Here is a 71211-nt window from a genome sequence, read left to right as displayed (position 1 = left end):
TTAATGACTGAGCCACCCAGGCGCCCCTCCTTCTGTTCTCTTCTGAATCCACATCGTGTGATTCAGCCCCTTCCAAGGACTGAGGTCACCCTAGGCTGGCCGATTTCACTTTCTAGAGAGAATGGAAAAAAAATGTGAATTATTTGTGCTTGAAGAGAAAGTTAGACCAATCAATTCTTTGTTCGTGGAATTGTCTTTGTCAACTTCCTCAGTGTGTTCCCCGCTTCGGCACCAAAATAGCCCCCTAATTATCTATAGGCAGCAATTGTTTCTTCCCCACTAAAGTGAGGCTTTTTTTCTTTTCTTTTTTTTCCTCTTCAATTTTTTTCTTAGGATAGACATTTGTATGGCATGAGGAAATTGTGCAAAATAAGCAACAAGGTTGCTGGAATATCACAAAAACAATTAGCAAACAACTCCCACCGAAATCCCTTGGCCCGCGGGGAGAAGACAGAGAGGCCGTGTTTACAGGAGCGGGCCGGCTCAGGTAGGCGGGAGGGGAGGGTACCTGTGTGCAGATGCTGGCCTCAGGCAAGTCACTTCCTGTCCACAGTGTTTCTCCATCTTTCCAGTGGCCTTCCCCACTACCGGACACATGAGCCGCGCTGTCTTCTTGCTGAGCTCTTCCGGGAGAATTCAGAAGGGGCTCTTACTGCGGGTGGAGGAGGAAGATTTGGGGAAGAGTTTGCCTAGGGCCTGGGAAATGAAGGAGGGGGTGGGGGAACGGTGGATGGACAGAGAGAAACAAAGCCCACACCTGCCGAGCAGAGGTCAGGGGACAGAGGCGGCCACGAGAAGGAGGCAGGGTTGGAAGGTAGCTTGAGTGAGGTTTGCCTGGGTGGCCAAGGAGAGGGAGGGCAGTCGCGTCAGCAAGCAAGCGGCAGGGAGTAGTGGCGGACGTGGCAACCTCTGTGGCCTGGATCCATGCTTCCCATCGTCGTCATGGAAGAAAAATGCTTCCCGTGGCATGCTCAGGCCACGGGCTGTCGCATAGACGGCCTCGTTTCCTCTCTCGAGCGCTCCCACGGGCATTTTACTGAGCAGGCAGCGAAGGCTCTGAGATTAGAGGTTAGCCCAAGGTCACACAGAGGGGCAGGACAAGGACAAGACCAGAACCCAAGGCTTTCGACAACTTGGAAAATAGTCGGTTGGCATGGCTAGCAGTCAGAGTTCTTAACTGCCTGTCTCCCAAACCATCCCGGCCGATGTGAACACAACGGGAGTTCATTCAAAGGCTCGGAGAGTCTAGGAGGGCTAGAGACCTAGGCCTGGGGTGGAAATCAAATGGGAGAAGTGGATGCACGGACGCAAATGCCTTCGCCAACGCATGCCAGCCCCTACTGCTGCTCACCGACGTGCCCGGCCTTAGGGACTGGGCTGGTCACGGCCATGGCCGCCCGGCAGGCGGCCACTACTGCCCAGGAGCTCCATCGGCTGCAACTACTGCTTCTCCCTTCACACCACCTGCCCCCCACCAGATAGTGTCCCACTCCCTGCCTCACCAACCCTGAGTCCCATCTAGGGAGCTGTCGCTGGCCGTGAGGACCAGGCCTGGAGCGCATGCACTGAGCTGGTAGTCGGGGCCAGGAGTGGGGCCAGGAGTTTTTAGCCTGTATGGTGGGGGTGAGCTCTGCCTCCTGTGTGTGGCTAATACATGGGGAGGGCGTTCCGATTTGTGGGGCCAAAGAGAATGACACATGTCCACTCAACATGGTTATGGGGCAACACGCTGTGTGCGAGGCCTGACCGCCGGAGGTTCCAGAGGAGAAGCACCATTGTATGGAGAAGCTCAGGGCCTGCGTTCTCACCCCAGATCATCCCCCTCGGGCCCTCCAGCGCCTCGGCAGGGTGGACAGGACAGAGCTAACAGACAGCGAAACAGAGGCCCACCACGTGCAAGGGATGTGCCCAAGTGTCTCACCCAAGGTTACGGAGCTCACGAATGCAAGCTGGCCTCGTACCCAGGAATTCAGATTCGAACTCCAGCCTCTTTGCAGTACGTGGAAACCAGGGCTCTGCAGGAAACAGGGCTCGACTCCGAACCAGCCCTGCCTGTTTGACACTTGATCTGGTCTGGGGTGGTGGGTGCAGGGACCGAGCATCAGATCGGAGATGCAGGGCGGCTAAGCCTTCTGTGTGTTTATTGTGCCCGAAATGAATCCACCTCTTGTCTGTGCTTCTCTCAGGGCGGGTGTGTGGGAGTGCAGTGCGCTGGTGGTGAAATTCAAGAATGCCCATTCTTTCAGCAGCGAGGGCAGCAAGTGGCTCCTCGTGCGTCGGCCGGTCTCCGTGGGGACGTGGAGGGCGTTTCTCCGAGGCCACAGCTGGCGGCATCTTTGGCATGATGGAGTCTCAGCTGACTCCAAGTTCAAACTGCAAAGAGCGGAGGGGCGGGCCACCGGCTGACTTCACTGGTAGCCTGGCCTGTGGTCTGTTTACTAAGGTCACCCGAAGGCAGCGGGAAGGTTCTGGCCCTCGACCCTGGACCTTGGGGAGGAAGAGTCCTGGCAAAAGAGTGTTTGGCCCTGTGCCCGCCGCCCCCAGCACAGTTTACCTTGTCTGCTTACCTGCCTGAGCCATCAAGAAACCCCTGTGGCAACTTCAGGCTGGGAGCCTGGAGAGACATTCGGTCCTGGGAGAAGAGCACTGAATTTGGAGTCACGTGACCCAAACACCAGTCCCAGATCTGCCGCAGCCTACGTGCCCAGCCCTGGGCAAGTCACTTAACTGTGCTAGGCCTCAATTTTCTCTCCCCGTAAATGGGATAATAACATCGTGAGGAATGATAGAGCGTGCAGAAGCGAAAGCTTCAGAACACAGGGTACATAATAGGTCCCTAATGATACCCGTGTCAGAAGTGAACCAGGAAACGAGCCAACTTAGGGCTGCCGCAGGGCCCCAGGAAGGGGCTCATGTGTTTATCTCTCACACTGTGGTTTGAATTAGGCCATGAGCATCTCGTCCAACAGCATCCTTCTAAATGCAGCAAGACCGAGGTCTGGAGACGGGAAGGAACTTTCCCGAAGTCACATGGTCCTATCCTTGGCCTCCTACTCTCTTCTCCTTTATCTTGCTTGTTGCTCACCAGTTTGTCACCATCAGATATACAGGGGTTGGGGGGGAGGTTGCTGTTGGGAAAATGAGTAACACAGGCTTTCAAATCCATCAGACTTGGGTTATGACCCCTATCTGGGAGCTTTGTCAAGGTCACCTAACTTCGTGAACCTAGTCTGTCTTATCTGCAAAATGGGGACAGTAGTGTCAACCTCTGTGAAGAGGAAATGCCTGGTTTCTTGAAGCCATTGGAAGGACAGTGAGGACAAGTGTGGCCAACCAGGTAGAATGAGAGCCCACTTGTCCCCTGCTAGATGCCGTTGTCGCCGGGGCTGGCTGGGCAGAGGAGGGGAAAGTGGCAGGTTCTCTTCCACAGGAGGACAAAGTCAGACTCCACATGGCGACGGGGTGGGGACTGGCCAGCTGGTGTGACCCAGGGTGAGTGACTGCCCTTCTCTAGCCTTGGCGTTCTCACCTATAAAAGGAGGGGTTTGTGGTTTGCTTAGATGATTTTAAGAGCTCTTCATCTCTGATGTTTAAACATTCTCTAAATGTATGAATTTCAGAACTCCTGGCGGTATTTCCAGGGGCCAAATTTCCTACCAGGTCAGTTTTGAAATAATGACGAGGGAGCTCATTAGTGCCCCTGCCCATGCAGGCAATTCCTAGTCGGGGGGAGGGGGGCACATTTGCTACATTTGTGCACGGGCCAATTTTCCAACATCTCATGTTCTCAAATAGTAGTAACTGTGATTTCTATGAGGTGGTTCACTCACAAAAGTCTGTCTGTGCCAAGGTGCCTGGGGCTGGGGTCTGGGCACACAGCTCTGGCAGTCTTTTCCCTCTGAGAATGTGTCTCCACCTGCAAGACAATTAACCAAATGATTTAAGTGAAAAACCCACCACTTTACACCTGAAATAGGCTAATAATGGAGAAGGGAACAAATACTTTGTGGGAGTGTTTCTAACATTAATTATCTGAATAATTGGTTCAGATATTCACTTTGCGTATTTAGAAGTAACTTCAGTAAAGTGGGAGTTCTGCCCAGACCAAGATATAGGGTTTCTAATCTTCCCTGCCAGGCCCAGAAGGGTGGGTCTTTGTCAAGATCTTCTCTGAAAATTGGCGTGTAGGGAAAAGAGATTGTTCTTTGGGTTCGGAAAAACCTGGGCTTGAATCTTGGCTCTGTCACTTGCCACTTGCTGCCCTTTCTCCTACATCCTGCCCTTTCTTAGTGCCATCCTGTGTCACGGCCCAGACCTTCAAAGGAGCCTCTCTCCATTTGCCTAGAATGCTCTCGTACCCTTGGCAGCCTAGCAAAATGCTCCTCATTCTCCAAGGCCTTTCAGTGTTTTTCTTTCTGTTGAAGCCTTCCCTGACCCCAACCTACCTACACACCCCATCTGAGCTAATCAGCCCTTCATTCCCCTCTGTGTTTTCTCAGGGTGGGAACAAGGTAGGTCCTTACACACGGTGGAGTGCGTGGAAAAACTGGAATGTCCTTTTACAGAAGCATGTAGACCTGAGCACAGGTGAAGAGGTAAGGATCCTCGGAGCTCCTAGCAAAGTCTGGTGTGTGGAATGTATTTGAGGAATTTTTGCTGAAACAATAAATGAACTAATGAGTGAATGAATGACCTGGAGACTTCATAATTAGATCGGGGCAATGCCAAATATCTCATTCATTCATTCATTCATTCATTCAATATTGACTGTGAACACAGACGTCAAGGAAAAAGTCAGACATAGTTCTTGACATTACGGAACTTACATCTATGGGGAAAGAGAGTCATTACCCAGGAAACTGTAATAAAATTGATAAAAGTAGGATGATATGGGGCTAGATTGCAAGGGAAACCAATCTAGTCCTGAAATAAGTGGTTCTTAAGTTAAAAACTGAAGTATGGGAAGAAACTAACTGGATGGAGGAGTGGAGATGATAGTCCATTAACAGAGACGGTAAATACAAAAGCCCAAGGAGGGTAGAGGGCAGAGACTAGTGGAAGCTGAAGGTTGGGGGTGGGGGGAGTAAAGGACATGTCTTGAAAAACCTTAGAAGCCCTATTGAGGATTCTGGTCTATGTCCAGGGAAATGGAGAACCATCTGAGGATTTTAAGGCTGTGTGTGCAGGTTTTTAGAACTTAATCCAGATGCAGAGTAAGGAATGAATTGGAAGCAAGCAAGAGTAAGGAAAGAGCAGTCCAAGAGAGCTACAGCCTTGGAAAGGGTGAGACTCTCAAGACAAAGACAACGTGTAGAATAAAAAATGCATGTGGTCGGAATGAGCCCTGAAATACATGTATCACCAGATACCGTATGCAGAACTTACTGTCGCACTGATCTGCGCTTCCAGAAGCTCACAGTGGGACTGGGCAAGACCCCTTTCACACCAACAGTAGAGGACATCATACTAGAAGCTTTCACCTCGGCTAAGAAGGGTCTCAGTAAATATAAGGGAAGAGGATGGAGAGAGAAACCACGTGCTCAGATGTGCTGGGAATTCATCCTTGTCAGAGGCAAGGCTTGTCCAAAGCATTGACATTGACAAGTAGATATGAGTAGGAGGAGGGAGCGGTTCCCAGGTAGAGGCTGGAATGAGAATAGCATGCTGTATAGACCAAAAAAAAGAGACCTACCTTGAAGGAATTATTGGAACCCAAATGGTTGGAAACATCACCAGGTTATTTTCTTCAGATTTGATTTCTCATCTTTAAAAAAAAATTTTTGGGGGGCGCCTGGGCGGCACAGTGGTTAAGCGTCTGCCTTCGGCTGAGGGCATGATCCTGGCGTTTTGGGATCGAGCCCCACATCAGGCTCCTCCGCTGTGAGCCTGCTTCTTCCTCTCCCACTCCCCCTGCTTGTGTTCCCTCTCTCGCTGGCTGTCTCTATCTCTGTCAAATAAATAAATAAATAAAATCTTTAATAAATAAATAAATAAATAAATAAATAAAATTTTTTTTAGGGGCACCTGGGTGGCTCAGCGGATTAAGTGTCTCTGCCTTTAGCTCAGGTCATGATCTCAGGGTCCTGGGATCGAGCCCTGTGTCGGGCTCCCTGCTCAGTGGTGAGTCTGCTTCTCCCTCTCCCTCTGCCCTTCCCCCCAGTCTGCTCTCTCTCTCTCTCAAATAAATAAATAAAGTCTTTAAAAATAGTGTTTTTATCTTCAAGATATACGTAGAGAGATTTGCCTGTGACAGGTTGGACTGTATTGTTTGGGGCTGGGAAGCATTTGGTATCATACCAGTATGACTTAGACTGAATTGGATTAGCGTGGGCTAAGGTGATTGTTCTCAGCGATAAGCTGGATGGGATGGGTTGGGTTATATGGGATTGGGTTGTTTGGGTACTAAATGGAATCTGATGGAATTTGTTGAGATGGAAATATTGGACTGGCATGGGTCAAATTTAATTGAATTGTGTTTATTGTCGTGAATTTCTTTGGTTATTCTAGGCTTCAAGGAGTCAGTGGGCTGGCCTGGATAGAATTCCAAGTGGTTGACTTGGAATGAGTTGGAATAGCCTGGATTACATTAGGTTAGCATTGATTGGCTCAGGCAGGTCTGTGGAAGATTCTTAAAACTTCCCGAGAGCGTTTGGTGAATCCATTTTGTGATATGCTTGCAGAGGGAGAGTTAGAGCTGTGGACTTCTGGACAGCTCGGTGGAGTCCCCAGTGCCACTTTGGGTCCATTTGGCTTCCCTGTCTAAGCTCCACTTTTTTTTCTTTGAGCCTCTATCCCGGCTTCTGTGAAATGAGGGGAATGAAATCCCTCACAGGTTACAGAGCACTCCCATTGTTCCGTGGGACCTGCACCCACATCCCTGTGAAGTCCACGCCATTGTACTGACGGCCGAGACGTCAGCGTGGAGGATGAGGGCTCTTCCAAGTCACATGGCTGGGGGCACCTGCCACTTGCAGAGGCCTCCAGATATGGCTCCTCACTGAGCCTTTAGGAGCCTTACTGGGGCTTGAAGCTGGGGGCTTAACAGGGGTTCCAACTTGCCCACGAATGTATGTGGCAAAGTCTGCCCACAGCGAGTTTGTCCCCCTGTGGCGTCTGTGTGGACACAACCCAGAGACCCTGTAATGGAGAAGTCCTGGGACTCACAGAGAGGCATCGGGGGAGGACAGGACTGTGGTCCCTGACAGAGAGGAGGAGGAAGACAGTGAGCGGGGCTGGCTTTTCTGACCCAAGCCCCCAGCTAAAAGAGGTGTAAATCTGCCTCTGTCAGTGGAGCCCTCCTGGCCCGTGTGTCTCGCTGGACAAGTGTGATGGGAAGATGGTGAGGCTGGCAGTCAGGAGACCTTGAAGTGAGTCCTGCTTGGTGTCATGTTCGATGACCCATCCCCATATCTCCAGACCTCAGTTCCCACCTCTGTGACATGGAGACATGGATCGTCTCCCTGTCAGGACTGTGGGTGGAAGGACCCAGAAGGACCCAAAGGACTCAGGACCCGGTGCATGGTAGAAGCTGTGCACGACATCAGTTCTCCCTCTCCGCCTCAGGAGCCCCACCTTGGAGCCACTTAGGCTGAGCAAAATTGGTATCTACCATCCATCCCCAGGTGACCTCCCGCAACCCCGTCCACCCTGGGCAGGTCGACTGACCTGTGACCCTGAGGTGTTGACAGAATCTCTGGCCTCTGGGAAGGAGAGGGTCACTTTACTGAGTTTGTGCAAATAGATAAAGAACAAAGTGGCCCATAAATCAGGGCAACAGGAAAAACAAATAATTCTCTTCCCCCCTGGGAAAGGAGCAGCAGGGATGTGGGTGGGTGGGGTGAGGGGAAAGCTGTCCAGGCAGGTTCCCTCAGCAGTTTCCCCTGATGTAGCAGACCTCTTGCCCCCCTGGCCGGGGGGAGTGGCAGCCTGGGGAAGGGAAGGTGTGGGTGGGGCACCCAGTCCCTTCCTGGCAATGCCCCTTTCCTCAACTGCATTCTTAGACTTCTATCTCTTTTTCTGGAACCCGGCCCCTGGAAGGAGGCCGGCCTGGGGTCTGCGGAGAGAAGGTCTGTTTTCCCTTGGGCATTCCTCGTTATGTCATGGAAAGGAACAAGCCAGGAATGGGCCTCCGAAGGCCACAACTGGAATGTCCTGATCCGAACAGACCATCACGTCGTACATAACCCCTCCCAGTTCTGACTCTGTTTCCCCACCTGTACCCTGGGAGGTCATTCCCTGTCCTGCCTGCTTCTCCAGCACCTGGAGAGAGCGACAGGAGACGTTCGCTGCCCGACACCCTGGGGCACGGCGGGGTCCTGGGAAGGCCACTGGCCCTGGCGCGGGCTGCCCAGGTCCAACCCAGGCTCTTGGGGCCAGGAGAGTGGGCAAGAAGTGATTGAACACCCCCCAGCCTCAGTTTCCCTCCCCGTAAAACAGGGATGGGGACTGTGCCTGCCTCCTGGGGTTATCCTGACGCATCATCTAAGACACCAGCTGTTATCCTAGGTGTTTGCCAAAAAAACAAAACAAAAAAATGAAGTCTCTCCATTCTTTTCTCATTGAAAACACACCCCGACTGCTGCTACATTTCAGGGTTGGCTCTTGGGGGTTTAGGGAGAGGTAAGGCCTGGAAGGGGCAAAGCCCACGTGACCAGAGCTGTCCAGGTTCTGCCCACCAGGCTGCCCACATCCTGTGCTCCCCACTCAGGACTTTGTGCTTCCGGCTCCGGAGGGACCCGCCGCCTGACCTCCCCGGGACTGAGGGGCTCTCCGGGCGTGGGACTTGCAGTGCTAACCCATGCTCCCCCCCACCCCCCCGGAGCCCACGCAGGCTGCAGCCGCCCCTGAGCTCGGGCCTCCTCTGACCGCCAGATGTAACATAGCGCCCCTCTCACCTTGCCTTCCTCTTTGTCCAGGGCTTTTCTCACCATCTGGAACGGCGCATGCCTACTTGTTTATTTGCCTCCCTCTCCCCTCTAGAGTGTAAGCTCCATATGAGCAGGGAATTTCATTTTGTTTTTAATTTTAGATAATGTGCCCTTTTATTCTCTAAATAACCCCCAGGGGCAGGTACTGTCATCGCCCTGGTTTTACAAGGAAGAAAACGGAGGCTGGAAGGGGTTCAATCACTTGCCCACACCCTCCGGAGATGAGCCTGGGTTGGAACTGGGTGGCCCCATTCTATTTCTGGTTTTGTTTTTGTTTTCTCTCTCTCTCTTTTTTTACTTTATTTTCCCTGGAGCCTAGAAGAGAACCTGGCAGGTAGCAGGCATTCGATGCATTACATTTTTTTCTTGAAATGAACAAATACGTGAATGAATCTATGGTCCTTGGGTCTAGATAAAAGCAGAGGAAGGGCCAAATGGGATTGCTTTTTAAAATGAGAATGAAAAATAAAAGTTTATGTCTGCCCCGGTTGACTGATGAGGTGTGCAAGCTCACGGACAAAGCAGGGAGCAAGGCTGGAGGCCGAGACTGGAAACAGAGGGACAGGGAAAGTGTAGCAAGACTTCAAAGCGCCAACAGCTTCTCCTAGGCCGTGTCTAAACACGTGAGGCCCAGAAGTGAGGCAATTAATCAGGTAATTTCAGCCCCCTTCCACCCAATGGCCTCAATTATCTGGCTATTTGAAACCTACCCGTTTTATGGGTAATGAGTGTTAATAGGATATTGTCCGGAAACAGTCTCTCCTCCAGTTTGCTCTTCGGCTTTCAAGAGGCCCCAGGCAACAGGAAAGGATCGGGTCACTCCTCGAGTCCTCGAGACTCACGGTCTGCGTGTTTACTAGAGACAGCGGGACTCTCTTCAGGAGGCTGCTGTCGGGATTCAGTGGCAGGCCCAGCCCCAGGCCCAGGGCCTGGAGTCCTGGCTGTGGGGCTCAGCAAGCCTTCCCTCCGCCGTGGCCAGCCGCATCCCCTCCCGTCCCCACCAGCCCGGAGCCTGGCCCTCCTACCACCTTCCCTCCAGGCCTGCCTCGTGTTCTCCATTGTGCCAACACTTCCGAGGGCGGCCGGAGGACTTGGAGAAGTGGAATTGCCTTCTCCCCCGCCCTGATTCCCCCTTCACGGAGCTCGCCTTCCTGGGGAAAATGACTGAGCCAGGAGAAACAAAGAAGCATGACAAAGAAAGTGAGCTCCCATCTCTCAAGGCCCTCCCGTGGGTCAGGTAGTGGGTGTCCTGGGGCCTTGAAAAGCACTTTCTCCCTTAATCCTCATGCCACTCCTGTTAGAGAGGCTGCTGTTAGGGTCCCATTTTGCAGTCCAGCAGACTGAGGTTCAGAGGTTTAAAGAGCGCGTGCGAAGCGAGACAGGCAGTAAGTGATGGAGCTGGGCCCGGACTCAGGGACCGATGGAGTCGTCAGTGCCAGGGCTTTTAGAATTCAACAATTACAGAACCGAGAAAAGCAGGCCCGGGAAAGTCTTGTGAGATTGCAGAATTCAACCCCTTATTTTGCACACGGGAGAACCGAAGGCAGGAGAGTGGAAATGAGGTGCATGGGCTGGGTGTAGCGTCCGCCTCGCCGCCAGGCCCCTCTCCTGCCTCTCTCTGCTCAGCCTGGCCTCTGCCTGAGGTCCCTCCTTGCTAGTGGCAGCTGCCTTCTGGTGGGAGCCGCCAAAGGGGTGCTCTGGTTTGGTGACGGAGTTTTCTGCGAAGGTGCCCCCGCCGGCTGCCTTGCCTTCCCCTCACCTCTGGGCCCTTCTAGTTTCCTCTTTCAGATCCCCACAGCGATTCCTCTGGCCCGCTTCCCCTCAGGCTTTGGAAACTTGATTCTAAATGTAGTTTTCCTCAACGTGCCTGGGTCCATCCATGCCTGTAACCCTCACGTCCCTTCTCGGTGCCTGACCTCCCCGGTGCCCCGGGAAGACAAGGCCCCAGAGCTCAACACTCAGAGCAGCAAAATCTTTGCTTTGCGGAAATGCCGAGAAGGCCAAGCCCGCTCCTTCCAATACACACCGTGCCACTGCGCTGGCCTTTGCCCTTTCAGAGGTAAAGGAGAGAAATCAGGACACAGCTAGGGAGGAAGTGATTCCTCCGGGAACAACCGAGCAAAGTGCTCCTGAGGAGGCCCCGGAAGCTTTCCCAACCTTCCTCACAGGGACAAATCCTCCCTGGTCTTTGGGCCTGGTTCTTGCCCCAGGAAGCCTTCTGTTCCCCCTCGTTCACCTTTGGGCCCTGACAGGCCCCACTGTCCAGCCCATTGAAACCTGGGGCAGAGCTAGGTGCCCGCCCTCTGGGCTCCCACAGCGCCCAGCGCCCTCGTCCTTGTGGGAACACTGCTCATGATGGGCCCACTCTAGTTGCTCCATTCGAGTGGAGTCCTTCCGCTTCCCTTCCGCACCTCAAATGGTGACAGTTTACGTGAGGAAGGACAACTGGGCTGGACGGAAGGTATGGTTGTGACGGCCGTCCCTCAGGTCCGAGTGGTGAGCACTTCCTATGTCTCTGAAGAGCTCCCTGTGTGTTCCTTTCTTCCAGTAGGATGGACAGGATGGCCCAGAGTTCGAAGGTCAAGAAGTGCAGGGATGTTTCTGAGTCACCTCGCACAACAGTGACAGGATTGGGGCTGGGACCCGGATCTCCCAATGGCCCAGCAGGCTGTCCTCAGAGCCAGGACTGCAAACTGTCCCCCTTACCAGTCCCTGCGGAGGCATTTTTGTCTCATGACCCCCACACCCCCGGCCTTTTTGTCCCAGTCAGGTTAACCACTGACAGGACGGTAAGTCAGTGCTGGCTTCTCACCTGCAGGCCTGGAAGACGCAGTCCCTCTGGCGGCCTTGGACCCCTCCATGGAGGGAGAGGTGGGGAACAGGGCTGGCTCAGCTCCAGCACACCTGCCGCACGCTCGTGTGGGCTTCCAAAGGCAAGCGCTGATCACATGACATCATAAGCTGGTTTCGGTGGCCCTCCCCTGCCTGCCGAGCCCAGGGCCTCGGGCACACTGCCTGAGTGTGAGGAGAGGGTGGACGATCGGCAACGTTGCCAGGCTGGGTAAAGAGAAGCAGCCCAGGTGAGGCAGGAGGCCCGAGAGCTTCCAAGGGGACAATAGCTGTCTGAAGGAAGCCTTTGGGGGTGGAGGGGATGTGCTCAGGTCTGCTCTGCCTCTCACGGGCCTAAGAGTATGAATGGACTGGCTAGTCAAGCAAGGGCCCAGGGGGGAAACTGAGGCAGCTGCATGCAAACCCAGGAGGGGTGCTGGGGAGGTCTGGAGAGAGGGCCTGACGGGGGGGTCACTGGCTCCTGCTGTGTGCCGGGGCAAGTTCTCACCAGTCTGAGGGTCCTCAGCCGCACCGCCAACCTCAGGGGCCACCGTGGGGGTCACAGGAGGGAAGCGATAAATAAGGCTCCATGACTCCGAGTCACAGCGGGACTGTCCCCACCAGACAAGACGTGGGAGGGGGGAGGGCCCAACGGTCGACACGGCAGAGGGGGACGTGCCTTGCTACTAGCAAGAAATGAGAGGGGTGACAAAAATACCGAGCAGTGACAAAGGAAGACCACTTGTTCACAGAAGGTGGGAGTCGGCTGTGCGGGGCAGAGAAAGAGGTCAGCGTGTGGCCAGTTCTGCTCAGGCAGTGACACACGGGCGGTAGGAGGCCAGGGGCTCTCTGTGTGCAGTGTAACCCTGCCACACCACAGTCCCTACGGTGAGTCAGTGAAAGCCTGGCACGAGCACCGGAAGCTGAGACCCACGGGCTCACACGACCATCCGTCCGACTGAGGAGCATGGAGTGGCTTCACGCGTCCCTCCAGAAGAAAGATGCCCAAACGTTGCCTCCGCAATGTCCCCTTGAGTCTCTGAATGCAAAATCCGTGCAGCTTCAGAGGGGAGCATGCGACATTGCCTGGGTGTGCATTGACATGGCAGATGATGTCATTTGTCCCGTTCTTTGGGCCGTCCCGAGGCACCCTGCCCTCTTTCCTTGGAACACTGGTGGGGCCCAGGTGTTCACGTCGGCCCCCGGTGCTGCCCCACCCCACTGGCCAGCTATTTAATTTCTGACCCATGTAAATGACGCAGTGCCCCTTTTGTCAGCTCTCCAGCCAGAAAATTCGTCGTGAATTATGTGGGGAGGGCAGAACGGTAGAAGAAAGCTGTGTGTTTGCTTGCTCCTGTCACCGAACCTGGTTGATCTCCCAGCACTTTTCGTCCCCTGTGGTAAAATATACAAAACATAAAATTTACCATTTCCATGATTTTTAAAAAAGATTTTATGTATTTGAGAGAGAGCGAGCACGAGATGGGGGAGGGTCAGAGGGAGAAGCAGACTCCCCGCTGAGTGGGGAGCCTGATGTGAGACTCGATCCTCGGACTCTGGGATCACAACCTGAGCTGAAGACAGACGTCCAACTGACTGAACCACTCAGGCCTCCCCATTTCAACTCTTTTTAAGTGTACAATACAGTGGCATGAAATACAACATTCGCATCGTCCATCTGCAGAACTCCTTCATCACCCTGAACCGAAACTCTCGCGCCAGGAGCTGCATGTTACTCCGTTCCCCGTCCACAGTAACATCGATGCTAACTTTCCGTCTCTGAATTTGACTCTTCTAGGTATTAGCGGTATATAAATCATAGTTTATCCCTGTTAGTCTATGTCAGAGTTTAGGTCCTTTGCAGGGCTGAATAGTAACCCATTGTATGTATGTTTTGTTTATTACCAGCCTATCCCTACCTTCCACTGGCTCGATTCTAGGCACGTTCGCGTATGGGTCAGAAGACTCGTGACACAAACATAGCATTCTCATTCAGGCAGGATGACTAGACATTTTGAAATAATTGGCAAGTAAATCAATGTGCTAGCAAACGATGGTGGCTTTTTGGTGAGGGGAAGGAGATATTTTCCAAAGACTGGTCTAATCTGAGATTTGGGAAGTGACCTGAAATGTACAGAGTTTTCGGCATACGTATTGATTCTTTCTCTCTTTTTAAAAGATTTTATTTATTTATTTGAAAGAGAAAGAGACAGGGACAGAGAGAGTGAGGGGAGGGGCAAGGGGAGGGAGAATCTCAAGCAGATTCCCTGTTGACTGTGGAGCCCAACATGGGGCTCGATCCCACAGCCTTGAGATCACGACCTGAGCTGAAACCAAGAGTCAGACGCTTAACCGACTGTGCCACCCAGGCGCCCTTATTGATTCTCTCATCTAAGTCATTCTTTGTGTTTGTGTCTGAGCAGGCAGAGAGCAGGTGGGGTAACTGTGATGTGTCCTCTTCCCCCCTATTTGTCAACAGCTCAGGGATCGCCTTACCTATCTTGTACCAGTCTGGGATGCCTTGGCCTCATTACCTCTTTCTCTTATTATTTGCTATTTTAAATGTTTTTCTCCCTGCCGTGACACGTGTCTTTTGGAGTGAAGCAAAGTACAAGAAACATACCTTGCCGGTTATCAATCTGTCAACTTGATTTCCTTTTGTTGGAAGTTACTGATCAATTTCACCCAACCCTTTCTCCCACCTTCTGCCCTTCTGTCACCTCTCTGTCTCTCCCCTCTCCTGCCCCTTGCCCTGTCGCCTTGCTTCCTTTAGAGCCAAGGGCTCAACATCGACTGGGGGTGCATCTTCTGGTGAGCGAAGGGGCCGGTTAGAGCATGCCCTGAATTCCCCAGGTTTTCCTACGCCTCTGTTGCTCCTTATTCTTTAGGTTGCCGCTCGTCTGGAAATCTTAGATTAATGCGAAGTTAAACTCTGATAAGTGAGCGTCTGTGATATTTATTGATACAAAGGTAGTTTATGATGATTTATAATGAAAAAAGTCTTTCAAAGACTTGCATCACCTACAGGACAATGACCTATTGTGAAAATGGCCCACAAGGCTGGTCTTCGCCCCCAGGGACATTCCAGCGATACTCAACTCTTATACACACGTTTCCCCCTCTTTGCTTTTGCCCAACAGCTCCCATGACCTAGATGTTTAAACAAACACGCCATGCGTTTTTCTGCCGTGGCACCTCGAAAGCTCTGCTGCGTGCATGTGTTTAAATGTCTGCCCCCCTCCCCACATCTCAATCTGAGGTCCTCCAGAGCAGGGAGGGTGCACAACAATGAGTAAGTCACACTCCCTTCGCTCAAGCCGCTGACAATGACCTGGAAAGACAACCATGTCAAAGCCAACTACAAAATGAACGCGTGAGGAATATGCTTTGGAGGAAGGAATAAACGTACAGTGAATGCTGTGGGGAGTTTTTGTTCGAAATGGAAAGATGAGAAAGATCTGTGGATGAGGAAGACTCTGGGAGGGTGGGCATTTCCGCCGTCGGAAACAGCATGAGCGATGGCGTGGGGGCCAGAAAGTGAAGGGGACCGTGCACTCAGAAACGTCACATTGGCTGCAGAGGGGAAGAAAGCAACTTGGGAACTGGGCAAAGCCTTGGATTCCCAACCGAGACTGTCCGTGTTCATCCTGGGGTGATGGGGAGCCATTGAGGGCCGTGGAGAAGGGCAGCTGTTGTCTCAGGGTGCCTGTGGATTTGGGGTGGCCATGTGGAGCGCAGAGACTCCAAGACAGAGGCTCTTGCTAAATAGACCCGAGAGGATGGAGGTCAGGGGGGAACTTCCCTGAGGAGGAGTGTCAGTGGGAGGAAGAAAGTGGGCGAAGAAGCGTTTCTCCATCAACGGGCGTTGCCAGAAAGCAAGTCGCCCTGCCAGGCTCAGTGTTTATTGTTCTCTGTCATGGTCTGTTTTGTTACATAATGCATCAGGCTGACCCTACCCCCCAGACTCTGCCCCAGAGGCCTTTGTCTGCCTCCGCCCGTGGGCCTGGGATCGGGCAGCAGGGCTGCTGGGCCCCCGACCAGCCCCTCCTGGGTCCTCCTGGGTCCTTCTGGGTCCTCCTGGGGCGGGCGGGCAGCGGAGGTCCCCGGTGAGTCTTCCACCCCCACCCCCGCCCGTGCTGTCCGAGCCCCCGCGGCAGGCCAATCAAGGGGTATCACAAAGGGGTAAAAGCAGTTCCACACCTGATCATTTGCTTTGCAACGATCAACTGGGCATTTATTCCATTTACTTATCTTACCTGCAAGAGAACAGGATTCTGTCAAGATAGAAAGTGCCAGGGATGCCTCGGTGGCTCAGCCAGTTAAGCAACTGCCTTCAGCTCAGGTCATGATCCTGAAGTCCCAGGATGGAGTCCCACATCAGGCTCCCTGCTCTGTGGGGAGTCTGCTTCTCCCTCTGACCCTCCCCCATCTCGTACTCTCTCTCGCATTCTTTCTTTCTCAAATAAATAAATAAAATCTTAAAAACAAAAACAAAAAAACACAGAAAGTGCCAGAAGGAGAGTGGTGCCTGGGTGGCTCAGTCAGTTAAGCATCTGCCTTTGGCTCAGGTCATGATTCCAGGATCCTGGGATCGAGCCCCACAAGGGGCTCCTTGCTCAGCGGGGAGTCTGCTTCTCCCTCTTTCTCTGCTGCTCCCCCTGCTTGTGCTCTCTCTGTCTTTTAAATAAAGAAAATCTTAAAAAAGAAGAAGAAGAAGAAGAAGAAGAAGAAGAAGGGGAGGGGGAGGGGGAGGAGGAGGAGGAGGAGGAGGAGGAGGAGGAAGAGGAAGAGGAAGAAGAAAAGAAAGTGCCGGAAGGAGATCACTCAACGTTAAATAAAATAAAATAGAAATGGTACCATCTGCCCCAAATTGGACCGTCACCTCCAGGACTGATGTGATGATGGGCACTCGTTCCCCTTTGGTCTCTAAGGGCTGGAGTGAGGGGTTGTGGAGGGGAGGCTGCTCCCCAGAGCTCTGGATACCTCCTAAGGGAGGAGAGACCTGAGTGGTGTCAGGACTCACCCTTGAGTCCAGCTAGAGACTGTGCAGTTCCGAGGAATCAGTCCCTGTTCTCTAGACCAGCCACAGCCGAGCACTCCAGAGCGTGTGTGCGTGTGTGTGTGTGTGTGTGTGTGTGTGTGTGTGTGTGTCGGGAGTGGGACAGGGAGGCGGCTGTGTTTTGAGCTGGTGCCCATTTGGACCCACCTGATGGGGCCTGGTCTGCCTGGGATGTGGAAGCCGAGGCCGGGCAAGCGCCCAGTGGCTGAGTGGGAGCAGGCCTTCCATCTGCAGCCAGGGATGCCCCCCAGGGATTGCGGGGGGCAGACCCCTCAAAGCCAGGGCAAGAGACCCTTGAACCTATGTTTGTACATTGAACCAGACGCCAGCTCCCTCGACCGCCCGGGCAGAGCCCAGCAGCCCGCAAGTCCACCCACCACCTGCGTGTTCAGCTAACAGAAATGCAGGACGGCCCCTCTCGTACTCCACGCACTTGCTGGGGCTGGATGCAGCAGGAGACACAGCAGAGGAATCCCGTCGCTCCCGAGCTCCATCCCACGGCGAGATGAATGAGAGCTCACACAGAAGGCAGCAGCCTACAAGCCTTTCCCAAGATGCTAATTCGTGGTGTTCCCACCACAGCCACGTGAGAATCTCCATCTTTGGGAAGGCGAGTGATTTAGCCCAACTTCAAAGCAGATAACGTCATCCAGGGGCCTCCTCTTGCACATCCTCGTTCTCAAGGATTTGCAACGAGCAAGCAAAAATGAGTAGAAGCACTTTGGCAACTCCACTGCACTGAATGCAATGGGGTTCTTCTCATAAATAGGAGGCAAGTGGGAGGGAGCCAGTCTGGAGGGGAGCCGGAGGTGGAGACAGCCGCCCCCCGCTCCGGGCGTGTGGGGCTCTGGTTTGGGGGACAAGGTTCTTTGCTCCCCTCAAGTGCCTGTCTCCCGAATCCCCCTCCAATCTTTCTGCAGGAGGCAGAAGTGTTTGTTTTGGAGACTGAAGGACCAAACTTGTACCAGCTCCGACGGGTTCCCCTCTGGACAAAAGGCAGTGCCCTGGGACCCCTCTGCACACAGGAATTTGTCCTGTCACCTCTGTGTACCATCCATAACCCTAAAAGACTGCCCTGTCATCTTATCTGGCCCGCGAGGTTTTAGCAGTCCCTTCATTAAGCCTGGAGAACAAAGGCGGCTGGGTGAGGGTCTCGGAACGTCCAAACACCCTGTCACCCCGAGTGTGAGGCCGAGGCTGCCCCGGGGAGGGCCGGGCGCTGTTTACAGATGGGGGCAGATAACGGCGGAGGAAGGTCGCCCGGTCTTCTTTTCCATCTCCTGGCCTGGGGGTGGGGGGTGACCACCCCGACGCTCCAGCTGGCCTGGGGAGGGGGGGCAGGGGAACCCTTTCTCAAGCTCAGCAGAGGAATGCAAGCAGAGTCCAGGACCCCCGTCTTCACACCCTGCGAGAGAGGAGGGGCTGAGATGTGGGGGCAGGGAGCCCCACAGACACCAGGAACGGGATTTCAGAACAGCTGCTAGGAGCTGCTAAGGCCGGGAGAGTGGCAAGCAGGAACGGGAGTAAGGGGGTTACCGTTTGAGTCACCCCCTCTGGGTGGAAGTGTTCTGAGAGATCTCTGGTTCATACTCCACCCAGCCAAACCGCCCCTCCCTGGGACAGGAAGCCCCTCTATGTTTTCAGAGACACGGGGCTACCCAGGGCTGCTTGGATGCCACCAGTGGATGGGGAGCTCACTCCTTTCAAGGAAGGGTGGTCTGTTCCTTTAGGAGGGCAGCTTGACAGAAGAATCTCCCCAAAGCTAAGCCATCATCGTCTACCCCCCTGACAGGAGGCTGAATGTTTGTTTACCTTGGCTTTCTGCTCTAAGTTACTCCCAGGCTTTCGAGAGAAAGTTTCTATGGATGGATTGTTATCATTCTCATTACTACCCAAACTAATGATAATCATCATCACTATTAACGATAATTCTTTGCACTGAAAGAGTGCTACCTACTTTCCACAGTGCTTTCACACTCAAGAGTTGATTTGCTCTCCCCCACAGTCATATGAAATGGGCCGAGAGTAACCTCATTTCTTCAGATAAGCAAATTGAAGCTTGGAGAGGTGAAGTCACAGGTACCAGGCCAGTAAAGAAGGGGTGCGGCCAGACCCCCGCTTTCCTCGCTCCTCACCCGTGACTGGCTCTCCCCATCTCTGGACGTTCCCAAGGACATTCGTGTTTCGTGCTAAAAAAGAATCCCTCTGCCCTGAAGATTACGGTGGTCCTATTTCCCACCCCAGAATGGACAGGCATTGTCCCAAGATCCCCAATTCAGTATTCAGAAATACCTTTGAGCTTAAAGGCTGGAAACGTTTGCTTTGAGGAGTAGTGAGGTCCCCGTGCCCGGAGTTGGGCACATGTGGCTTGATGAAGGACGTGGGAAAGATGTGTTCCAGCACATCCGAGGGCTGGCTGGGTGCTGGAGTATATGATAGTAATTTCCCTTTGAGCTTCAGCTGCGGGGAAACTTGCTTCCAGGCCCCAGCCTCAGCAGCATTTGCTCTGTTTGACCCGGAACGTCCGTCTTTTCCTGCCCTCGGATGTGCTCAGACCTTCCAACCCAGACTGAGTCATATCACCAAACTTCTCAGTTCTCCAGGCGACAGATGGCTGATCAGGGGAGTTTTTGGTCTCCCTAATTGCATGAGTTAATTCCTATGATAAATTTCTCTTTCACATGGTTCTATTTCTCTGAGAACCTTGTCTAATATAATCCTTCAAGACTCAGCTCAAACCATGTTCTCTAGGCACACTGTCTTGACCACAAGCCTCCCTGCCGGACACTTAACCTTGTCGCCCCTGCCTTGCATTTCCGCAGTACCATGTATACCCACCCCTTGGTTTGTCCAGATCACTTAGAAGGGTATTAGTTTGTCTGCAAATACGCTTCCTGGATGGGGGGTCTGGAGTCCCCCTAGGAAAGCATGTTCTCCTGCTTAGAAAAAGTAACTGCCCGACTGTCCCAACAACTTTCACTCTTACCCTTTTCGGTAGCAAGTGTGAGTGCTCATATACACACAGTGCATGCAGGCACCGCAGACACACACACACCACACACAGCCACAGCCCACACATCCAGGCACACACAGCATATCTGCATAACACAACACACGCTGCTCGTAACCACTTCCCACTTCAAATTCCCGCGTATTTGCACCCCTTTTTGCCAACACAGGTGATGGGCTTAGCGGTCAGTAGCATTCAGTCAGGTTCTCTGGGTTCTAATTACTGTGACTGATTCCCTGTGTGACCTTGGGGAGGTCCCCTGACTTCTCTGAGCTTTAGCTGTGCATTGAAGGGATGGTGCTGTGATTGGGAAGGATCCAGTCGGGTCTAATATGCTAAGATTCAAAGAACAAGTGAAGAAAGGAGTGCTTTCCGAGTCGGGCCCCTCAGGAAATTTGGGGAATGCTTTCTCAGCCTCCTGGGAAGACAGACGCACGAACGGCCGAGGGCATCACTGCAGGAACATAGGCCAAGGGGAAAAGAGACTGTGCGGGTATAGAGAAGCTTTGGAAGAAGAATGCATTTTGGAGGGAGACCTCAAATAGCACCCCCTGATTGGGGAAGTGGCAGGGTGCAGGGGAAAAGTGGAGGTTACGGTGAGCCCTCCCTTTCTGTCCCCACCACATGTGGAGGTGCCTGAAGGGACACTTCTCCTGCTGATAGCTCTCCATGGCCATGAGTGCAGCCCTGCCCCGTGATCGGCAAATCACCCACCAGTCACACCCTCTGGGGTAGCAGAGGCTTCGCTCTGCCTCGTCAGCTCACACTGGGGCTCCCATCTGGGCTGGGGGGGGGGAACCCACTTTCTGGTGTCTGAGTAGCAACTTCCCTCAGCAATCCCTACCTCGTGCCAGGAAACTTTCACTTCGGGATTCCAGAAATGTGGGATCTCTGTATCAACAGAGGGAGAAGGGCCCCTATAGGGATAAGCGTCTAAGTCCATGTGGACAAGTGTCCCCTCAAGAGGAAGGGCAGATCTGAGTCTGAGCAGAGCAGGGGCAGGAGGGAGCCTTGGTCCCTGAGGACACCAGGGAGAGAAGGGGCTGGTCCAGGGCCTGACCCAGGGTGCTCGGCTCCCAACCTGGCTCCCTGGAAATGGAAAAGAAGGAGTCCACTGTGTGTATGGGGGGGGGGGGGTTGGGGGGAGCTGCCAGCCAGTCCCTCATCTGGCCTGGATGTGTGGGGACTTGGGCTCGAATTTCCACCACACCAGGAAATAACCCCTTCTTGGGAGAGATGGCAGGAGCTGTGGGAAACGGATTTGGGGACATTAGCCTCGATATTACTTCTTCCGATAAAAAGGCGTTGGCTTAACCTTTCTGTCTTCTGCTTAATCACTTTCAGAGGCTCATTAGACTTTGAGGAAGTAAAGTTTCAAACTCAAACCACATGCCGCCCTCAAAGCACAGAACCTCCCCCCGCCCCAGCCACTACCACCAGTAGTGAAAGGCTCATCGGTCCCCAAGCACAGAACCAGTTCCTCGGAGGGGACGCCGCAGGAGACCACGGGGCTCTGAGGCCACCGGGCAGCGTGGTCAGAGCAGGACTTTGGAGTCTGAGCCCCTAACCAGCGCCAGCTCTCCCAGAACTTACAGCGCGCCTGGCGCTGTTCCAAGCTCACAGCACTCACGACGTCTCACCCAGAGCCATGTACCCTCATGACCCCCCTCGGGGCAGACACGAGCACAGAAATGGGAGGTACCCTAGTTCACATCATCTGCAGCAGAGCGGCAAAGCCAAAACCCAGACTGCCTGGGTTTGCCGCCTGGCTCTGCCATGGCCCTGCTGTGTGACTTCCGGCAAGTTACTTGGCCTTGCTGAATCTGTTCGGTCATGCGTGGAGTGAGCGTAGCACCACACCTGTCTCCTAGGAGATGACTGAAGTCCAGGTACGCCGCAGGCCTGACACGGTGCCCAGAGGATAGCCGGTGCCCATACACACAAGAACGGCTGAGTCAATGAGATCCGGCTGAGATGCCACCACCATCCTATGGAACGGGCAGCACCAGGACATCTCTGCATTCGCTGCTGTACCGTGTGCAAGACCACACAGCCAGGCAGTGGGAGAGCCGGGATTCGCCTTCAGATAATCTGGTTTGATTGCAGTGCGTGGTGTCGCTGCCATCACACTGCCTGGCTTCCACCCGCGGACTGTGGGTCCTTGAAGGCAGGAGTTTGATGATTCTTGCTGATTTCCCAGCTTCTCACACAAGGCCTGGACCAGAGTGCTTGGAGAATGTATTTGTTCAATGAATGGATCGATGAACATGGTCAATGGAGACCTTCACACTCTGCTAGGTTTTCAAATTCCATAGGCAGACAACAACATAAGAAAACATTTTCCCCTGTATTCCTTTTTGGAGAAATCCTTGCTGGCTGCCCTGTTTCTCCCAAAGTGATTGGACTCAAGGTTCCAGAACTTATTTCTCTTCTTCCTCTGCCTATGTCTATTATTTCATTTCTCCCAGGAAGGGGGAGGGAACAGGTTAGTCATGAAAGCTTCCACAGAACAAGTGTTTGTACTGAGCCTTAAAGAATGAGCAGGGATGATTTAGGCGCAGGGAAGCTCATGTTAGATTTCTTTTCATATGGACAGAATGCTGAGTCTTGAAAACAAGGGCTGTGCCTTAGGCATCTTGTTATCTTCTCTTTTTTATTCTCTGTGTCTAGCACAGGCTGTTCATTCAATCCAGTCTCTATTATCCATCCATCCATCCATCCACCCATCCTTTATCCAACCTTCTTCATCCATCCAGCCATCATCCATCCATCCATCCATCATCTATCCAACCTTCTTTATCCATCCATCCATCCATCCATCCATCCATCCATCATCCATCCCTCCATAGAATACTTACTGAGCACATACCTCAGAGGCACACTGAGGTCACCGGATGGGGGGCCCAGAGATAAAATATTATCTTATTATCAATAAGCAAACATGTTGAAGCGCTCTATAGCCCAGTTTGGAAGGCAATGACTTCCTGGCCCTCGTAGTATATAAGCCAAGATGGTCCATATGTGATCATAACAAGGGCTTCAACTGTCAGAGGGGGGTTGGAGGACAGAGCTCGTCCTCAGGCTCCTTCCAGCGCCAAGTGCTGGTGTGGCAGTCGGAGTGTTGGGATACCCTCAACACCCAATATCCTGATATCTTGTGTCCTTCGTCCCTCAAGAGTGAAACAACTCCTTTTTTAGAGGAGCGAGACTCCCTTGGCCCAGAAATGCCCCTTCGTTTCTGTTCAGGCCTCACATCCCCCACGGCTGCTCCTTCCTGGCCAGAGGCTCCGGCCCCCGCTTCTCGGCATGGACAGTGTGCGCCTGGCTCACCGAACACACAGCCCCCTTGTTCCAGGAATGCAGGCGGCTCCTTGGAGCCACTGCTGGAAATGGCCTCCCAACAGATGTGCCTTTAATTTGTTTCCGGGTCAGTGGCCCCCATGCCCCGAGGAGGCCGCCTCCCAGGCAGGAGGCCCCAAAATAGCCCTGTGTGTGCGTCCCTGGATGGGGTTATCCATCACTGCCCGGCCTCTGCCCCCGGATGCCTCATTCTGGTGGCTGGCTCTAATCGGACCACTTGACGGGGAGGTGGGGGAAGCCGGCCCTGTCCCCTCGGGTGTTGGCCCCTCAAAGGGCCGATTGTAACCACATGGAAGTGAGGCCTTCTGCCCCGGTCCCAGGGTCAGCCAAAGATCTCCCCTGAACAGAGACTTCCAGGAAGGAAGTAGGAGAGGTCTGCAAAGTTGCCACAGCGGAGTCCGTGATCTGAGGCCATGCGTTTCTTTATCCAGTATCCGTTTACTGAGCACCTACTATACCCGGGCGCTGTACCAGGCATCGACACCTGTCCTCTGGTTCTCAAGGAGATCCTGCAAGGTAGGCACAGAATTCCCATTTTACAGGTGGGGAAGCTCAACATCAGAGAGTTTAGGTTTTCTCCAACCCAAATAGTACACGAGGAACCAAGATAAGCACCCAGGTCCAGAAAACAGGGCCTCTTCCCACAACACCACCACCTCCCTGTCTAGGACAGAGAAGACCGCACCCAGCAGGGACCTACTAAATCAGAATGTCTCCTCTATCAACATCCTTGTCTATAAAATGCATGTAATAATAACTGGCTGACGGGACTGTCTGAAAGTTCAGATCAGATAATGCATGTCAAGAGCCCAGTGTAATGCTCTTTTCATGTGGTGCTCAGTTAGTAAACAGTAGGTGCTTAATACATCAATACATAGAAAATATTCAATAGGAGGGGTGCAAGGACACGTGCATCACAGGGTTTTGTGTCCCCATGGAGAGCTCACAGGCACTCCTGACTCTCCCCCACACTACCCTCCCACATTGGCAATGCGGTGGGGACATTTGCCTTACAGAGACCCCGAGAGGGGCCAGGGCGGGTGACTGGTCTACCAGTCTGGAAGGTAGCAGGGCCGAGGCCCTGGCTGGCACTTTGTCACTCTGCCATGCTGCCTGCAGAAAGGGGATTGCTGAATGGGAATGTCACCAGATGTGTTCAGATGATCAAAAGCGGAGCTGTAACCATGTCAACACCTCTCCGCAGACAACTTCCTGTGCGATCACAGTGGCTCCCCGTTGCTGTTGAATAAACTGCAAACTCCTTCTCTTGGCCTCTAAGGTCTTTCTAATCTGAGGTGCTGGAGTTGCTGGCCTGAATTCTCCTTTCTGGCGTGCAGCACTAGATTTTTCCATGTGCTCTAAACGCACCTGTGATTTCACGCTGACCGTCCTTTTCTCAAGTTATTTTCTGGGCTTGGGATTCCTTCCCCTCCCTCCCTTTTCCCTCAGCCTCGGCTTCTGCCTATTGAACATCCTGTCCTTCCTTCCTGGAAGGCTTGCCAGCACCTCATCACCACCCAGTGGTAATCAATCCCCCCTTTCTGCTGTTCCCACATTACTTCTAATATAACCTATGTCCTGGGTCATGGGGCCGTAAACTACTGCCCAAGGGCCAAATCTGGCCACTGCCTGTTTTTGTAAATAAAGTTTTATTGGGACATAGGCATGATCACTTGTTTACCTATATTGTCTATGGCTGTTTTCACACTACTGTGGCAGAGGTGAGTTGTTCCTTCAGAGACCTCATGGCCCACAAAGCTGAAATATTTATTATCTGTTCCTTTACAGAAAACGTTTGCCCACCCCTGTTCTAGTGTGATCGAATGATCTGTTGCTGTTTCCACCATTCCTATCCAGTTGGGAACAGGATGAGGTCAGGAGCACATCATATTTTCCTCTCTACCCTGGCTGCCTCATACTGTGCCTGACAGACACTGTTCAAGGAAGGGTCATCACCTGGACGGCAAGGATGTGCATACACACATGGTCTGTCATCTTGGTTCTTTGTCATGCTGCGGTGTGGACCCACGCTGCCCCGTGATTCTGACACTGTGTGGTCCAGGGCCGATCAGAGGCTTGGCTCTGTCCTGGGTGCTGTCAAAAGCAGCAGAGAAAAGTGGTAGGTGCCAGTGGGAAGCCAGTGATTGACTGGGGGCCCCATGGTACTGAGGAAGTCGGTATCTCCCAGCATCCATCCATCCATGGGAATGAGCGGGAAATGCTGGCTTTAGGCATAAGGACTTCTGGATTTGGGGTCCAGAGGCCATCCTCAGCTGCCCTCCCCCCCCCCCCCCCCCCCCCGTGCAACAGGGTGCTGGACTATCCTGGAGGCCAACATCTCCGATCCTTTGTGCTCCACTCCCACCCCCCACCCCAGGGCTATGCTGAAGCCCAAATGTTCCATGGAGGTTTGAAGCTTGGGTTTGTGCCAGGGAAAGAGCAAGGAGCCCTCCAGCCCGAGACCCAGCCATGGGCTCGCTCTCATAGTGGATCTTCCGCAGGACTTGTGGGTTCCATGGGAGGTCCAGATGACCCAAGCCATCTTCCTGGAGAAGGGTAGCGGCCCAGGCTTTACTACCGCCTCCCCTGGACCTCCTCCACTGCTTGGCTCTGCTCAAGCCCCATGCTCTGCTATGGGCTCAGTGGCCATACTTCCAGAACTCCAATCTCGGCTCCGAAGATATTTCAGGAGTGTGCTGGGATGTTTGGGGCTGGGAGAAAGAAATAGAGGGAAGAAGCAGCAGGACTATCTGGGGACAGCGTTAATTCATTTAATCTTGACAAAAACCTTATGGGGTTAGTTAATAAAAAACTACCTCTACTTCACAAGTGGGGAAACTGAGGCATGGTAAGTGTAGTGAGTTTTTCCAAGGTCACATGGCCAAGAAGTGGGTGCTGTGGTCCAGAACATCAGCTCTCAACCTCTATGCTACCCTCGGCCATGTCCCTGTCCTTTGGAGCCCGGATACGCTCTGGCCAACAGCATGGGCATTGCCAGGAAGCTTGATAGAAATGCAGACTCTAGGCCCCCACCCCAGACTTGCTGAATCGTGTTTTAACAAGACTCCGCGGAAAATTCTGAGGTGCCCACAGGTTGAACAGCCCTACCTGAGATCATGGAGCCTTCCCAGGGCTGGCGAGGAAGCTGGAGCTCGGTGAGGTTAAGTGACTTGGCAAAGGTCACGTGGAGAGGAAATGCAGAGGTGAGATGCTCGGACCTGGGTCCGGGTGCCAAGCTGGAGGTGCCCTCATGGGCATGCACAGCCTTTGGGGAGAGCAGGAAGCTTTAGCAGAGTTCCAGTCCAAGTTCATATTCATGTGCTTGACAGATGAAGCTTTCCCATCGAGGACAGGCCCCAGGGCTGAGGAGCCAGTGGCGAACAGCCGGAGAGATCAGCAGCCTGAGTCCCCCGCCCCGCCTCGTGGGAGTTTCCACTGAAATAACCCGTGGCAAATAGAAAAAGGCCTGAATACAGTCCCACGTGGGCTTCAGGCCAGGAGCGAGCAAGAGAATCCACCATGCTGTCCCAATGGGACAGAATTTCCTTGGGGGGGGGCGGCCACCGTGACCTCCCAGCTGAATCCCACATCCCCTTTGCGGCATTCTTGCCGAGGGACCGCCCAGTGTCTGCTTGCACACCTCCAGCAGCAGAGAGCTCACTGCCTCCTGAGGAAGCCAATTTTGTGTCCAAGCTTGCTGACCCCTGAAAAGCCTCCTTTGTGACAAGCTGACATCTTCTTTCCTGAAGCTTCCAGACTTCCGTCCTCAGATGCGGAGAACCAACATCATGCCCAGTTCTGAGGGCTGGTGGCCTGAGAGAGATGCCCCTGCCCTTTGTGTGGTCCTTGTGGAGGAGGGTCCCCGGCTGGGGGAGAAACAGATGTCATCCAAGACCACCGGAGAGGAGCCTGCCGGAGGAGGGAGAGGATGGGCAACGGGTAGGGAAGCTGGTGCCGGAGACTTTGGGGCAGGAGGGGTGAGGAGCAGTCTGAGGTTGGTTGGGGCCCTGTTGTGGGGCGTTCAGCCCAGAGCCTCCCTTTACATGGTGCGGTGCTCACTGCTGCGGACACGCGCGGGGCCAGAGGGTCGGGAGCGCGTGTCCCTGAGTCCCCCGGGGCCAGCCGGGAAGAAGGGGCTCCTGGCTGGGAGTGAAAGGCGTTGTCACACCTTGGCCCTGCGCCCTGGAACAGATAACACAGCTTTTCCGAATCTTAGTTTTCTCATCTATGAGACGGGAGCAACCAATAACCACGCCCGAATTTCCGCAGGGATTAGTAAATTCTCAACTGCAAGGAGTGTGGTCTTCCCAGTGCCCGGCACCCAGGACAAGTTGGCAGCCTTTTAAAATATTTTTTTCACGGGCAGCAAAGGGAGGAAAAGACAGCTGTACTTCTGAGGCATGTGTGGAGCGAGCCCTCACTTTCTAAGGCAAAGAGGGGTGTCCCCGCTGAGTCCCTATTTTTAACCAAAAGCCATTTCCCTCAACAGCCAGGAAGCCAACTTAGAATCCATCAGGATCTGTTAGTCCCCCGATGACCCAGACCCCGAGGGCTTCACGGGCGCCTTCTCATTTCATGGGATCCTCCCCACCGCTCTGGGGTAAGGTTTCCGTTCCTTCTCTGCTCCCAGCACAAGCGCTCAGGGAGGGCTTTTGGGGAGCCCCGTCCAAGCTGGACGCTTTCTCTACCCCCTGGCCCCCCTGGGCTCTCTCCAAGACGAGGGGCCATGTGCGGCAGGCCCCGTTGCTGGCAGACTTCCCCACCTCTGCCGAGTGGAGGAGGGCAGGAGGATGGGGTCTCCCACTTCTTCCAGGGGGGCCCTCCCTCCGGAAAGTGCAATCAGCTGCAGCTAATCTACCCAAACGGGGCTCCGGCAGCCCTGCCGTCCCATCCAAAATGCAGCCCCCCCCCGCCCCCGGACCCTTTTCTGAAATCTGTGATCTTCCTGCTTGAAATCACCTTTAATTTCCCTCAGGAATGAACAAGCATTTAGAGGGTTGGTTTCAATTACACCTGGAAAAAAAAGTTTGACACAAATTTCAAGCCAAATAAATTAGGAAACCACAGAACTGGAAATACAAAGCGAGGGATGGAGAGAGGCCGACCTGGGCTCTCTGGGTGCATGCAGCCCCTCGGCCTGGCTGCCAAAGCCACCTTCTGGGGCTCACGGTTCCTGGAAGGCTTGGGCCCAGCTCCCCGCTGCTCCACAAAGTCAAGGAAGGCTTCCTGGGGGAGAGGGGCTGGGAAGAGGAAGGAAAGCCTGCCCCAGCCGCCACTGTCTCTCCACCTCTGAGCTCCTAGAGCCCTGAATCTGTGGTGACTCCCTATGAGAAGAGAAGGACCGTGTGAGGACCTCTTTTCTCCCAGCTTTCTCCCATCTCCCCAGTGAATGTTCACAGGTGGGGAAAGCAACGAAACCTCTTTCTGCTTTCAGGTGACCAAACCGATTTCCTTAACCTGAGCCACCATTGTTCCTGAGGAGTGTCCCGCACTCCTGTCTTAGCATCAACAGCACCTCCAGAAGAAAGGCCGCCTTGATTGCACCAGCAGGGTGGAGGGTGAGTGCCAGAGGGCATCTGAGGCCCCCTGCCTATCCAACTCCAAGATCCTCAGGCAGCCCTCTGCCCTCCTTGCTAGGGTCTGGCTGGAGACTGCAGATCTGAGACCCCCATGACCAGTGGCAGCCCGGCACACACAGGTGGGCCATCACCACCTGCCTGTGATCCAGCCCCCTGGGGGTTGTGGCCTCGGAGGGCCACGAGGTCCCAAATAGATATGATTGGATGGTCCAATAACCAGGTCCCCAAAGATGGGCCAGAATCAGACATACGACCTGGCCAGAAAAATCAGTTCATTCTGACCCCCAAAGACCGAAATGGGGCTGGTGCAGGAGTCTGACCCAGCTTCTGTTCTGTGGGCGGGGTGGGTGTGGGTCACCTGGAGTGGTCCGTTCCTCCTCCCAGAGCTGATCCTAGGCGCCGGCACCACCATCTCCCCGGCGTATGCCAGAGCTCTGCCTGCTCCCTTCCTTGCCCCCAGCCCATGCATTTCATTCGGTCCATTTCAGTTGGCCATTTCCATCCTCCTCTCACTGGCATGCACCCCCCGCCGGCCCTGTCGTGGGCCCGCCGCCATCCGCATACCCCTGGGCCGTCCAGAGAGTTGATCTCCCAATTCCAACATGGCAGCCAGACCGAACTTTTGTCAAGGAGAAAGAAACCATATGACCTCCTCTACTCGAGGCACTGAGGGGCTCCGGGTCCCTGCAGCTCCTGCGCCTGGCACACAAGACCCCTCAGGCTTTGACCCATCAACCTTCCATGTCTTCTCAGACACCTTCTCCAGTACCCCAGCTCTGCCTCCCATTCTCATCCCAACTCCCTGCTTTCCCCACTCCTTTGGACCTTTGCACATTCATTTTGCTCTGCCTGGAAGACCTTCTCCCAGCTTCTCCTCTCCCCCTGCTGCACACTCTCAACTACTTCCGTCTCAGCTTAGACGTGGCCTCCTCCAAGAAGTCTTCTGGATTACTACGTGGCTTAGGTTATATACTTTCCTCCATGCTCCCACCAAATCTACTTCTATCACAGAATGTAGCAAACTGTCTTACTTGTATTTATGCATTTTCTCCATGGGACTGTGACCTTTCTCAGGATAAGGCTTTTATCTGGTTAATCTGAGAATTAATAGTCTGGACCTAGCAACTTCCATAAATATTGGTGGAAGGAAGTAAAGGAGAACTGGAAAAAGAGTGAAAGAAAAGCAGGAAAGAAGGGAGGGAGGGAAGTACAAGGAGCTGGAGGAAATCCTTGAGATACTGAGTCAGGTGACAGTGGTCTTGGCTGGGGGTGGGAGGAGAAGAGAGGGTGACATGGTAAGTGGGTATTTGTAAAGGAAGATGAGCAGATTCAGAAGCTTCTGGGGGAAAAGACCAACCTCCCAGGTTTGAACTCCAAGACCTCCACAGTCTAGCCCTGATCCTTCTAGGCTTATCTCTCACTGTGAATGAACTGCACACACATACACACACACACACACACACACACACACACACACACACACAGCGACCCCCTCATCCTGCTGCCCGTGGCCTGGCCCCATCACGGCTGCCTGACTCACTCTCCCATGTCCATGCCATTCAGCCCCCCTCTCCCACCTGGGAGGCGCCCCTACCCACTTGGAGGGGCCGTCCTTGGCCGTCCTTGGCATCCAGCATGAAGAACACACAGCTCTGGGTAGATAAAGTAGATGCTGACATCGAAGGGTCATGAGTGTTGTAGCAGAGGGGCTTCTGGGATAAGCCAGAGCTTCCGAGGCTGCTCAGGGCAGGAGTCAGACAGAGCTTTGCCTAGACTAGGACTTGGAGGATGAGGGAGTGCCTGGGGCATTCCGGACACAGGAGGAGCGTGAGCTGGGCAGAAGGACACAAAGGACATGTGCTTTGAGACATCTGCTGTCCTTCCTCTGCCCCTGAGAATTCCCTTCTATCCTAGAATTTCCTCTTCCCTGAAATCCTCTCTCTGATGGGTGTAGTCCATCTGTCTCCTTCCCCACCAGTGCTCAGCACCTAGCACCAGCACCCAGCACTCAGCACCAGCACCCAGCACTCAGCACCCAGCACTGTACCCAGGGCTGCCCTCTCTCAGCCCATGGCTGTGGCTCCAGCTCTGTTTTATTCTAGGGTCAGCAGTGTGAACACGCGTCACCGTCTTGCTCCTACTGGTCCGGAGCTCTCTCAACAACAGGCAGCTCGTTCTTCCCCAGATGGTCCCCGCAGAGCTTAGAACAGGTGCTCAGTACAGACCTGACGAACCCAAACACAGGCACAGCTATGACTCCTAGATGTTTTGCTGGGTGCCATGCAAGCAAAGATAAAAACGCACTGATAAATGCATGCAACCCGTTTCCCCACCAGGATGCTGTAACAGAGGGAAGAAACCAGTGCCCCCGTGGAAATCTCCAAGGGGCAAAGCCGGGTCTCAAATGCAGGTTGCCTGGACTCCTAACCTGGCCTTTTCCATCCAAATGCCCCCAATACACTTCCTGCTCCCAGGGTCATCCCAGAACCAGCAGAAAGACTGCGTGCACAACACCCAGAGGTCTCAGAAGGGCTTTGCAGACAGAGACCCCAGCCATGAAATCCTGGCTGCTTCCTGGATGTGGAGGCAGTGCCGGGGAGGGCCCAGGTGCCTGGTGACTAGACACCGGCCTGATCCTCCCTGTACATGAGTGACAGGGACCACAGCCTCCGACAAGCTCTGAAGTGTCCCAGGAGGATTTGGAAACTGGAGAGCAAAGTCAGAATGTCCCACATTATCCAATTTTTCTGGCACCAAAATTCCTGCACTCCCAGCTCGGTGGTCATGAGCCTAACCCCGGGCATACCGTTTCAGTGATGTCAGCGCATGAGATCAGAATCAGAAACACATGCATGGAAGGGTCTGTGTGGGTTCAGTGAACCTGGGAAATTGCACTTTGAGGGGAAGACCCACCGGATGGGACTCTTAGAACTCCAGAGCTCTAGCCTGTGTGTGTTTGCTGTGGCCCTTGGCACCAGACACACCCCTGGCCTCACACCCTACACCCACCCAAGTACAGTGAATGCCGAGGGCTTCGAGATCATTTCAGCAACTGCTGGGAACCCCCAGAGCGTATAACACGGCCAGAGTGGGATTCCAGGGCATGAAGTGTTTCTGTGTCTGTCCTTTCAGCTGCATCCACGGCTCTGGGTCCTGGGCCCACAGGGGTGGTCACCCCCCTTCCCAGGTGGACAGCAGGCAAGAGAGATAAGGTGTCTTGCCCGAGGGCATCAGATCTGTTCGATTCCACAATCCCATTGACTCAGCACCGGGCACAGGGCCACTTTGCACGCTTCATCTGATCTAATTTTCGTGACGATCTTTGAGAGGCAGAAATGAACATCCTCACAGTACAAAGGGGAAACTGAGGTGCAGGGAGACAAGCAATTCGGCCAAAGTTGCTCAGTGGGTAGGCGGTACATCTGAGACTCCCACCATCTGTCAGCTAGCCAGACAAGCTGTCTCTGCAGAAAGCGAGCTACCCCTTATCTGCCCAGGGCAACAGGCCAGCCTCGGGTGGCACGAGCAGAATGAAGAGTCAGGAAGTGAGCCGACCCAGAGGGGCGTTGCGCTCCTGGCTGGCCCCACCGGGAAGACCCACCCGGCATCTCTCTCCTCCTCCCCTAAGAATCTAAGCAATGCTTGACGATGACACGATGACGCGTGGCACAGCCCCTCGGCTGCCCCCAGGGGAAGATTGGGCTCTGAGCCTTCCTAAGCTGGGGGGGGGGGCCCTCCGGAGGCGGGGGTGGGGGGCTGGGTGTCCTTTGGGATGAATGGAGCCCACAGTGACAGAGCAGGCCTTGGGCTGGGACCCAGAGGGCAGCCGCACCAGCATAACTGCCTCATTGTGTGGCCCCCATCCCGGGAACCCACTGGGGCCACATGCTAATGAGCCAGCTCGTGGGGGGCGGGCGGCCACGAGCCAGACTCAGCCCCAGAGAGAAACCCTGGGCACACAGTCTTATCCCCCACCCCCACCCCCGGGCTTCTACCAGCCAAGACCCAGGGGAAGGCTGCCCGGGCCTGCGCCCTCAATGGAGACAAGTCTCCAATGCCACAGGAATGCAGATTTGTGCCCTCAAATCCTTCAGCTTGGTTCTACTGGGAGAAAGAGCTGTCCACTCAGACACCCTGGCAAAATTAATCCGCCACGTTAACTGGCACTGTAGAAGTGGGGACAGGGCGACGGGAGACAATCTTGAGGAGTGTTGCTTGCCTAGTTTTTGCCTTCTGGGGACAGGAGTCCTCACCGCATAAAGATCTGCAGAGCGCACTTGGCATAGGTATATATCCCAGCCCTCTGCACTGAGTTTTGTTTTAATTCAGAACTCCTAAAAAAATGGCAAAAGACACTGAAAATATCTTAGCTCCTGCTGTCAAAGGCGAGCGATACACCCTGGGCCTACCGTCCCCACGCCAGAAATTGCCGAACCATCCCAATCAACCGAGGCGGGAGAAGGGGGCATTGGGTGACCGTCTGCGCTGGTCTGCCCACCCTGGGCTCCTTCGCGTCCCGCACAGCGCTGGACAACCTCGCGCGTGTCGTATGTGACGTGGATGGCAATCCTTACCCTCCATTCGCTCTTATTTGGGTTGGAAATAGACTCGGTCTTCTGAATTCCTTTTGTCCTCATCCGAACACAGGACAGATGTGAAAGGCCTGGCAAGTGTCTGTGATCGGGGCGAAAACATCTGCTTCTAGCACAAACTAAACGCGTCAGCAGGAGCCAAGAACGTTCCACTGCACTCGCTACTGTTTGACTTCTTTTATTAATAACTTGGGAGGATTGCAGGCAAGGAGTTCTGGCAGGAATGAAAGGAAATGATCCAGGGGAAAAAAAATCTAACCCATAAATAAGTTAAAGTCACCGGTGGAGGGCGTTTGATCTTTTTTTTTTTTTTTTTTTTAAATGAAATATGGGAACTTCCCTTCAGAACCCTGCAGATGGAGGAAGAAGCCAAGGGAGCCCTGTTCTTTGGGGCTACTGGGGCAAAGACATGTCACTTTCCAACCGTGGCCTCTATCGGCCTGCTGGGAGTCGGGCAGTCTAGCTTCGCTGGGAGGAAGGCAAGAACTCGGAGGGGATGAAAGAGCGTGAACTTCGGAATCAGGCAAAACTGAGTTTCAACCTTGTTTCCGCCTAGTTGTGTGATCTTTGCAAGTTTCTTGGGCAAGTTCCTCCTACTGGTTTTGTGTCACCTGGGGGAAGTAATGCCTGCCTCACAGATACTTGTGGAAAGGGAATTTGATGGTGTGAATGTATTAATGAGGGTAAGTATTCACTAACTGCAGCAGTAGATGAACCTAAAACCTTCAGTGGCTTAGAATAACGCAGATCATCAGCTCTGAGTCCGGTGCCCGAGAGCTGGGGCTCCCCTCTATCCTGCAACTCAGGTAGGAGGACCGCATAGGCGGATTGCCTGGGGCCATGTTGGTTTACAACTGCGATTCCACCCTAATGCTCATTGGCCCCTCTCCTTCATTCTCAAAAGTTCCTACTTTGGGTAATAAATTATGTGAGCACTCAAGACACAGGGAGCCAGACTCCCCCTGTCCCCTGATGCCACCATCTCTACATGTGATATCCAAGGCATCCCAGCACAATGGGCCCTTAAATTCCACAGCCCAGAAGTGACTCCTCTCACCATTCTGCCCCCATTTTGTTGGCTAGACTGGTGTCATGGCCTCATTTACCAGACCAGGTGTCCTGCCAGGAAATACACATTTTTAGGGTGAAGTGAAATCTAGCCCTTCACTGTTGCCAAAAGGCTTTCACATCTGTGACCTCACTTGATCTTCCCAACAGCCCCATGGGGCAGAGGGTGGATTTTCATTTACAAGAGAGAAGACTGGGGTTCAGAAGCACACACTCATTTCCCAAGGCGATGGGAGGATGGATGAGTGGAACTCTAGTCCCCCACACTCCTCACTGCTTTCTCCCTGGCACGGACCCCAAGAGCCTGCACTGGATTTCCTGTGGGGCTGAGGTGGGGGCGAGGCCAGGGCAGGGGGGTGAAGGCTGTTCATCCTGGATCACATAGTAATAGGGGTGCCAGGCACCCTAGGAGGCATTTTACCCAACCTCTTCCTCGTGCTTGGGGAAACTGAGAGCCAAAGAGGGCAGCGACTTGCCTGCTAGCCAGCCTGTAGCTAGCCGGCGGGCTCTCCTGATTCCTATGGCAGTGTTCTTCCTGCTGCTCTATTGCAAAGTCAGAGGGGAGAAAATGAGGGACAGACTGTTTCCTTGGTCATTCGGAAAAGGAGAGAGGCTAAGTAGCGTAGGCACAGGGAACAAGGGAGTATATGATGTCCGCCATGTTAGCGGCAAGCGCGAGGACCTTCAGATGCTGAACAATGGCCAGTCTTGGTCAGCCTGCGTTCCTGATTATGGGATTGGCTGGAGCCACTGCCCATCTGAACAACCCACCCACACTCCAGGACTATATGAGGAAGGAATGAACCTCTGGTTCTTAAAGCCAAGGAATTCCTGGGAGCTGTTTATTGTAGCAGTATAGATGGTTCTCTCATTGCCTTGAGGGCCAGATAAGCCTCCCAGAGGAAGAGAGGGTTAGGAGGAACTAGAGGCATAAACGTATAGGTAGACATTCATCCATCGATTTCTTCTTTCAACAGGTACTTACTAAACATACGTATGGGTCCTCAGAGTTTGTGCTGGCTCCTGGGCTTGTCAACATGAGTGGTTTGGTTCCTGTTCTCAGGAAGCTCCCCAACCAGTTGGGCTGATCACCGATCCGGGTACAAGTACTCACAGAGGGAAGACATGAACCCATCCTGGATGGAAATAGAGAAGACTTAGTTTGTAAAGAAGGTGATCACGGAGCTGACTTGCAGGGGGTGAGCAGTTCCAGGTTGGCCAGAGCAAGGTTTGGGCTTAGCAATAATGAGAGATGACGCTGTCTAGGAAGACACAGCAAACCAGATTCTGCAGGACCTGGCTGCAAAGAGTTAGTGCTTAGTCCTGTAGACAATGGGAGCCACAGAAGAGCTTGGAGTAGGAGAGCGACATGATGGATAAGGGTCTAAACATCTCTCTCTAGCAGCTACAGGATGGATGAGGCTAGAGACTGGACTGGAGTCGGTGTTCTTTGGGGACCCCACTCTCGGCACAGTGGTCTGGTAGCCATCATCTCTCACCTCCAGCTTTGCCCCAAGAGGTCAGGTGACCGATCCTGCTTAAAGCCGTCTGGAGTTTGCCATCGCCCCAGATAGTCTGCGCATGGTTTGGCCACCAGTCACCTGCCAACCTCAGCCCTTGCCACTCTTCACTCATCCTCTGTGTACCAGCAAACCCATTGTTCCTCAAAATAGCATTTTCTCACTTTCTTCTGGGCCCACAAACATATGGTTTCCTGTTTCTCCTCACCTCCTAACCCTATCCCTCCCAATGCCACTCTTCCTGAAAATCTTAACCCAGATGTCCTTCTATTTGGAAAGCGTTTCTGTCCGCCAGGTGAACTACTCCGCCCTGGGTTTCCCCTGCAGCCTACACTGTTATGGTCCTTGCCTATGTATAGCCTGTGTTCCCGGCAGACCATGGCAACGGGAAGATGCAACCCAAAAAGCGGGCCTCTCTTGGTGACTGCTCTGCCCTAGTGAGGGGTGAAATTTGTGGCATATTTGCACGAGTCTTTACTGAGTGCCTGACTGGAGGCAGGAGACCCCTCACGGTCATCCAGACATGCAGAGCAGAGGGCTCGGGGACCAGCGTGGGGCTAATTAAGGGGATAGAGAGAAAAGCAGGGGTCATGGGCCTTGCTGAAGACCTTGCCAGTATGTGGGTGAGATCTAGCTACTCTTCAGCTTTCCCTACCACTCCTCTCAGGTGTGGCCAAGGAGGCCTGGCTTCTAGTAGTGTGGACGGGAGGAAACCATAATGTCACGTGACAGTTTGTAAAATCATTCCTCCTTATGCACACTTCCATGACAACACTCACCATCGAGCCTTCCATCGTGTCTTTAAGCTTCTCTCCTGCTGGACTAAAAACTCTTCGAGGGAAGGACTGGAACATAGCGAGGTCTCCCTCCCCAGCCACCTGCGGAGTGTGAGGCACACTAGACTCCCGGGAAAAGCTGACCATATGCATCAGAGTTTGGCTGAGGTTCAGTTTCTGGCTTTAAAGAGCTCACAGTGAATTTCAGAAGCACCTGTGAACACGAAAGACTTTTCAAGGCGGGAGTGGTAGTAGGTGTCTAAGGTGTTGGGATTGCTGGCAAGCACGGAGGGGTGCTCACTGGTTCGGATTTGGGGGAGTGTAGAGGGCTTCCCTGGAAGGAACAAGTATGCCTCCTGTTTCCATGCAGAGTATCTAGCATCAGGGAGCAGGGCTAATTCCTAACCAACTGCTACCAAATGGCAGTGGCTTAACCGATAAAGGCTCGTGTCTTGCTTCCATCCCAGGACAATGCAGGCTGGCAGGGATCCACACAGTCCTTCAGAGACCCAGGGCTCTTTCCATGTAGAGCTGGGTTTCTCAGCCTTGGCTTACTGACACCGTGGACCCCTGTAATTCTTTGCTGTAGGAGAATGTCCTGTGCTTTGCGGGACACTTGGCAGCACCCCTGGCTGCTATCGACTAGACGCCAGAAGGACACACACACTCCTAGTTATGACAGTGTCCCCTGGGTGAAAACTGCTCATCTAGGGGCTCTACCCTCCTTTAGAGTCTGGAGTGTTCCATTGGATCCCTCACGTCCCCCCAGCAGAGGAGGAAAGGGAAAGCACACGAAGGGCCAGGACCGGAGGGGATGCATATTCTCACATTCTGTTGGACAGGGTCACTTACATGAGTACAACCGATTGGGAAAGGTAGCATAACTGCGTGCCTGGGAGGAAGGGGAAGTAGTTTGGGCAACGAGGAGCTAATCTCTTCCATCGGTCCTTAGAGTCCATGTATTTTATTTTCATTCTTGAGGATAAGAAAATGTGAAAATGGTTTTTCCCAAATCACCAGTGGGGGTTCAGTAAGGTTCTCAATCCATTAACCAAACCTTCCAGAAGGTCTTGGCTTATATGAGAAGCCATGAAACACTCTCCTCCCGCATCCCACCATCCTCCTGTCCTGGATGACTGATGTCAACCTAGTGACACCCAGAATTCTTGACCCCCTCCAGCCACTGCACAGATTTTGTGTCTACTGCGTGACCATGGCATCTCGGAGGACTGCAGGGCCCAGAGATGTCAGTCCCTGCCCTGGAGGAAGGTACTTCCCAGCTGTGGCCCAAGCCTTGCTCACATAACTGCACCGAAGACTAGACGCGTACAAATGTCAAAAATAATTCAGCAAGAGCCACAGGTGTAAGAATCTACATGGAAGTAGGGGCGTGAAGAAAACTGTGGGGTGCTGGGTGAGCCTGGTACTCATGGGAAGCAGAGGGGCTTTCTGACTGGAGCAGAAAGTCCCCGAGAGAGGATGGGGAAGACCAGCATTGTGCAGGTAACTTGGGGTCATAATGGAATGTCAACACCAAGCCTTTCTTTTGTCTTCTGCCGCTAGTGAGTGAGTGCTTTGGACTCTGTGGATGGATGAACTCCCGCTACCAACGAGAATTTTTCCTGAAGGCCCTCTAGGAAAGTGGCCATTTGAACCCCACCAAGAGGCCCTTTTTCCAACAGTGTGCAAACTCCTGGAACTCCTCCACACAAATGTTTCATGTGGTGTAGCCGAGAATTAATTAGAAAAGAAAAAAAATCTCTCAAGTCAAAACACATATCTCACAACCTATTAGCATTAAGATTAGCATTAAAGAAAGTTGGAAACTATAACATTTTAAGCACAATTTATAAGTCTAATTTCCTGTGTGTCACTCTCAGATAATAAATGCTTTTCCTTCAAGCTGAAAAGTCTTGGTGGAGAGTGGGGGGCAGGGAGGGGGAGAGAAAAGAAAACGTTAATTTAAGGCCTATTAGTTTATTTTTAGTCGCCCAAGATCTGAGGGACTGAGAACATTTCCCTTTTCTGATAGAACACGCCTTCCTGTGTAGCAAGGAAGTCCCCTGACCTCAGGCCTCCTCAAGGTGCTACTGATTTTTGACAGAATTCTTCAGGCAAGGACTTTGAAAGAGGCTAAGCCAGGCCTGTGAGGGGAGGGCGGGCTGAGGTCCTGAGGGACAGGGTTAATTGCTTGGAGCATTGGAGAATGGCTTGGAGAGGCGAGGGGATGCCGGGTGACCAGGAGGCCCGCTTCCTGTATTGCTCTGGAAGAAGTTCGTCGCCCACGGCTTCCATAATAAGACATTCCTGCTAATTTGCCAGGAGCTGAAAGGGATTTCTGTTTTTAGCTTTGGGTCTGTGGCAACTGTTTTGTTTTAAATGAAAATTAAATGGGGACATGGAGCTGGGGTTGGGGGATGGGAGGCAGAGCCGTAATTGAAGTGCATTACTGGTAATTACCTCGTTCTTTCTTTCACTCATCATGTTGACAGAGAAATCTATTACCCAGCAGCTCCGTTTCCACAAATTGCCCTTCCCTGAGGACTTGGGGAGGGGGTGGGCCACGGTGGTGCTGGAGGAAATCATTGCTTTGTTCAAGAAAGTGGGCCTCCAGCCATCCTCAGAACAGGGCTCCAGCTGTCTCTCACCCGGAGGGAGGGGAAGTGAGAGGGGACCCTGGGAGAGGAGGAGGGAGTCACCTGGCGAGAAGGGTCTTGTCCCAACTAGGCCTTATTATGCAGATCAATGTGGAATGCTGTGTAGACGGATGGAGATAAAGCCTCATCACTCTCTCAAAAAAGGAGAGGAAGTTGGAGAGGAACCATTGACTGAAGTGCCGGCCCTGTTTTGAAAGCTCTTGTATATTTGTACAACGAAATAGAGCCCTTCACAGAGGAGATGAGCCCTGGCTGAGCCCTCTCCGTCTGTGCGACTGCCAGGGGCCCCGCCTTGCCTCGCTCCCTCCATCTCTCACATTTCCCCCTCCTGGTGTGGACTGCCCTGCCTTCCCACTCTCATCTTCTTTCTCCACCTCCAGCCATTGTCCTACTCTTTCCTCTTGCCTTCGAGCCCTGAGCTCCGGGGGCTTTACCTCCCAGAGGGTCAGTTTCCCCTCGAACTCCATGGAAGAACTGGAAAGAGCTTCGGCACTGGCATTCCTCTCCGCCTTTCCCAATCTTCTAGACCGAGGTCTCCAGCATGTGCTAGCGCTTGGGAAGCCTACCGGGCGGTAGGAAGGAAACACGAGCGGGGGGCGAAGGATCTGGTGGAGTTTCTGCCTCCAGCCCTCTTCACCTTTGTCCTCAGCATTGGCTCCTTCGACAACATGTACGGAGCCCCCAGTGTGAGTGAGGATTCCAAGACAGAGCAAGACACTCACCCTGCCCTTCAGAAGCTCATGGTTGGCATGGGGGCTGCGGCTGGGGGTGGGGGAAGGGGTTTCATTACACTTTAAGCCTAAGGCAGAAGGTCACCAAGGCTAAGGGGCCAAGAGGCCTGGTCTCTGCCCCATGTTTCATTCCGTGAACAACAATCCAGCATCCACAATAATTTGAAAAGCAACAGAAATCATAACTTCAGGGTCTAAAGGGAATAGCAAAGGAAGATTGCATTTATAACACAGGGCAAAGCTTCTGAAAATCCTTTTTTAATAAAGTGATTTCAATCTCTTCCTAAAACCAGCTTCCCATTCTCTTTGCTTCCACGAGTAACTTCCTGTCTCATCCAGTATAAGTCCTGCTCGCCGCCTTAGTTCTTCCAAGTTTTCAGCCTGGTGACCCTTGGCTTCTTCGCTCCTAGCAGTGCCCTGACAGAGGCCGCCTCTTCAGGGCGATGGGTAGATCTTGGCTTTGAGGCATTTCCTTGCAGTCTACACATTATCCCATTCTCCAGCCCAGTCAGTCCTTGAACTTGAGAGGCACACTGCAGGTGTCCCACACAAGGATGGGGATCTGCACCGAAGCCTGGCTGTGACTACATCTTGGGGGAGCATAGGAATAAGGTCCATGCGTGCAGGCAGACTCCTGAGAGCTGCTGGGGGGTGGGGGGCACACTGCTGTCCTCCTTCTTAAGATGGGGCACGGAACAAGCCCAGAGCAGGGGAAAATGTCTGCCAATGGGACCGATCTGAGAATTACTTCCCCAAAAGTTGGAGAAATATTAGCATATAAAGAGCTATGAGGATCTATAGCAGATCCTGGGTAAATAACATCCGAGGGGACCCAGCAATGGGCGGCTAGTTAAAGCCTCAAAATACCTCCTCCTTGGGTATCCTACGGAGCCATGGCCCTCCCCCCTTTCCTCACTCCCTTCCCAGGAGACCCAAGTATCCTCAGAGAGGACGGGCCCAGGGGTGGGTGGGTGAGGGGTTTCAGATGCGTTTTACAGGGAAATGACTTCTGACTTACCTCTTGTAGAGCCGGGGAGAGTCCCAGACCGTCCGGCTACCCTCAACTTACTTGGCTAAGATCCGCTTGAGAAGCACTTTGTCCTCTAACTGGGATTATGTGACTTGTCTGAAGTCACCTTAAAACAACAATCAAGGTCCAAGTGACCACTTGCTGAGCACCTACTGTGTACCAGGCCCCCGCATTTTTTCCCTAAGCTTCAACAACTCTATGATGGGTACTGTTAGCCTTGTTTTATTTTATTTTTAATTTTTAAAGATTTTGTTTATTTATTTGACAGAGAGCACAAGAGCAGAAGCGGGGGGGGGGGGGGGGGGCGGGGCTAGAGGGAGAGGGAAAAGCAGACTCCATGCTGGGCAGGGAGCCTGATGCAGGGCTGATCCCAGAGATCATGACCTGAGCTGAAGGCAGACGCTTAACCATCTGAGCCACCCAGGCGCCCCCTGTTATCCTTATTTTAAAGATAAAGAAACTGAAGTTCAGAGAGATTAAGCAGAATTGCCCAAGGTCACACAACTTGTTACAGATTCAGATTTTGAACTCGGATCTTTCTGACTCCAAAACCGAGGCTCTTTCTACGGGCCCTGCTGCCTCTCCGAGCTGAATGGCAGTCAGCTCTTTCATCATCCCAAAGAAGGAGAAGGAGGAGCCAGGTGGCCTCTTTGGACCCTTTCTCCTGTCATGGCTATTCCCTCAGTCTTGAAGTCTTCACATGGCATCCTTGTATGAGGAGACCCATCAGCTGAGCCGGGAGCTGTTTCAGACCCTCGCGCTAGAAGGCTGCCTGTGGCCATTCACAAGAGGAAAAGGGCAAAGGACTCCTCCAGAATGTCATTCCGTGACAGACTCACGCTAGCCAGCCTCAGGACAGGGGAAGGAGGACTGCCCTATCAAGCCCTCACCAGTCACAGAGGCTCCCTGTGGACGTGGAACTGTCAACTCCATGTTTTTCATCTTGACAGGTCGCTGTGCACATTTTAAATGAATTGAACTTACCTGAGTCCGCTGAATTTAGCTCAATATTCACGGACCACCCTTCTTGGCCAGGGGCTAGGCTGGAGGAGTCGGGCATTGAGAGAGAAACAGGGCACAGCCCTTGCCCTCGGGGAGATGGACTGTGCAAGCCAGCTTGGAAAGCGCTTTCAGAGAAGCAAGAACAGGGGTGCGCGCAGCAGGGGAGCCACAGTGGACCCAGTCCGGTGGAGAGGAGGGCAGGGAAGAAATGCTTCTTGGAAAACGTGTAAAAGACTCCAGTGACATCGAAAAGGCTCCTAATCTGAGAAGTAAAGTGGGAATGCACAGATAGCATGGACCTACTCTGTTTGCTGAGAGCCAAAGACATAAAAGAAGAAGTGGGGTTTTGGTTTGTTTTGATTTTTGTTTGCGTTTTTTTTAAATCCTGAAAGATGTCCATCTATAGATGAATGGATAAAGATGTGAGACACACACGCACGCACGCACACACACACACACACACACACACAGACCGGAATATTACTCGGAGCAGCCCTCCTCCAGCGGGTGATTCTGATGTGGTGTGGACACAGAGCCTGCTGAGAAAATAGACAATTCTCCCAAATCCCAATCTTTCCTGTGCTTGCAGGTGCTAACATAAGAATAAAGGAGAAAAGAAAAGGAGCAGAGGATGAAGAGAATTTCCTTTAATCCAACGTTTCCCCAAAGCGCTGTTCACACAGCTCAGCCTCCATTTTAATCGAGCAGACATCTACGGGGCGAGCTGGCAACTGTGTCACAGGTCTTATATATACTCTCTAATTCATATCTTCAAAATAATCCTGTAGTGGGTAATGCCACCTCCATTTGTGTGGGTAGCGAGCAGGAGACCTGGCAGATCACGGGACGTGTGTCTTTTCCTCTAACCCACGCTGGCTTGCAAACAGGTAGAATGTGTGGCTAGCGTGCCCTTTCTTTGAATTTCTGCGATGGTTGCCTGGTTCTGCAAGGTTCCCGGACGTCGTCTTCCTTCTCCCTTCTGTCCGAATCCTTCTTGCTCTGAGTGGGCTCTCCAGAGGGTGCTGTCACGGTAGCCAGCTGTCCAGCTGTGTCTCCCTGCGGGGGCTGGAGGGGCCTCCCAGGGAAGGGGGCTGGGGCCCCCTCGAAGCTTCCCGCTCTCCCTTGGCACGGAGCTCTCCGAAGGCCTGGGACAGGTGTGGCCTGGGTCAGTGCTAAATTCTCTAAGTCGCTGATCACCCGGCTACCCCTGGGCACAGACGTCATGCCTGCTGTTGCACAGGGAAAGGAGTTTCCTGAAGGGCCACAGGCCATGACGGAGTTGCAGAGACCAGACCCGCGGCATGGACATCGAACTGGGTTCCAACTGCGCATCTGGGCAGAGGCAGCAGCCATGTGCGTAGCCGGCCATGAGTGGGAGGGAACCGAGAGGGCACCTGCTTCAGTTCCTCATGGGACTGATGGAGAGACGTGGACCCACACAGGGGCAGGGGTCTGTCCAGAAACGCACAGCAAGGGCCCCGGGTCTCCGAATTCCCGCTCCCGAGTTTCCTTGCTGGGCAGCGCTCACTGCACCCCGTGGCGACGGGACTCAGTTCACTGGGAAAGACAGAAAGGCCCCCAGGATGGAAACTCTCTTGACTGTCTCCACTTGGGCTTAATTTGTTCGAAATTCACGGACATAGATTTCAATTTTTCCAAAATGAATGCTTAAAATGCAAGCATCCTTTGTTTCGCTTGATCCTGGAAGAATAATTTTAGGGATTTCAAGATCTCACTTAACCAGCTTTACATCTTGATGAAACGCTGATTTTCATATTGTTCTCAAACTGCACAGTTGCAGAAGCCAACGCCAAGTGAAAGCAGCGTATCTCGAAGGAACGAGCTTACTATGTACCTCATGCTGACAAGTCCGAGGGTAGACGCAGGGAGCACAGAGCGTGGGGCTTCTCGGTCTGCATCGAGGGCCGGCAGGGGTGGGGCGAGAGGCGCTCCGAGTGCGGGCAGGGACCTCGCTCAGCCCCGGCTGGCCTCGGGGCCTCCGAGGACAGGTCAGCCCACTCGGCATCCTCGTGTAGGAAATGGGCTTGCTCGCGCCCGCTTTACGACGTCGTGTGCGTCTGGGTCGGCACAACTTCGAGCAGCACCTGGAGCGGGGCCTGGCACAGAATAAATCCGTTTCAAGCGAATGAATTGGCAATGGCTGTCCCGGGCCCTGTGTTGAGAAGAATAGGGAGGGCTCTTCCTGGTGTAGCAGGAACCTATATGGTGATGAACAAGCAGGGTCGGCCATGGGCGAGGTTGGGGTGGGGCACGGGCTTTGCATCGAACCATAGTCTTGACCCTGGGCTAGGTGACCTCTCAGCACCTGCCCGTGGTGAACGACGTCAGGCTCTGGGACCACACAACATCAGAATCACCTGCTGGAGAAGGGCTGCCCCGTACGGCTGCCCAGACTGTGCCCTGAACAAATTCAGGGATACCCTTCCCATCATCCGCAGGGAGCCGCATGGCACGGTGGTGCTAGCTGGGAGGCAGCAGTGTGCCACCAATGGAGTACTGACTTGGGAATCCGGAGACTTGGCTTCTAGCTCCCCTGGGTCAGGGTCGGCCGTCACCCCCCTTAGGGCCATATTCATGTCCCTCCCTCTCTGAGAACTAGTTTCCGATTGTGTTCAAATGCACTGGCTTCTTAGGGCTCTCCTTGGGCCCAATTCCAAGTTCTTGGATGTTATGAGGGTTCTGTTTGCTTTGCCACATGGCCAGGCCTCCAATCTGGGCAACTGGAACTTTTTTCTGGGCAGCTGCAAAGCAGGCTGACCTTCAGACCGGGAGGAGTGGGGTGGGGGTGGGGGGGGGTCTGGCAGAAGGCAATGCCTTTTCTGAGGCTCTAGGGCTCCAGACCAGACTCCTTGCCCCCTCTTAGGAGCGCTCAGGTGGCAGTGACTTTTGGATCCTAGTGTAGGGTGGGCCTCAGTCTGTCCCTGCTCAGGGGATGAGGCTAGCCCCTCCTTTGCTCCCCTGCATCTCCCGGGGTCACAGTAGTCTGCAGCACTCACCCTCCTGTGCCCTCCCTCTGAGACTCTGTGCAGGCCATTCCTTCTGCCTGGCGTACCTTTCCCTTCCCTCACACTTAGCCCACAGAGGGTCCCCCTTGAGCACCAGCATCCCAGTGAGGCATACCCTGACTCCCTCCCTCCCAGAGAGAATCCCTCACCCTCTCCCCTGCATCTCTGCTTCTACCGCCAGGTTTTCCTGCAGGCCCGTGATGATGCTGTGTCGGGTGTTGTCTCTCCCGCAGGGCCTGGGAGCTCCTTCCAGACCAGCAGGTATCTGCACAAAGGAAGAAGAAGCCACTTCTGGAAGCACTCACCATGCGCCTGGCCTGTGGCTAAGCACTCCGGGGGGATGATTCCCCCAGGCTGTCCCTGAACTTGGCTCCATTTTAGAGAGGAGGAAACTAAGGCCCAAGGTCACGGCAAGGAAGTGGCAGAGTGGAATTCAAGCTGCTGCTAAGAGTCTGGGGGACCCCCCCCTCCCCCGCTGGGCTGTCCTCTCCTGGGCCTTCCCTCGCTCCCTCCCCGCGGGGCTGGGGGACAGGCAGGGGGGCCTGGAGGGGCAGTTCTCTGAGCATCCTGGGGGTGGAGAGGGGCAGACAGAAGCAAGATCCAGGACCCAGTGAGAGGAGCAGTTTGCTGAGGCGACTCTGATCCCTGCACACCGAGTTGTGGTGCAATGAAGTCAGTTTCTTCTAGGGGGTTATCTTTCCTGCACTCCCTTCCCTCCTTCCCTCCTTCCCTCCCTCCCTCCCTCCCACCTTCCTTCCTTCCTTCCTTCCTCCCTCCCTCCCTCCCTCCCTCCCTCCCTCCCTCCCTTCCTTCCTTCCTTCCTTCCTTCCTTCCTCTTTCTCTCTCTCTCTTCCTCCTCCTCGTCCTTCTGTGTGGCAAGTGTTAAAGCTAGTTTTCAAGCTCTGTTAATGAATGCCAGAGTGATTATGTTGATACCCCCATCGATTATGCAGAAAATCAGGTAACCAGACTATTTACTTTATATAATAGATGTGTGGGCTTCTCATTCACTCTCTGAAAGAACATTCCTGAAAGGGTCATTTTTTATTTCCTGAGATGCCTTTTTCCCTAATTGCTTGAAGGTTTGAAAATTGCTCCCTTTCCCCCATTTTCATTCTGTGCAAATGCATTTCCTCGTGTCACATTTCCCTGACACCTCCGGTCCCCTGGAGAAGCAGGGCCCCTCCTCCAGCCTCCCACGTGCCTTCTGTCTCACCAGGAAAACCTCCGAGAGATTCGAGATTTGAAACCAAGTTGGAAGAAATACAGCTCCTTTGGTTTTTCTCTTTTGTAAACAGATTTGACAACGCGAAGTGGGAAGAGCCTGAGCCCGCATCTGAGGAGAGAGCTGGCTTTTAATCTCAGACCTGCCTTGAGTTTGCTCGGTGATGGGCAGGTCCCTCCTCCCCTCCGTTTCCTGGATGAGGGACAAGACAATCTGTGGGTCTAAGAGGAGGAATGAGGGCCTGAGAATGGAAGGTCCTGGAGCTGGATTTTACTTGACTCTGAGGAAATCGTTCTCTCCGAGCTCCCCACCCACCCGGTCTGCCTAGTGAGATCCCCCAAGCCCGGGCCTGGCAACCCTCATGGGACCCTCTCGCCGGGGAGCCAAATAGTGAAGGGGTTGGCCCAGATAGCTGATGCGGTCGGAGGGTTCTTCCACGTGCTCGCTTACCTGCCAGCAGGTGCTTCTCTTGCCTCTTCCGGCTCCCCCCCCCAGCCGGCCCCACCCCCCACCTGCCAGGACGAATGTTCTAGATCTGGGCTGAGCACACCCTCCTTACCCCATTTGCCTTTGGGACTTCATCTGACCCTGCTGCAAGGACAGAAAGTGGACCCTGTGGTTTTTCCTAGAAGTGACTTCGTCTTCACAGTGACCGCAAGGAGGGCAAGCAAGGCAAATGGAGATTTTCCCGATGGGTGTCCCTTCTCGTCCTTTTTTGAATAGTGTGTATTTTTACCCTAAGAAAAGCCACTCATCGGGTCTGACTGGATGGGCAGCAGTGAGCACATACTAAGCTTTCCCCCACCCCCTGAGCTGGCTCGGCTGGGCTGCCCTTGAACCGCCCATTCCTTCCCCTCCTGGGGAAGCTCCCCGACCCCTGGCACGGGCTGCTCCCACGCCCAGCCTCCTGCCAACCAGCATGCGTGCACTGGACGTTTCCTGAGTGACAAATAAACTTCTCTTGTGTGAAGCCACGGACCTTTTAGGGCTTATTGTTACAGCAGCGAGCGCTAACTTCGCTGATGTGCTCTGAACCCCTCTTACCGCTCCCTTACGTAATTGCCTTTGTGTCTTTCTCACGAGACTGGGAGCTCTTGGCAAGAGCGTCGAGTCTGATTGGTCTTCTTATTCTTGCAGGAAGATGATGCCCATAGCGTGTGTCAGCTGAATGAATGGATATTGAAAAATGCTGGCTATTTAAAATTGTAACCAGAAAGAGAAGCTGAACGTGTTGTTTGACATTTTTTCCCATCAAAATGGGGCTGGAAATCCTTGAAGGCTTCCTGGAAGAGGTAATTGGGCATTCAAACAATTTTTGTAACTGGATAAACAGCAAGGGAGGCACACCCTTGAAGCAGGGACCACGGTGGACATGTGGGGAGTTGAAACTGATGGCAAACTGGGGTGTATAGGGAGGGGGGGATAGGATCTTTGGGAGTGAGAGAGGAAGCACCGAAAAACTGAATGGGAGAAAAAGGAAGCGATAGAGGAGGGCCCTAACCCTGACTGAGCATGCTCGCTCTGAGTGCAGGTGCTGGCCCAACCCTCCTGCTTTCCCCTCCATAGGCTCACCTCCGGGAGGCTTTACACAGGAGCCTTGGTGGCTGAAGGAGTTGCCTGAGGGCATGTAGCAACCAGTCTGTTCCAACCCGAAGGCTGTGCTCTTTCCCTCATCACGTCCACAAGACTGGACTTCTCTGCAGCAGAGAGAGGGGTCCACCTCCCACCCTGCCCTTTCCTGGCACCAGGTACCTCTCCTCCGAGACCAACGTGGCTAAAGGAGCCCTATAGCCTGGGAGTCAGGACACCCCGGCCTAGGCCCAGCATGGCCTCCGATTGGCCGCATGACCTTGAAACACTCCCTTCTCTGAGGCTTAACGTGCCCTTCTGAAAAATGACAGATTTGGCTCAGAAGACCTCCAAAGGCTTTTGACCACACTGACACAGGATCCCTGCCTCCAGGGAGGGCCACGCTCTTACATGGGAAGGAGAGGCAGAGAGGCCGAGAGGCCGTGGCCAATTCCGTACCAGGGAGGGCTGGGAAGCAGAAAGACCGTGGTGTGTGGGGGGCGGAGTCAGAGAAGCAGAGCAGGAGATGAGCTAGAACCAGACTCGGCTCTGCGTGGCCTTGGGAGTTGAAAAAGCCCATTGGGGGGAAGAGCAAGACCCAAGGCAGGAGGAATGGACTGGGGGTCAGCAGTCCTAGCTGTGCCTGCCCAAGAACGTAGCCTCAGGGCGTCCGGTGTAAAAGAGGAATCACCTTCTGGAAGGGTCTTTTTGTTGTATGGGATGCACGCATAAACGCCTCTGCCAGAGCCAAGTGCACATCGTGAGTGCTTTCAACATTCCTTGTGTTTGAGATAAATACATTTATTCCCCCTCCCCACCGCCAGCTTTGCTGCTTTGGTTGTGAGAGGAAGCTGAGAGTGGATGCCTTTGATAATTTACTTATTCGTTGATTCTTTCATTCAGTGGATCTTTATTGAGCACCTAGTACATTCTAAGTCCTGTGCTAGGGACCAGGCACACAGTAGCAGACAAGTGGCTCTTCATTGTGGGGGTGACCAGACCGTGACAGTGGGTAAACACACAGAATTCTGTAAGACAGGATTGCCCGCAAAGGCCCTAAACCAGAGAGATCCTGAGAGCACAGTCAGATCTAGGCACTTGCTTGGGTAGAAGGCCCAGAGAAGGTCTCTCTTGCTGGAAAGGGCCATCTGAGCTAGGACCTGGCTGATGAGAAGGAACCAGCTGTGCAAGGAGCTGGGAGGAGGGAGCCCGGGAGGAGGGGGGCTTTGTGAAAAGACCCAGAAGACCCCAGAGAAGACCGATGCCGTCGGGCACCCAACGCCACGGAGCTTTTGCTCCTTACTCCCGGAGGCAGAGGCATTTGGGGGACCAGACCCCCAAGGAAAGGCCAAGACCACGCAAACCCTCTGGTCCACAGGAAATCACAACCTCTGATTCCGGCGTCTGTCCTCATCAGTCCCAGTGTTTGACAACTATTTCCTTCCCACCCCGGGCCCAGCCTCCAAGTGCAGAAACCCCGGAGCACGCCAATGAAATTGATTTAGTGCCGGCTGCGCATTCTCTTCCCCAGCCCCTGGCCGCAGAGATTTACGGCTCCTGGAAGTGCCACCCCTCCCTGCCTCCTGTAAATCTCCCGCCACATTTCAGGCGGCTGGAGCTATTTGGGTAACCTTTATCTGAACCAGAACTTCCTCGCCAGCAACTTCAGAGGGTACGTCCAGGAAGGACGGGAGAACCCCAGGGGCCGACTTGTTTTGGGGAGGATTCCAGGCCTGCAGAGGACAGCTGCTCCCCAGGCATCAGGCAGAGAACAGACTTCTTCTTTGATGCCGCGACTGCCTTTGTGGGGATGGCACAAAACCCCAAAGGAGCATTTAGGGTTTATGGAGGGCGTGTGGATAGGCAGCACGTTATTAAGCCTGAATGTCGGGCCCCTGGAAATAAAAAGGATCAGGGGAATCGTCCAAGGCCAGATGCTCGTGGCTGCAAAGGGAGCTGGGCATTGTGGGAGAGAGAGAACAGCTTTGAGTCAGACGGGTCTTACAGATGTTATATTATATTATATATCAACGTGTTCGCGGGCTGTCTTCCTGCCCGGAATCTCATCTCTGTGAGGCCAGGTCTTTGATTATTTCCAGATAGAGCCTCAGCACCTGGAACCACGCCTGGCTTACAGTGAGCGCTCAGTCAGAAATTGGCAGGTGAAGAAGTCGTTCCAGAATCTATTCTGGCGCCCCTGCTGTGTGACCTTGGGCAAGTCACTGCCTCTCCAAGCCTCAGTTTCTTTTTCTGGACATGGGGAATAAGGACCGATCAACCAAAATACGTGCTTATACGTGTTCAGGAGATGTTCGCTCCCTTCTCCTTCCTCTGCTGCTCCTCTCTGAGGCCTAGGAGTGAAGGCAAAACACCCTGGGTGCCAGGCTCTCCAAGCCGTCGCCACTGAGCCTCCCGGTGTGGGGCCCTCCCCATTCAGAGGGAGCCATCACACGGGACAGGTCACTCAAATGTACGTTTCTTTGTGATTCTGCGACCAAGAGATTGTTGCAGCCTTGTCCTGCACAGACACACCGCAGAGGGGGGCAGTGAGGTGCTTTGTGTCCCTGCACATGGCTGAGGGAGGGACAGCCTCCCGGGGTGGCCACTGACTGCAGGAAAGGGCTCAGCACTCCATGTGGCAGGCTGGAGGGTGGCCCCTGAGCCGTCACCAGGCGGGAAGCCTTCTGGGACCAGCCCTTCCTTTGACCAAAGAAAGCCGGGCTCAGACCCCCGAGCACCCCTACTCAATCTTTCAGAGTGCTGTCCCTTCTCCAACTGCTGCGTCCCCGGACCTCAGAGACGAGGTCTGCACCTTCCTCCTCTACGTTCCTAGGCTCCTTTCACAGAGTGAGGTGACACAGGAGGGGGCAGGAGCTGGTTCAAACCCCCCCACCCGTGGTGACATTTATCCTGACCAGGCTAGCCAGTGGCTGCTGTCTCTGCCCAGAAGGAGCAAAAGGAGCAAACTGAAATTGCTTCAGTAAACAGCCCAGTCAGAGCAAAGCCCGGGCCTCATTAACCACAATTAGCATTTCTGCTCTGGCTTCCAAGGAACTCCACTTGGGACCCAGGACTGTTTATTTGAGTAAGACCGCGGCTGGGGCTGCGGGAGGGGAAGGACAGAGGTGGAGGCGGAGGTCAGGCGGCAGGCGTTGGATCTTTCTGTCATTCTGGACACTTTAATAATGGCAAAACCTTTGACCTGAGCCCTCCCAGATCCCTGGATTCCAGAACCCAAATGACTATGGGGAAGGCAGTTTTGAATCTCCCTCAAATTCCTAATTGAATGGGATAAGGTACCGAGCGCGCCCCGTGCAAAGCAAGGACTTAAGAGAGGTGAGGTCCCTCTGTGCAGCTTGGCCACACGGAAACCACACACACACAAAAAAAATCTCATTTCTCACTAAACTTCTTGTTCAGGTCACAGTATCTTTCACTTGGTCATTATTTTTTTTTCCTATGTGAAAAGCAAGCATACAAACGTGCTACCAGGTCTCTTAAGAGTATGTCTTATCTTTTAGGTTCTAAATACTGTATTTCTCGGGGCGCCTGGGTGGCGCAGTCGTTAGGCGTTTGCCTTCGGCTCAGGGCGTGATCCCGGAGTTCTGGGATCGAGCCCCACATCAGGCTTCTCCGCTAGGAGCCTGCTTCTTCCTCTCCCACTCCCCCTGCTTGTGTTCCTTCTCTCGCTGGCTGTCTCTCTATCTCTGTCAAATAAATAAATAAATAAATAAATACATAAATACATAAATACATAAATACTGTATTTCTTTAGGCATTTCCACCATCCCCCCCCCCCCAGCTCCCCTGAGATTCTGCTCAGCGTCATTTGTCCCTCTGATCCGGGAGCCCTGTGGACTTCTAGTGTCCCGCGTGGCAGTAACAGAGCTAAAGTGTCTCTTAGGGCTTTGCTGCTTGCAAGGTCTTTCTTACACAGAGCTTTTCTTGTCAGAGCCTCCCAGGAGTCCCTGCACATTCGTGTGCTTAGTGTTCTCATTTTAGACGTGAGAAAAGAGAGGTTAGGTGATCTGCCCCCGTCTTCAGTCCAGTGCGGAGCTCCCCGCCCGACAGTCCACTTATAGAGCACCTGCGATGTGTAAGCACTTGAGCTACAAAATGAGAGCCACGGCCCCGCTCGCACGTGCCAGCCCACGGGTGGTCCATTTGACTGAATTTCTGTGGATCTCTCAAAGCAACTTGCACAGGACAAGACAGGGGTCGTTGCTGGGGTTTGCTGGTGGAATGATGGTTGGTTGCCTCGATGAAGGAGCAAACGTGGGATGCTTCGAGCTCCCCCAGTGCGTACTGCCGAAGTCAGAGCGGGGCTCGGGCTGGGAATGGGGACCTGTGTGCTGGGACGCCAGGGATTAGAGTGGGCCCAGCTCTACCTACTTCCCTGGAGAACTACAGCTCAAACTCGGACGTGCCTCAAGAGGGCGGGAGCCAGGGGCGCCTGGGTGGCTCAGTTGTTGGGCGTCTGCCTTTGGCTCAGGGCGTGATCCTGGCGTTATGGGATCGAGCCCCATATCGGGCTCCTCCGCTGGGAGCCTGCTTCTTCCTCTCCCACTCCCCCTGCTTGTGTTCTCTCTCTCTCTCTCTCTCTCTCTCTCTCGCTGTCTCTCTCTCTGTCAAATAAATAAAAATCTTTAAAAAAAAAAGAGGGCGGGAGCCAGAGCTACAGACTAGAAAAGGCTCTGCCTTTAGCCTGACCCAGGGGTCCCCGGGCCAGGCCACCCAAGGCTCCAAATGAGCTAATAATAGTAACGGACAACTGCCCTGTATTTGAGCAGAATCCATTGACACATCTGTTCTGGTCTAAGTGAAAAGCAGACTTTTATTCCCTGAAACTTGAATGATTGCCTGCCAGTCTATATTTTTGGTAGAGATCTAGAAAAAAACAGCTGGAAGGTTGATTAGAAGTCAGCTTTCTTTTTATGGTTAAGAAAACTGAAGCCAAGAGAGAGCTTGCCTAAGCTCACTGCCATATTCTAAGACCTCTTTTAAGATGGGGTTGGAGACCAGCGTTGGACAAGGAGAGAAGAGCCTTAGCTCCTCCATCAACCTCCTGTGTGACCTTGAGCAGTGCACCCTCCATCTCTGGGCCTCAGTTTTCTATCTGTAAAATGGGAGGTGGTCGCTTTAATCCCGCTAGCCCTAAAAGATAAGCGAATCTAGATTATATATTCTTTGGGCAAAGATTAGGCCGTATGGACTATTACGCATCCATTTAATGAGCATGATAACCACCAGGAAGACAAGTTACCTTTTTCTCTGATGATGTGATCTGGAAGGAGGAAAAGACCTCCTTGGAATGGTGAGCAGAATTCATGCAGGCTTTTAAAGAAATCTGTTGAAAGGCCTTGAGACAGAACAGTGCCTGCTCGGTGCTGGGCTGTCCATAAACATGTGTTGAATGAATGAAAGTGAGTTCCAGGTGTAGGTTCTGTGAACAGATGACGTCAACTGGCCAAACAGATGCGGCTCGGTGGGAGCTGGTGAGCGCAGAAACGAGTGTTGGATGAGTGGCTGAATGAGTCGGTGGAACATACACCTGACACCCTGACTTAAGAGAGGTGATGTTCTCTCTGAGGAATGCCTGGGGCCCATGCTCAGGGCAGCCCCAGGTGGAACAGCCGGCCAAGCTCTGTTGCCCCCCAAAGGGCCCCCTCTGTGCTCACCTGCTGTGGACCAGAGGCTTCTCCTCTGCCGCTGTGGTCCGAGGTCCTTCGAGGGCTCTCAGGACACGTGCCCACTGGGGAACCCTGGTGGAGCGTGAAAGTTGAGAGCAAGGGCACACGGAAGGAGAGCACAAACTTGACCCATCCAAATCCCACAGCCCCTAGGACACGTACTCACCCCTCCCCACTCCACTTCCCCCTTCTCTGGGCTCCCAGGGAAATTCTTCCTTTCCTCTGTTGTATCCTCATCTCATTCTGTTTTGTGTGCAAGTGTGTGAATGGCAGTCTCCCTTGCTGACCCGGGAGGCTTTGCGGCGTCTTCAGCCTGGCCCCTTCCCCGGCTCCGGGGCCAGGCTGGGCTCGTAGTCATGCAAGGAGTGGACGAATGAATGACTCATTCTACCGTCCACAGCCGGTGGGTCCCTGGGCCCTGGAGGACACTGAGTAAATGTGTGTGGCCCTCCCCTGGGGTTGACAAGGTTTTTGCAAATGGGAATCACGGTGTGTATGTTACACCACTGTCAGGAAACAGGTTTTATATTCGAGTGGCAATACTCTCCTTAGCAAAAAACCCTCCTCTTGGCAGAATCCTTTCCAGTTCTTAATGTTTTATCTCAATTTCCTCATTTTCATCCCTGACAGGGAGCTGGGATGAGGGTTATCATCTCGCATTTGGGGAAGGAACCGAGGCTCATGGAAGTCAAGTGACTCGTCCAGGTTCGCGTAGACGGTCAGGGTCTGCACTAGGATCAGACCCAGACTGTCCCCAAATCACCCCCATGGCCATGTGTGAAAGAAACTAGGAGGCAAGAAGGAAAAAAAAAGGTTTGATCAAAGAATGTTTTAAAAGAATGATGTTCTTAATTAATAATAAAAGCAAACGCACGCTCTCAGTGGGTTCATAAACAGCAAGCTTCGACCTAATTGATTAAAATGCCCTGGCACCAAATTAACAATGACTTCAAAAACAATGAAATCCAGCCAAGGCCACAATAAAACTGTTTCCCCCCTTTTTAATTATCTTTGTTGTTTTCAAATTTGCCCAAAACTCTTCCGTATGTCTGGGCAGGTCGCACCTGTCGCGGTGACAAGAGCAGGAAGGCAGAGTGGGGGGCGGAAGCCCCCAGACACGAAGTTTCACCCTGACACATGCCAGCTCTGGGACCTGGAGCAAATCACCACGCGCCTCTAGCTCTCAGCTCCTACTCCTTTAAAACGGGGAGGGCAACACCTGTCTTATGCATTTTCCATGCAGAAAATGTAGGTCGAACAGCCAACATAGTGTCTGACACAAGGGAGATGAGCGATAATTGGACATTTGCTTCCTCGTGCTGCGTGCAGTCCAGGAACGAGGGGTCACACTGCCCAGAAGTAGAGGCCTAATGGCCAAACTCCTATGGCCCACGTCACCTGTCTCCTGTGGGACTTTTGCCATTAGATCCTCTGTATTTGGTGTGCAAGCTCTCAGCCTCAGTTTCTTCATCTGCTAAATGGCTGTCCTAATACCGGCATCGGTGGTTAGGATGGAATGAGAATGTGTGCAAAGCCCGGGGCCCCATGGATGGTGCTGTATCCAGGGTGCGTGGACTGCAAGGAGGGCTTGGAGGAAGGTGTGAGACAGCCAGGTTCAAGTCCTAACTCTGCCACTTCCGAGCATGCTGGGTCTTCCCCCGGGGCCATGTTTTCCTCCTCTCTGGAATTGGGAGAATGATTCCTGGGCCGCCTACCTACAAGGGCAGCTTCAGGGACCCAAGAGTCGATGGATGGTGTCGACCTTGGCTGCACGTTACGACCACCCAAGGAGCTTAAAAACTACGCAGTGCAGGGGACCTACCTACATCCGATCAACTCGATCAGGATTTGGGTGGCTGGGACCCAAGCGGGTGTGTTTCTTCTATGTTTCAAAAGGGGAATCTAATGGGCTGCCAGGTCCCGAGTCACTGAGATAAAGATGCCATCCCTGTCCTCTAACTCAGAGAGCCCCACGCACATGCGGGGGTCAGGCGGGAGGGCTCCCCTCCAGGTCCTGCTCCTGGTGCCACAGAGAATTCTCGGGGTCACCATTCCTTCCTCCGCTGGGTCGGGAGGCATTAACTTCTTTGATTCCCTTTCAACACTTCCCAGGATTCTGTCCCATCTGAAGAGGAAAGCAGGGTGCTGGCAGTAACCGGGGCGTGCTGACTTTAACCTTTAGAAAAACAAGCTTTATTGTGAAGACCAAAAGGTCTTATAAACCTTAATGAGCGGCATATGTGAAACACATACGTGAGTTGCTTGTTTGAAAAATATTTCCCAGCTAGCCTTCAATAGCATAGCCTTATTATTCTAAACGGGGAGCTTGTCTTACCAGAGGACTGAACAAAACCCCAGTTGGAGATAATTATCTTAGCAGAATTCCCCGTGGGTCCCTGGAGAGGGGCTGGGGGTGGACGTGTCTCGAACACATGTGCTAACTTAGGCTGCCTTTGTGTATACAACAAACACAAAAGCTGGGCTTTCGGCAGCGAGGAGAATTCCGGCTCCTGAAATGATGACCTCAACATTCATTCCAGGGATGGCAAATAGGTTTGTCTCAAAGGGTGGGGGCTGGAGGAGGGAAGATGGGGATGGAAGACATGTGCGTGTCCAAACTCATGTTCCAGGGAGGCGGGGGGGGACGGGAGCCGGGAGGCACAGGGAAAGGAATACCGGAACCAGAAATTGAAAGACCCAGGCTCTTCCAGCTAATTCAGGTTTGGGGATGTGACTGAGCAAATGCCCCCCTTCATGTAAGTCTCAGTTTCCCCATGTGTAAAATGGGGTCACTGTGGTCATTCACCTGAATGACCACGGTGACTAGAAATTATTTTATCCAATGTCCTACGAAGGAAAGCAGTCTCGCCATCTGTAAATCCTGGAGGCAGCAACCTCACGCACAACCTGCCCTCCCCTCAGAAAAGCCGAGGCTGGAGACACTGCCTGCAGTAAGATTTCAGGTTCCCAGAGCTCCCCTCTTTGGGGGCGGGGGACTGCTCAGCCACCATTACCTGAAGGTTTGGGCTGTCAACCTTCTGAGCCTGGCACCCAGATGTTCAGGGAAAGTGGGCCACTGGGCCTCAATTAGCTGGGTAATTGTTTCAATTCCCCACTGCTCCCTACCCCTTAATTATCTCCCTGCTGCCTCCCATTCCTGAGCTCAGGAATGCCACAACCCTGCCCTTTTCCCAGCCTGGAAGCCACAAGAGGAAGACACGTCAGTTGTCCCACAACTGCAGGCAGCCTGAGGAGAGGCAGGCAGGCCCCGTCAGGCCCAAAGCCCTCTTTGATCCCTGTCTCCCCACCCCAGACCTCCCCCAGGGGTTTAGGGTAAAGCTGGTTGTGTAGGTGTAAGCGGGGGCAAGGGGTGGAGCTAGACGATGTTTCAGGCTGTAGGGTGAAATGGACCAAACTGGAGATTTAGGGTAGTTACTCTGGGCAAATGATTTCACTTTCCCCAGCCTCAGTGTTCTCATCCATACAATGGGGCGAGGAAGGTCTCTCCAGAGAAGTTGCGGTTGTTAGGAGTGGAGTGAATTATGTTGCGTGCATGTATAATTAACTACGTGCCTGGTCCCTAGGCATGCTCTCTTAGATAGTCCCCTCTCTCTGCTGCTGTTTGACCTCTTGCATCGATGATGACTCTTGATGGCCATGAGGCCGCTCAGTGAAGTGGAAATGCAGCAGAGGAGGGGCCGGGGGCAGGCACGCTTGCAGCCTTTGTTTCCCCATGTGTCCAGTGCTGCTTCCTAAGGGTACGTGCATCTTCCAATGTTCTAGGAGGAGAGAGGGAGAACTTCCTCCAGTCCCCCAGATTCCACCTCCCAGGCCCAGCCCTGTGTTCGGCTCCTCTCAAGGCCTCCAGCGCACACACCCCGCATGTTTTCCCACCAGGGTAAACAGAGTCATTAACACTTTATCTTAATTGCCACTAATGATGGTAAATTTGCTTGATTACGTAAAACGGGGCTTTTCTGGTCTAATTTGTTTCCTAAGCTGAACTGGAACATTTAAAATTTCAACTAATTCCAGCTTTGCAGCTGAACCTAATTGGTCAATTGTGGGTTATTAATGGAGGATTTGACTTCTCCTAGGATAGGCTGCTAGGGACAAATACGGGGCAGGAGCAGCAGGAAAGAACCAGCACCCAGATGAGGGCCAGCCTCGCCAAGGAAGAACTGGAGAAGGCATTTTTCCTCCACGACTCCATGTGTTTCCTGCATCAGCCATTTCCAAGGGTTTTCTTAGGTATTCGCGTGGGTTTTTTTTTTTTTTTTCACATTTCATAAAGTGCTTTAAATCCATCAAATTGGCACTTTTATGAAATTTTCTAAAACGTTCCGTGTTGGTTTTACCTTCTATTCATCTCCTCACTGTTTTATACATAGAGAGATAGATAAATTGATTTTATATTAAATATTTCTTTCATTATTTTTTTAAACTGGTATTCCGTTTTGGGTTTTTTGACAATGCTCTCTGATTGTAATGCTTAACTTTTCTCATTCAAATCACTTCCTTTAAAAAAAAAATCTGCTTCCTTTAAAAAAAAAATTCAATAAATTGCTTTGAGGCCCATGGCGGTGTCTAAATGACAAATGCATACATATGTCTGTTTTCTTCAACAATCTGAGAGTGAGTTCGTCAGGCTCTGTGGTTGGGAATTTTAACTTAAAAAATTGTGACCATCCAGCTCCGCTGCTAATTATGTCGCCACAGTGGAGGGATTGAAACGGTGTCCCCCACCTTCCCCTGCCCAGTGCACTCCTCCTAGGGAACCCTGGGGGCAAGTCTCCCAAGACACGTAAAGTCAGTGCTCAAGGATATGACTGTGTATGGCTCTCAACCAAGTAAATCTGATCCTTGTGGGTTAATTTGCAACCTGCATTCACCTTTTCCTTCTCATTCTTTAGGACTTTTCAGTTTATAAAACACTCTCACATCCATTTTTCCAGATGACCCTATAACAACTTTATGAGGTTGAGGCAGGTCGGTGGTTGAAAACCCACTTTCCAGATGAGTCCACTGAGGTCCCCATGGACTTCTCAAGCCTTCGTTCATACAGCCTCACATCCAGCTCTTTTGAGTCAGAATCATCATCAGCTGCTCTGCGAACACAGGCGGCTGTCAGGTTCCAGAAGACCACAAAAGGACGGCAGGAGTGGAGGGATGGGCTCAGGTCGTCACCCCCTCCCCTTTAGCTCCCTGGCATCACTCCCTCAGTCTCTGCTTGCCCTTTGGAAAACGATGGCAGTGAGTTCGTGCACATGGGGCCTGGTATGGACTGAGTTGCGTCCCACCCCAAATTCACATATGGAAGCCCTCTGGCCATGTGACTACATTTGGAGACAGGGCCTTTAGAGAGGTGATTTAAGTTCAGTGAGGCCGTGAGGGTGGGGCCCTGAGCCAGTATGCCTGGTGTCCTTGTAAAGAGAGGAAGGGACACAGCTCAGAGAAAAGGCCATGTGAAGACACAAAGGAAGACAGCCGTCTGCAAGCTGAGGAGAGAGGCCTCAAGAGAAACCAACCCTGCCCACACTTGATCTTGAACTTCCAGCCTCTGGAACTGTGAGGAATCAGTCTCTGTTGTTTAAACTACCATCTATGGGATTTTATTACGGCAGCCAGCGCAGACTAGCACAGGGCCCACCGGAGCCACTTCGTGTCCCTCCCTCCACCCCGGCCACTGGGGAATGGGGGGGGCAGGTTCACGTGACTCAAAATGCTAAGAGCTTGCCCCCGTAGAGCATGTTACTGCTGCCTGAGAGCAGCCCCACTGCGGGAACGGGGCTGCCCCTGGGGACCCTCTGCACACAGTGTTTTCTGAAGTCCTCTATGAACAGTTCTAATGAATAGTGAATTCTGAAATTCATGGGCTCACGTGAGGCCCAGTTGGGTCTTACGCTCATGCTAGTTATGTTTCATAATGTGAAAACAAACACCACACTAGTGAACACTGAGCGATTGCTCCCCGGAGACATACAGGGGTAGGTTCCTGAGAGCTTCTGGTCAATTTGTGTGACCTGATCTGATCAACACATAACCTTGTTTGTTTCTGCTTAAAGACAACTTATTTAAGGGCGCTTGGGTGGCTCAGTTAGTTAGGCGGCTGCCTTGGACTCAGGTCATGATCCCAAGGTCCTGGGATCGAGCCCCACATTGGGCTCCCTGCGCAGCAAGGGGCCTGCTTCTCTCTCTCCCTCTGCCTGCTGCTCGCCTTGCTTGTGTGTGTGTGTGTGTGTGTGTGTGTGTGTGTGTCTCTGTCAAATAAATAAATAATCTTAAAAAAAATAAAGGCAGCTTATTTAATATGTATTGTTGATTCATCCACATGGAACTCGTGGACAACGGCACTACAACTCACACCCGAACGCACATCTCTGTTAAACACGTCACAGCCTTCTCACACTCAGGAGTGTGAGTTGCTTGGGGGGCCATCTTAAACAGTGACATCACCAAGAAAAAACACAGAAATTCAGGAAAAAAAAGTGATACTAAGTGTTGTTGAGATGGACACGTTTGTACAGTACAAGAACCGAGACGAGGCAGAGTATCGTCTTATCTAGCCTCAGCTGGGAATGTGCACATTGGGCCCAAGGTTGGGACCCAAGTTCATTACCACTCTGCACATACAAGTGGAGGACTGCAGGAGCACCTTGGGTATTCCTTTAGCACCGCTAAATTTAGTGAAGAGGCAGATTTGCAAATAGAGGATGTGGAAGTAATGAGGATTGATGGTGTAGTAGCTTCTTGGTGAAGATTTAGAATGATGGTAGAAAAAAGTTTCCCTCTGTTTGCTTACTCTCTAATCAGAGTTTCTGAAGATTCCTAATCAGTGTCCAAGCTCCATCTCCAACTGCTCAGATCAGGGATCATTTCATCGGGGTCTTTACTAGCAGATGCTTGGCTCCTGGTTAGTTTCCTATCTCCCACTTAGAGAAAAAAAAGAAGAAAAGCTCTTGGTGCTGACAAAGCCATGGCTCTTCAGAATCTGCTTGTATGGAAACAATCTAGAACTCCTTGTGTCTGTGGTTCCCTGATACCATTTATTGAAGGCTGGGTCCATCAACACCAATATAAGTCTCATGCAGGAAGATGTGACTGTTAAATTTACTGTTCTGAATTTTGTAACACAAATGTAGGATGACACCTCTTGAGCTCTGTAGGCCATTATCACTGCATTCCTAGAATGTAATCTCTTTCAATGTTGACCTCGCCTTTCACACAGTGGGAAGGACAGGCAAAGGACCTGTGGGCACAGAAGAAAAGCTTTGCACAAGAAACGTCTGTCCTCATCTTTCACAGCTTAAGATTGCCTGGGGAGAACAATACATCCCCACATTAACTGGAGGCAAGAGAGGACATTGATTGGAAGGTCCCATGTGGTTTGTGAAGCAATTGTCTCAGAAGCCCCAAAAGACAAGAGCAGCCACCCACAGAGGATGGCTTGGTGAATGGTCTGGAGCCTGGGGAGGAAGTGGATTGTTTCTCAGGATCCCAATAGTTGGGGTGATGGGGTAAAGGTTGCCTGCTGCCCTCCCCCACCATGACTTTCTTGGATAGGGTAGATTGTAGGGGGCACTGTGGTGGGAATATGAGTGGGCAAGAGTGCATGGTGCATGGGCCCATACGTGTGGTTCAAGCCCAAGGGTCAGCAATGATATCCCAGAACCCTGAAGTCACCCTATGTCTATTGTGAGTCATAGTCACCCCAAATCAACATGTCACCTCCATGTTGGCAGCCCGTTCTTATGCAATTCCAGAAAAAGAAATACCACGTTGGCAACAAGAGTGATCTTGTCACCAGGCTGCCTTTCTGGGACTGGCAATACCATAGGAACCCAAAACATCTAATGGTTGCAAGGCCTAGAGTTCTTCAGGGCATCTGGTCAACCCCATGTGTGGGTCAGGTGGAAAAGAAGGATTAGACGGTCGGAAAGCACTCCAAGAAATGAGCCCAAGGGCCCTGTCCAGATGGCTCTGCCAGCCTCCAGCATCCCAGGCATGAAAGAGGTGAGGGCTCAGATAATTTTAAGAAGGCATTCCAAGTGCAAAAAGAGTGATCAGGGTGTGGCAGTAGTCCAAGCAAGAGCTTATGGAGGCCACACATTTCTGGTAAGAGTGTAAATCAGTCGACCTCCTTTGAAAGCATGTGGTACTAACTACCAAAGCTACGCGTACACACCCTTTATGATCAGCGATTCCTCTCCTGGTTGTATAGTCAATAAAAATAAGTGCTTGTTTCACTGAAGGACTTGTGCAAAAATATTCAAAGCAGCATTATTTATAATAGTAGAAACTGGAAACAACTCAAATGTCCATCAACAGTGGATTGGGTAAATAAATTGTGGCATATTCATACAATGGTACACTATGTCACAGTGAAAAAAATCTACACGCAACAACATGGATTAATTTCCCAGACATTATGTTGAACAAAGAAGCCAGCACAAAAGAATACATACTGTATTGTTCCATTTATGTGAAGTTCAAAAACAGGCAAAACTAATATATCATGCTAGAGGTCAGACACAGGTTACCTTGGGGAGGTATTAATTGGGAAAGGGCACAAGGGAGTATTGTAGGGGTACTGGAAATGTTCTAAATCTTGATTTGTGTGGTGGTTACATAGAGGTATACATACGTAAAAACTAATGGAGCTGTGTATTTAAGATTTTTACACCTTCTGTATGTAAGATATATATCAGTTAAAAATCCTAAAAGGGGTGTGTGACTCTGTGTGTGTGTGTGAGAGAGAGAGAGAGAGAGAGAGAGAGAGAGAGAGAAGGGGAAAGGAGGTTGGATCAAATTAGTGGCAATGGGAATGGTGAGCCACAGACTAGTTAATTAGAGCAATACGGAGGTGCTAGAGCTTAACTTTAATCATACAGAGTGTGTCTCACTGTCTTCCTAAAGGAGGAAACTGAGGCTCAGACAAAGTAGGTGGCAAAGTAGGGATTTGAACCCCACTCTGCTTAATTCCAAGTCTGGGAGCATCCACTTCTCCCTGTGGCCACATGCTCAGGGAGTGTGATCCCATCTTCTGTTCTTGGGTGGCCACGGATCCCTGTAGGCTGGTCATGACAATCCTAGCCTCCTTGCCAGAGAGTAGTTTAGGTGTTGGCAGGGGACCAAGATCCTCTCAATTAGATGTGAAGAGAAGTCTGCTGGGGGTTTCCAAGAAAGTTGTCCTCGCTCTTAAAAGGAGACACAAGGAATATGCACTTCTTTTCTATTTATGGCATTGTTGTGTCTGGATGTGTTGGCTGGAAGTGCAGCTGATATTTCTAGAGCACAAGGGGGACTAGCTAAAGCCAAGGCTCATACCCTGAAGGGACAAAAGTAGAGAGATGGAACAAATTTGAGCACTCAGGATACTTTTAGCCACTATAGCAGCCAATCTAGACAGCCCTACCTTTTCTAAGTCCTTCGGACTACACTGAACACTGTGAAGAATGCTTCTTACCCCCTTGGGATCGAATATCCTGGCTGTTCCTGATAGCATTTGCGCAAACACCAAAGCAAGCCCATGGGAAGGGTTGGGAGCCAGGTGGTCAAGGAGGATTTTAGGGTGAGGGTGTGGCTAGCAGGTGGCTTTGAAGGATGCACGTGCTTGGGGCAGGGGAGAGTGGCAGAGGGAAGGCCAGGTGGAGAAGAAATTTGCAGCCTGGGACGTAGATAGGTGCTATTAGTGCCCTGTGCCACGTCCCCTTGACCTACTACTGTCCATTCTGCCGCTGGACAGTTAATGTGGCTGCCGACTGCTTCTTATCTCTAGCACCCACTGTGTTTCCTAGCTCCTTACCTCTGAGCTCACTCATCTCCGGAGTAGGTACAGCCTAGAGGGGTGTGTCTGTGTGTGTGTGTGTGTGGAGGTGGGGTTAACGCTTAAAGTTCAACCCTTGTGGTAGGCAGCCTCCGAGATGGCTCCCGGTGCCCCACATTGTACAAGAGTTGATCAGGTGTCCAGAAGTGAGTCACTTCCAAGATTAGATGATAAGACCGCAGATTCCACTGTAGGTGCTCATTCTCTCTTCCCTTCTCTCAGATCACGCTGAATGAAGCCATGCTGTGAGCCACCCTATGGAGAGGCCCATGAGGGAAGGAACTGAGGTCTCTTGCCCACAGCTGGGTGAGGGTGCCATCTTGGAAGTGGACCCTTCAGCCCTAGCCAAGCCTTCAGGGTCAGCAGCCCCAGCAGACAGCCGGACTGTGACCTCATGAGAGACCCAGAGCTGGAACCACCCAGCTGAGCCTCTCCCAGATTTCTCACTCAGAGAAACTGTGAGACAATAAACGTATGTTGTCTTAAGTCAGTAAATTCTGGGCTACGAAACTGTTACTCAGGAGTAGATAATAAATACAATTCTTAATCAATCGGAGACAGGAATACATGCCTCAGCCTTCTATCCTTTGGAGGAATAATTCTGTACCATGATTTAGAGGGTTCCCAGTGAGATTGGGCCCCAGTTGCCATGGTGAAAACAACAACATACCTCTTTCTGACTTTCCCTCTAATCCTGTCTCCTTCTTACTTCAGCTCGCCAGGATCATTACCAAAATAAGCAAACCACACTCAAATACTTGTCTCAGGCTCTGCTTTGAAGGGAACTCAAACTAAGACAAGGGACTCCATGATCAAAGGCTTAGGAGCTAGAATATGAAAACTCCATGAGGGGAAGGGGAAGACAGGACTGGTTGGCATGAAAGTTTTGAGGAATATTATTGGACAGCCTGAAGTTCTAGATTCATTCGCTCTCCCATGAAGACTAGACAAATTCTCTTAGCCTACCTGAATGGGCTGCCCACTGTGCTGCCCACATTTTCAGCAGCAGGGTGGGAGGGGATCGGGAGGTCTGTCTTGATTCTCCTACCAACTTGCTCTGTTCAGAAGTTCGCTTTGCCTCCTTGGGCCTTGTTCCCTAATCTTAAATAAGGCTGGTGCAATTCACTGCTCTAGACACTGGGGAAGACTCATAAGAGAAGGACCGTAAGCTGTGAGGGCACCCGAGGTGGTCTCAAAGCCCCTTGCACTCAGATCTCCTGAGACCAGCGTTTTTTCCCCCGCACCTTGGGCTGCTTCCTAGGGGAGGGTGACCTGGTTTTTGAACCACATCAAAATCGTGGGGACCGGGAAATGGGGCCGGCTGTGAACATTAAGATCTGTCTGCTCATCCTTCTGCCATGTCGCTCAGAGATGGGACGGGAGGGGCAGATTTCTCACGTTGGAAAGTGACAGCATCATTTCCTAATTATCACATTTGGGGGAACAGATGGGGAAGCATGTGGAGGAATTATGGGCTTCTTTAAAAAGGGGGGGCATGTTTTCTAAAGAAAGTTGCCACAGAACATTTCCACCCAGTCGTCCTGAAAGCATTTGGGGTTTACAAGGCATTTAGTAAATAGGATGCTTTTTTACAGATGAGGAAACAGAAGTGGGTGAGGGGAGGTGGGGAAAAGCATTTATTGAACACCTGCAGTATGCCAGGCATTTTGTATTATTAATACACTTAGGGTTTATAGCAACCCTGTGAGGTAAGCGTTATGATCTGCCTCAAAAACAAGAAAACAGAGGCTCAGCTATTGAGAAGTAGAGCTGGGATTTGAACCCGGCGTTGTCTGGCCCCCAAAGACCCCTTAAGGGTTTGCGTGTGCCAATGGATGCAGCATGGGCTCTGCCATCCTCATACTCCTGGGTCAATGTGCAGGTGGACAGAAAAGGCTCTGGCATAATTCCTCGAAAAGGTAAACATAAAATGACCATAGGACCCAGCAACGCCACATCCAGGGAGATTCCCCAAACAAGGACTCAAACGGTTACTTGCAGACCGATGTTCACAGCAGCATTATTCACGATAGCCAAAAGGCGGAAACGACCCAAGTGTCCATCAACAGACGAACGGACGAACTGAATGTGGTGTCTGCGTACAATGAGTACTATTCAGCCGTAAACAGAGACGAAATTCTCACACCTGTTACAACACAGATGAACCTGGAAAACGGTAAGCTGAGGGGAATAAGCCAGACGCAGAAGGACAAATATTGTGTGATTCCACTTATACGCGGTGCCTAGCGTAGGCAAAGACATACAGACAGAAAGTAGGGGCTGGGCGGAGGGGATTGGGGGTTATTGTTTACTGGGTACAGAGTTTCGCTTTGGAATGATGAAAATTTTCTGGAGACAGGTAGTGGAGATCGTACACATTGTGAATGTACTTAATGTCATGTTACTGAATTTACACTTAAAAATGGTTAAGATGGTCACATTATGTGATTTATTTTACAGCAGTTAAAAAACAAAAGGCCTGGCACAGGGCAGAGCCTTGTGGGAGCCCAGGCGGCAGGAGATGAACTCCGACAGGATGCATCTGGGAGGCTTCCTGGAAGAAGCAAGATTCAGCTGGGTCTTGAAGGTTCTGTGGATTTCATTAGGCAGCTCCGGAGACAGCAAGGGATTCAGGTGCAGGTATGAGGATGGGCGAGAAGGCTCGATGGGAGATGGAGAGCCAGACACAGTCCCACGTGGCTGGAGCCACGTCTACGTGGTGGACTTAACGGGGACAAGGCTGGGAAGGGACAGGCTAGGGGACTCTGGAGGACTCTGAAGGCCAAGAAGTGCCCACGTCCACCTGAGGCTGACCCCGGAGGTAATAGCCTCACCGTGTGACACGGAGACCCCTCCTCAATGCCAGCGGACGCCAAGAATGGCAGCATGGAGCAACACCATGTGACAGCTTGACCCTCCTCCCCCCGTCATCACCACCGGCTGGGACAGGCTGGTCGTACCTCTGCGTCCACTCCCCGTGGCCTCTGCTGCTGAGATCCGCTCAAGGTCCCTCCACAGGGATACCCTAGATGTTGGCTTTTTCAGGTTTAGAATCACTTCCACGGGCTGCAACCCTGAAAAGCACTTATAAACGCAAGGATTAGGGAAGAAGGATTTGCTCCTTGTTGTGTAGGAGTGATATTTATTGGGGTTATAGTCTGATGGTTTGTATCTCTCCGAAGTCCGTATGTGAATTCCTTAGGTGATGCTGTTAGGAGGTGGGACCCTTGGGCAGAATCCTCCTGAATGGGATTAGTGCTCTTAGGAAAATGGCCTGAAAAAGCTCTCTAGCCTCTTCTGCCCTGTGAGGACCCAATGAAAAGTCTGTGACCCAGAACAGGGTCCACCAGACCATGCTGGCACCCTGATCTTGGACTCGAAGATTCCAGAACCGTGAGAAATAACTTCCTGTTGTTTAGAAGTTACCTAGTCTGTGGTCCTGTGGTATAGCAGCCCGTATGGACAAAGACGATGGGCATGCAGGAATTCCTTGGTGTAACTAACCATGGAAGGCTTCCCACGTGCAGGCACCGTGCCCACAGCACCGGGCCTCCTATCTGTGTGGTATGTCACAGTCACAGAGATCTCGCAGCTGGTGTCCTTCTGGGGCCCTGCCTCCCCGGGCATGGCTCGCCTTTTCTCACCTGTGCACCATTGCTCCTGCTTTTCCCACTGCCCGACATGCTTTTCCCATCCTGTCTTCCCACACTCGAGCTCAGCTCCCCCTTGCATAGGAGAGTAGCCCCAAAGGCACAGGGCTTTGCTTTCCTGGTCACGTCCACACTCTTAATGCCTGGCCATACTCTGGGGAGTTTCAAGTCAAAATTAAATGATATACCATGAATAAATAATATACCTACTCGAATGGCTAAAAAGAAAAAAAAACAAAGCAGAACTGACAACCCCAAGTGCTGGCGAAGATATGGACCAGCCCTCATGACACTTTGCTGGGGGAATGCAAAATAGTATAGCCACTTTCGGAAAACAGCTGGACAGCTTCTTAGAGAGTTAGACATACACTTACCCTATGACTCGATAACCTTCTTACCCAAGGAGCTGACTCTTCCTATTGTTATAAAAACTAGTATGTGACTGTTTATATGGGGCTTTATTTGTACTCTCCAAATACTAGAAGGAACCTACATGACCTTTGGCTGGTGAGAAGATCAACTATGGTAGTCCCAGTGGCACATGGGACATTCTGGAAGAGGTAAAACTATAGGAACAGAAGACAAATCATTGGTTGTCAGGAGCTGGATATGGGGAGAGGTGTTGACAACAAAGGGGTCCCTTGTGTTCCCAGTCCAGGGTATTCCCGATCAGGCCTGGCTTCCCAGAGGACACCCTGTGCTCCCACATCTGTGGAACTGGGGCCTGCTCCCCCCGGGCCGGGGACCCCTCTCTCCCTCCTTTATTCCTACAAGAGCATCAACATGTGGAGACCGGGCCTGGCTTCTCCTCTCTCCAGGAGCTTCCTGCCCTCCCTGGCTGCTCCCTCCCTGTGTCCTCAGCGTTGTGCATGTCCCTCTGTCGGAACACCAGTTACCCCGCCGCCGTGTCTAGCTACTAGGGCCCCGAGCGCCTCCCGCCTAAGGGCTGTGCCTTTATCCTCTGAGCCCCCAGCAAAGAGTCAGAACAGGATGGGTATTCAGTAAATGTTTCTGTGAAAATACAGACTCCCCCAGTTTTCAGAGTTTTGAGCCTTTTTACTGGAGTAGAACACACATAGAGACTCAGACCCTAAGAGTCCGGCCGGACCAACGAGCTCAAAGCAAACACTCGGTGTCACCGTAACCAGCCCCGTAACCAGCCTCCACATGCTCACTCCCGGTGGAAGGTGACTGCATCTGACTTCTAGAACCATCCTTTGCTCTCACTTTTGAACATTACATGGATGGAATCATATGGTGTGAACTCTCTGGTGCTCGCTTTTCCCCATGATCATGGTTTCGAGACTCATCTGTGTGGTGAGGGTCAGCGATGGTGTGGGAAGGAGGGTTCATTCTCATTTCAACCTTCAGATCAAAAGCAGAGTGGGAAAAAGAATTCCTTGTCTGGGTGGGTCCTTCTTGGGGTCCTGAGCCTTCTGCTCCCCACGCTGCAGGGACCCACCCCCCATGACCTTTGTCTGGTGAGCCCGCCCCTCTCTGGCCTCACCCCCCACCCCGCACGTGTCTGGGGCGCTAAGCGAGCAGTGATTCCTTGGGTCCCTTCCGCCTCCGCTCCTCATGCCTTACGCTGAGCTCCCCTCCCGACGGAGATGACTTCAGGCCTGGGGAATGCCAGGCTGGAGGCTGATTCGATTAAGGGGGAAAGAAGAGCCTTGTGAAGCCACAGGGCAGGCGTGCCACCACACTGACCCCTCCGAGGCTGGCGATAATGGGGCGCGGTGCCGGGAGGAGGCTGGGGCTGGCCCCAGCAAACCTGATTACGGGGTCTCTGGCCGTATCCTGCCTGCGTCTCTCAGAGAGAGCAGTCTTTATTTCCCCAGGCAGGTCCCGGACAGGCAGGTTTAAATTGAATCAGGCCTTGGTCCCTGGCTCAGAATGGGCCATTCACTGGCCCTGCCGTCCCCTAGCAAAACAGAACCCTGCACCATATGGCGGTGTGGGGAAATCGGATGGCCGGGTGGCCGGGTGGCCGGCGGCCAGGCCTTGCAGCAGCCTGCACAGGCCAGCTCAGAAGGGCTGTCTCCAGGGTCCCTGGGCCCAAGTGGGGCTGGGGGACAGCTGCTGGGCTGACAGCCATCGGGGAAAGGGCAAGCCAAGAGAACAGAGGCCGAGGGAAAGCCAGGAGCCCTGGCTTGTCATCCAGCATGTCATGTCCCAGCAAGTCACAGAACCACGGAAAGTGGCTCATCTCCTAGTGTGTGGCCTCACTTGTGATATGAGAACAGTGGTCAGGGCTGCGGTGAGGATCATGGGACATGAGAAGCCTGCCCGGAAGACTGGGCCCATGCCAGGGCGCCGTGTTAGTCTAAGGACCCCGTGAGCAACAGCGACCAGAGGCCCAGGCACAAGCCCTGGCCACGTGGTCTGTCCTCTTTACCAGCCCGGTGGGCATGCACCCTGACACTGAGCTGTCTGTGTGGCTGGCCCGTGGCCAGTCAGGTGCCTGCTCCTGCAATGTCTTCCTAGAGGGACCCGAGACACCATGCCCAGGCTTATGGGTGGAGAAACTTCCCTTCAGAGAGGTTAAGTGGTCTGTCCCACGTTAGAGCCAAAGGAGGGACTGGAAATCAGATTTCAGCCCCAAATATAGCAGCTTTGTGCTGGTCGTTATTTTAGAAACAAGGAACTGGTGGCCAGAGAGGGGGAATGATTCCCCAAGGTGGGCTGTGAGCATCCGTTGTAAGGCCTGACCCCCGCTCCGGTGGCCTGGCCCCCCAGCATGCCTGGGGGCTGGCCGGGGCTGTGGCCCCAAGACAGGGGCATAGCAAGTAATTGCTTTAGGGGAGTCTCAGAGTCGAAGCATTGAAGGCCCAGGAAAAAAATGTAAAAATAACCTCTTATACAGGTTGGGCTGCCACGGCAGGTGTGCTCAACTCAGACCTAAAGGCTCAGCTCCCAGGCAGGCCGAGGAAGCTCTGACCCCTGCCACCCACACGGGGTCTGGCTCCAGGTGTCTGTCCCTTGCTGGAACAGATGGGGGTCCCACCAGTGAGCACCCCAGAGCTTCACCTTGGTGTGCTTGGCTTCAGATCAGACCTGCCTCCCTCCTCCTGTTTCCATGGAAACACCTCGGGACCCATTGATCAACTCTCACTTGAGGCTTTCATTAGCCCGAACATTGGAATAAGTTTTGATTCAAACATGACACTTTTTAACGCAGTGAAAAACTCGTTTTGTACAAAACCCCATTATGTGGAACAGACACGCGGGTTGATGGCCAATTTAGTTAATAGAGCTTTGCAGCTGACATTGAATTAAATCTGCAGGAAGCAGCCTCCGTCTTCCCGGGCAGGGTCACGTGCGGAACTGGGGCCGCAGAGGGAAGGCTGCCCCCTGTCTGCCTGCTGCCCCACCCGGCTTCGGCCGCTCCCTCCTCCCCAGCTTGCAAGGGACAGGCAGTCCTTGCTCCAGCACCTCTCAGGGACTCTGTCCCTCAAGGATCAGCCCCAGAGGGGCGCCTGGGTGGCTCAGTCGTTAAGCATCTGCCTTAGGCTCAGGGCATGATCCCGGAGTCCTGGGATCGAGCCCCATGTCGGGCTCTTCCACTGGGAGCCTGCTTCTTCCTCTCCCACTCCCCCTGCTTGTGTTCCCTCTCTTGCTGGCTGTCTCTCTGTGTCAAATAAATAAATTAAATTAAAAAAAAAAAAAGGATGAGCCCCAGATCTCTCGTGGGGACTCACGGCTTCCCCGGGAGGTTTGAGGCCTTCCTTGCTTCTGGTCTCTTGCCCCCCGCCCCCCACTGCTTGCTGGTATTCGAATCCAGCGGCTGGGTCCAGTCTCCTCGATCTGCAAATGCAGAGTGTCACGCCCCTCCAGTACGAAAACACATTTCACGTGAAGCTATCTGAGCCTTTAACTCTCTCTTCATTTGTAATTGTCTCAAGGCATTGCTAATGATGTCTGAGCCTTAGTCTTCTCCTCTGTAAAATGGGGATAGTAACTCCTATTGAAAAATACCCAGTGCGTGTCACGAGGCAAGGCCCCGCTACTCTGAGCCTCCATCGGTGAAAGGCAGGAGACAATGGTGCTCCCCTCCCTGGATTGCCAGGAGGATTCGATGATGT

Source organism: Ursus arctos, unplaced genomic scaffold (genome assembly GCF_023065955.2).
Source record: "Ursus arctos isolate Adak ecotype North America unplaced genomic scaffold, UrsArc2.0 scaffold_8, whole genome shotgun sequence".
In the NCBI taxonomy this organism is placed as follows: domain Eukaryota; kingdom Metazoa; phylum Chordata; class Mammalia; order Carnivora; family Ursidae; genus Ursus; species Ursus arctos.
The sequence above is the reverse complement of the archived record's forward strand: the minus strand, read 5'-3'. Positions refer to the sequence as shown.